Source organism: Uloborus diversus, chromosome 7, assembly GCF_026930045.1.
Source record: "Uloborus diversus isolate 005 chromosome 7, Udiv.v.3.1, whole genome shotgun sequence".
In the NCBI taxonomy this organism is placed as follows: domain Eukaryota; kingdom Metazoa; phylum Arthropoda; class Arachnida; order Araneae; family Uloboridae; genus Uloborus; species Uloborus diversus.
This window is the reverse complement of record NC_072737.1, coordinates 157,629,107-157,701,195: the sequence shown is the minus strand read 5'-3', so window position 1 is coordinate 157,701,195 and position 72,089 is coordinate 157,629,107. Positions and strand designations below refer to the sequence as shown.

Here is a 72,089-nt window from a genome sequence, read left to right as displayed (position 1 = left end):
CTTGAGAAATGTCAGTCACGCATATCGTTGAAAAAATTCAGTTGTTCCTCTATCTTGAACGAATTGACGCAAAAAAACCACTCAGCCCTAAATCATGTATAGATATATGCGTGTATCGTTCGAATTCATACTACAGGTTTTGAGGTAGAATGGCCACAAAAAATCGGTCACATACAAACGCACACACACTAATCTTGAAGAATGCTCCCCCAGAGGTATTGTTTCACAAGCTCTCTGTGTGAAACAATACCTCTGGGGGTGCTTTACCAGGGTTTGCTCGGCTTCTGGTCTGAATCCAACAATTCAGCAACGTCAGAACTGAACGCCGTCAGAACGTTTTAGAGTTGGTAGATAGCGAGTCACAAGAAATAAGATAACGTAAAAAAGGAAAAGTGCGTTTGTTTGTATTCTATTTGTTTGCTGAAAAACAGCCTAGAGTTCCGAATCAAAATGGGAGAAATTTTTGTGAATTTATCAAGAAACTCATTTAGTCCAGTCCTATTTTTAACGGAGACATACATTAAAGGCAGTTACCATCAATTCGCAAATTTGATGTTAAAAAGCATTTTTGTACATTTACTTTTTTATTACCAAATGAATGAACGAATTTTGAACCGGCGAGCCCCTGGACTGGCGACATTTTGAACCTGTGACATTTTGGACCGGCGACATTTTGAATCGGCGACATTTTGGCCTGGCGACATTTTGGACAGGCGGCATTTTGGATCGGTGACATTTTGGCCGCGACATTTTGTCCCGCGACATTTCGGTGGCGACATTTTGACCCCAAACTATTTTCAAATGATAAACGGATGCTCTGGAAGGAATGTTTTCGTTTTTGACAAAACAAATCTTTTACAAAAATGGTTTTATTTCACCAAAATAGGTGTTTATTATTATTTTTTTTTTTTTTTTGCGATCGCCATATTGCATTTTATTCTTTCACACTTAAAAATTTTATTACTGTATTGTTGAAAGGTGTTTCTTTGTTTGAAATTTATTTTCATATTTTTGTAAATATCTTTGTTTCCACCAGTTTATTTTTCATGCTAATGATTGTCAGTCGTCTTCAGGAGCGGATCCAGAAATTTTTGTTAGGGGGGCCAAGTTTCAGCAGCCAGTGAAGTTAAAGAAAAAAAGCATTATGTGAACATTCGTCCAAATATTGGATATATTACATATCAGTTAATATTTTTATGACATTCTATTAACTTGTATATATGTATTCTAATAAAAACTATTATCGTGAAAAATATAAATAACAATTTATTAATTGTATAGTATGCTGTTCATATTTATCATTATAAAATGTTCAAATTCTGAAATGCGATATTTTTTATATTAAATGTTTCCAATGAAAATAAGAAATGCACAACATTGTTGCATTAAAGTTTTCTACAACAACGTAAGTACAAATATGCAAGATATTTCAGACACGCGTTTCGGAGTTTTCATTATAAAATGGAACTTTTACAATGAGATTTTTTTTTTAAACTTAAGGAGAGCATGCATTGAAACACCAAGTTTCGCCTTCTTATGCGTATACTTGTACTCCTTAAAAAAAAAAAAAAGTGCTTTTCATTTCAGGGGGGTCAACTGACCCTTTGACCCTCCCCTGAATCCGCCCTTGGTCGTCTTGACGTGTGTGTAGTCTCCTCTTATTTTTCCTACTTTTTTAAGTGCTTTTTTTCCTACTTTTTTATTTTTGATTCCTTATTTCCTACTTTTTCCCCTCAAAAAACCACTTCGGAGTCTGCCTCTTTCTGCTTGCGCCTCTGACCAAACACTTCGCCTTCTAGCAACATGGAAAATCATTTTACGACTGCTTTTTTTATCGCTTCAGTTTTGAAAAACTGCTGAACCCTTAACGTTACCAAATACGTTCTAAAGTCGCGTTTTTAAGATTTCAGTTTGGAAAAATTTTCGGACAAGGGTCCCGAACTAATACGAACCAGCCCCCCTCCTCCCTGCTAATATAATCCAAATTGCTATTATACCCCTCCCCCTTGTATCACTGAATATCACGGGTTCGATCCAAGCCGGTTGAAGATCCACCATCTTCATTAATTGGGGACGTTTGAAATGCTCGTGGTCACCAAGCTCTCTGTGTGAAACAATACCTCTGGGGGTGCTTTACCAGGGTTTGCTCGGCTTCTGGTCTGAATCCAAAAATCAGAACTGTCTTCAGGGTCCCATCCAACTGGTTAAACCACAAATAGTACGAGGGACCCTGGTGTGTGAAATATCATTTAAATCGCTGAATAGCGCTTAAAAACTTCGTTTCTTAAAAGACTTCCATTTCGAAATATTTTTTATGGTGAGCATCAGAACCCTCCCTTGACGTATCATCATCAGTTCGTCTGTAACTGCCTTTTCGGTACTTCAGTTTCAAAATATGGAGGGGGGGGGGAGTGATCGATAAAACTCTATTTTTCAGAAAAAAAATAATCAATCGGGGACAGCCTCTAAGTCCTTTCTCTTAACTTAACGTCAACAACTATCGCCTTTTATCTCGTATATAAGATCCTCCGTAACCCCTCCGATTTCTCTATCAAATGGGGAAAAGAGTGTCCCCTCAAAAACTATGTTTTGTTTTCGCTACAGGTTGCAACTTATTTTTATGCAAAAGATTTATAATTTTATAATTTACATTGTTGTCAACACAATATTAAATCACACTTTCTTTAACTCCAAATGATTTGAAGCTAATGCACTAATGTTCTCTTTTTTGTTATAATTTTTCTAAATAAATCTGTAGAGATAGAACTAGCTTTGTGTGTGTGTATGTATGTACTTTATACAAATCCGGTCTCGTCATATCTTTGCCAAATTTGGCACCGAGTCCTTTGATGCTCCCCGCCGGGGAATTTTCGCCAAAAAATCCGTGAAATTGAATGTTTACGCCTTTTTTTTTTATAAAATAACTGAATTTTCGGAATTTAAAAAAAAAAAATTCAAGCTCTAAATTTTGAATTTTGAGTCATTCAATTTCTCTTTTTTACATGTTGATGGGAAATTTAACAATTTTTTTTCCTTTTATTGAAGCCTGGTTGTTGAATATGCGTTACTTGACGGGCAACTTTTATTTTCGAGGTAAACCGTGCAACGCAGCTAATCTTCTATGAATTACGTTTATACAAACAATTGATACTGATTACACACATTTAATTGAAGAATCAATACCTCATGTTTTAATTGGTGTTAATTATTGAAATTGAAGAAAAAGTTTCAAAAAACTCGGATATGATGCGTACTAGTTCCGCGAGAATGACCCATTTCTTATTTAGGATTCTTAAGGACGGTTATTTTCTGTGATTTCAACACAACAAAATGCGCATTTTCCAGGGTTGCGGAGTCGGAGTCGGACTGATTTTGGAGAAAATGAGTCGGAGTCGGGAGTCGAAGGTTTCAAAATTCCAAGAGTCGGAGTCGATCATTTTCAATCCGAGTTTGAGTCGGAGTCGAACTGATTTTGGGGTAAAAGAGTCGGAGTCGAAGAATCTAAAATGCTAGGAGTCGGAGCCGGTCATTTCCCCTCCGACACCGCAGCAATGCTATTTTCTGCAGCTTCTAAAATTATTCTTGATTGTATAGAATTTTGATTGAAAGCATAAAATCTTCATTGTAAAGAATTTGGGAATCACAGAAAATAAAACAAAATTTCAATCATCAGTTTGTGACTTTCTAGCCTGCAGACTCAGTGCAATCAATAATATAGGTGATGAAAGTCTTCGGAATAACAAAAACACTTTCACCCGCCCCTCTCAAAGCTTTCAAGAAAAACACCCCAAAGGGCTTCATTTCCGCCTCTGCAAAGGAAAAATTGAACCAGCGCGGGTCTCGACCAGCGTCTGCTGATCAAGAAGTCCCCCAAAATAGTTGAATGACGGTTGTTGCTATGGTGATACACAATACCCTGTTGGAAAGATTTGTATGTATTTTCTCATTTATAGCTCTCGATTCATCTTGGTGTATGTGATTTATTTTTCGTCTTTTGCTTCTTGGTCAATCCACATGCAATGAAAAGAAATTTATCTTATTTCTTTTTTTGCTCTCTTATTTCTTTAATTACTCTGTACATTGTATCTTTCGGTTGACATAATTTCTTTTTAAGAGAATTACTGTCAGGTTGTGTTTAATAAGACGAATGTCCGGTTTGCAGGGTGAAACGAATGCATCCATTAGTTTGTATGGATGCCAGTTTGGCGTGTGTTAACCAGAGTCACGTCGAAATAAACGAAATACAAGCATCAAATTTTTCTTTTCTTTCTCATTCATATAGATTTTGCTTAGCTGACCACTTGCCTATTCCGTAAATGTGGCCTGACAGTAGCAATTGATTGCTGTTATTATTATTGTTTTTTAATAATTGCGTGACAGCTTTGACGAACAGCTTGCACAGTTATTGAGATTTTCGAGCTTTTTAAAAATTACAAATCGTGAACAACATGAGTGAATGGTGATATAAGATAGCAACGGTGTTGATGAGCCAGGTTGAAACCCTGGAGATGAATCTAATTATATTACATCGTTATTAACAAAGCACAAGACTGTGACGAACCATACAGTGTATTGTTTTCTGCCTCCAAGATTTTTCGGCATCTGTTGCATCATTAACTTCTCAGGAAGGATTTTTGGACACAAAATCATCAACGCCTTGAGTGCTTGCTTACCAACACGGCCAACCATCAGGAAAAAAACAAACAAGTCATCTTCACGGACGAGTCCCGCTATAACATGCACTGTAACGATGGGACATTACAGGTGTTATCTACTGTTACAGGAATGTCTAATCTGGTGTCATATGGGATGGATGTGTGACCCAGATTAGAGATTACATAGCCATATTTGATACCATTTGTGCTATTTTCATACTATTACGACAGCGTTTCAACAGTGAGTGATAGAGCACTGAGAATTTCGTTACTATGGGAGCTATAATGAATATCTGGTGCAGCTTTTTGGTAGAAAATTTCCTGTGTGTTGTGTGTATGAACTTAATGATCAGCACAGAGTATATTCCTTTACTTTACGGCAGGGCTGGATCTGAGATGGGTTGGGGGCGGGGGAGGGTGTGAAACACTTCCGCTAGGATCTTCCAAATTATTAAAACAATTATATTTATCAATTAGAATGTTTACTGTTATGTGCGAAATGCAACTCGTTTTAACAGTGTTATGAACTTTTGAAAATAAAACCCTTCGTGTGAGTAAAATGTTTTTCTTCTATTCTGGTTTTTCTATATACAAGTTTTAGAAATGTAATTTTAAATCTCGTAGTTTGAAGTTTACTCTTTTTCTCTCTTTGTTTTAGACAAAAGCAGTAATGAAATCCCAAGTTTCTGAGTGATCAAGACGTCGAAACAACTCAGGGAATTCGAGCTGATGATTTATGAATGAACTTTTGTGCTGAATGGAATATAGCAGAGGAATTAGGTTTTATTTGCGCCCTGTTTCTCTGTTATATCTTTTCAGTTTTTTCACAAGCTTTGAGCTTCTACAAACAAGTTTTATGAAAGTAAACCTAAGAAAGCCCAGATCTATAAATTTTGTCCCCCGTCCCTGCAAATAAAATCATCAGTGTCCCACTAGATTGCTGTCCCCTTCCCCCCAAAAAGCGTATTTTTTAAACAAGTGACTGTTGCTATGTTTTAATTGCTTCAATAATTTCTCCTTAAACTTTCAATGCATTTGTGTACATATTTCTTTAAAAAATAATTGTTATTGTTTTAAGGTTTTTAACTTAACTTTTTGTTTAAACTCTTTACTCTTCTGGGTAGTTGCGATGGATTTTTTTTTATTCCGATTACAAGGTGTTGAATATTTCACTTTCAAAAATGAAAATGAGATTCTCGCTGAAAGAGCCAAAAGTGATTTTAAAATATTGGTTACAAAAGAGTTGGCGTGCTATATTATGACCATTAATCAATCCCTCAAAGTGCATTTTTACTTTAATGAACAAAAATGTTACGCCAAAAAGGAGGAGGAAAAAGAGGAGGAATAGATATACCCAAGGCACAAATTTTAAAGTTCCGAATATGAAATTTAGTTTAACATAATGTGTAACGAGCACTTAATCACCACAAACACATATACATCAAGACAACAGAACAATTTATTACTATGCTATTGTAGCAGTAAACCAGTGTTGCCAGATTGGGGGAAATTTCCCCATTTTGGGGAAATCTTGTGCAGTCTGGGGAAATTTTAGGAAAATGGATTTTGAGGGGAATTCTTTGGGGAAAATTTTTTTCTTCGAAAAAACTTGAGGAAATAAAATCCTCAGGAAAAGAGCCTTTTTTTTTCGTATTTAAATTCGCGTATTTGTGCGTGAGTAATTAGTTGATACGCGAAACGGGTGAAAATAAATGAGACTGATGAAGATTGTTTTTGGATAAATATATACGAATTTCATAAATTAAATGTACAGAAGCAGAGTAATAAATGCGAGTGGAGAAAAAAATATTCGGCTGCTTCTAATTTCTCGGTCGGCCAGGGCCGTTCAATCAAATCCAGTATGAGTAAAAGTCCTTTTTTTGATGCAAGCGCTTGTTTATATAAAGAAAAAAAAAAGTTTCGGAATTTTAGAAGAAAATTCGGTTATTTGGGGGAAAAAAAATTTTTGTAAAGAAAAATATATCATACGAAGAACATTCATTTTATGAAAAGACTAATGGAAAAAGAATTTTTTAATTTGGGGAATTTCGATAGAAAACATCGCTTTTGGGGGAAAAGTTGGAAGGGAAGTGGGGAAATCTGGATTTGTGTGTGTGTGTGTGTGTGTGGGACCATCTGGCAACACTGCAGTAAACGGGTGATACAAAATAAAAAACAATGCCGGTCATCATATGCTTATTGACTTGTAAGCATCGGCATCATGTATTTTCACTACAAAACTTGTGCTATTGACTGACATATTGTGACATGTTTCGACGCAATATTTGTTCTTTTCGAACCAGGTGAAAAACGGATTTCTTTCTTTTTTTTTTTACTGAACGCGATTGGGCAGTTCACATTGAAAGTCCTGTCATTGAAAGTATTATCAAACTACGATATGAAAATTGCCCTCAAGGAGGGGACAAAAGCGGATCATCACTGGTTGAGAAGGGACGAACTGCTTGTAGTAATGTTTTAGCATCATTGCAAAACTAATTAGTTAAATGAATGTACACAATTGCTAATTTTAAGCGGAAAGCTTTATTTCTCTGTACGTTTGTATTTATCACAGCTTACCTACAAAGACATTTCGGCATTATAAAGCGAGATATTTACCGCCACAAGAGCAATTTAATGCATTAATTAATTCTTTTTGTTATGTTTTAAATACATATAATTTATTTCAATTTCTTCTCAATGTATTCAAATTATGCTTTAGTTTTCTCTAAATGTATTTCATCTTAATTCATGTTAATTAAATGAATTGTAATTTAAAATGTTTTAAACTATCTTATTTTACGATAATGTGATTAATTTTCATTTCAAATCACTTAACATAATTTATTTTGATTTATGTTTAATTAAGATAAAGTAATTAGTTTTAATTTAAAATCTTTTAACATATTTTATTTTATGAATGTCAAGTAAATTATTAAAATTCTTTAAAAAGTTTGGTAATATTTTTTTAATTGAAAATGATTCAATTTTATTTTAATTCAATTTATCTCAATTTATATAAATTTGACTAGTTTTAATCTAATATTTCAAATTATTTCGTATTTTTTAACCAGAGAATCAAGTTCATTACTACAAATAGAAGAAATTTAATTAAAAAGAGTTCTTTTATTTATTATTACTAATAATAAAGCTGAATGTCCCTCTGTCTGTCCGGATCTCCGTCTGTCAGGATCTCTGTGACGCGCATAGCGCCTAGACCGTTTGGCCGATTTTCATGAAATTTGGCACAAAGTTAGTTTGTACCATGGGGGTGTGCACCTCGAAGCGATTTTTCAAAAATTCGATGTGGTTCTTTTTCCAATCCAATTTTACGAACAAAAATATCATAAGATGGACGAGTAAATTACGAAATTATCATAACTTGTAACCGTAACATGGGTAAGCCAATTCGTGAGAAAATTCACCATACATTATTTGTAAATATACAGGCGAAACAAAAGACCTTTTAATTTTTCTATTACGGGCAAAGCCGTGCGGGTACCACTAGTTAAAAAATTAAAAAAAAAAGATTCATGTTAATTTAATTAAGTAAATGAGGAACGTTTTTTCACACGATCTCCTTTTCGGAGTGTCATTATATAAAGTGTTTCCTTGCTTACTCCAAGGCACTCTTATATTGTACTTTTGTTCTTTATACACGTTTCATACAGCTTTTATTCAATTTTAGATCACAAACGCCAGAGGCACCCAGAATCTACATATTTGTAAGGTGGAAATTTTAATTGCTTTCATTTAGTTGACAAATTATTTGAATTAAACTTTTCAAATTATTTAATGACATTTTCGTAACATGGCGCTTTATTTTACATTTGTTTCTTTAATTATTTGGGGATTTTTTTTCAATTGAGTTGACGGTTTGATTTAATTTTTTTAAATTTATTTCTATTTTTCTTTAATATATTGAAATTACTTTAGTTTGTTTTCCAATTTAATTCATCTTTATTTATAATTATAAAATGAATTGTACCTTAAATTATTTTAAATTGTGATTAATTTTAAATCCAAACATTTAGCATAATTTATTTTAATTTATGAAAATGTAATTAATTTTGATTAAAAATCTTGAAACAAATTAATTTTTATGTTAATTTATGATAATGTGATTAATTTTAATTTTAATTCTTTTATTTGTGTTAAGTAGATTATTTATAATTATTTAAAAATTATGCCAGTATTCTTTTGAATTGAAAATAATTAAAATTTGTTTTAATTCAATTGATTTTAATTTGTTTTAGTAAAAAATGTTTTGATTTTTGTCAATTTGATTATTTTCATATTTCATAATAATTATTTTAAGTTACCTTATTTTATGCTATTTCCATTTATATCAATTTGATTAGTTTTAATCCAATACTACCTTATTACCCGACGTCGACGTTGTATGTATAATTTCTTTCCATTTCTCTTTAATGCAATTTAAATTGATTTAATTTATGTTTATTTATGTTAATTTAATGAAACATAAACTAATTTTAAATTGTGTTGAGTTATAGTAATGTGATTAATTTCAATTCAAAATAATTAAACATAATTTATTTTAACTAAGGATAATTTATAATAATTGAATTAAGTTTGATTCAAAATGTTTAACATAATTTATTTTATACCTTGTTAATTCATGATAATATGGTTAATTTTAATTTAATATCTTTGAACAAGAGTTTTTTTAAGTATGTTAAAGAAGGTTATTGATACTTTTTTTTTCAATTGTGCCAATATTTTTTTATTTTAAAATTATTTTAATTTGTGTTGATTCAATTGATTTTAATTTGTTTTAACAACATTTTTTAAAATTTACATTAATTTGATTATTTTCATAACATTTATTTAAATTTATCTTCATTTAATTTATTTCCATTTATATAAATTTGACTAGTTTTATATTAATATTTCAAATTATTTTGTCTTTTTTAATCAATGTCTCAAGTTCACTACTATAAATAGTAGTAAGTTAATTAAGACATTACATTATTTATTTTGATCCCCAAAGTGGTTAGAAATTCGACCAAAAAAAAAAAAAAAAAGATTTTTCATACCTGGCATCAATTTGGAGCTATTTTCAATATTTAAGAGATATGCATTGAATCACGTTAAATTGTCGATATTGCGAAAATAAATCTCTGTAAAACGCTTCTTTTGCATCGGTTCGTGACAATACTAGGGTTTCAATTAAGATCTGAATAAATACTTTTGTGCAGAGCAAAATCAAATAAAAAACTTTTATCGCACGATTTCCTTGTAGGGGTGTAATTATTTGAAGTGATTCCTTGCTTGGAGCCACATTGCAATCTTTTGCAGATGAGGTGGACCAGTCTAACAATAATTCAGTTCAGATGTTTTAGTTAGCGCTACCCCTCCCCCCCCTGCGAAATCTTGTTTAAATTGAGCGCTGAGTGGTGGTTTTTGAAATTTTCTGGACTTACTTTTAAGTTGCTATATTAGCTTATGTATCTGTATTCTTAGCAAACTTAAATTATTATAGAACTTAAGCGCCCGTAAATATCTATTTAGGTCGTAAACTTCTATAATGTGTTGTGAAATCAACAACATGAACCAATTTTCATACAAATAAACTGTCAGAAAGTTCAGAGGTACTGTTCGACGCTGCTCAGTCATAAAAATGTTAATAACTTCTCGAAGTTCAAAAAACTGCAGCAATACTTTGCCTCTGCTCAACCCAGGGGTGCCCACCTGGGTGGAAAGGGGGAGGGGGAGTCATGGCGCAGACTGCGCCATTGAAATATTTAGGCGGGGGGTTTAGGGGTATTTTTAATTTGGGTGGGGGCTCTTGCTTTTCAGGGGGGGGGGGCGCACCCCTGGCTCAACCACACGCCAACCGAACTTCCCAATGGTAGGGAACATCTGGGTAAGAGCTGTCAACTTCAGCTGGAAAATGCTAATTAATGAAGTGAACCATTTTGACAACTACGTTCATTACTACGTTCATTGCTGTTGATGGATAATGCAGTGAAAAATCGTGGGTCGAACACTTAGAGCAGAAATTACTAAATGGAGGGAGCAAGTCCATTCATTGGCTTAGCTAAGGCTGAGACAGGGACCCCAAGTCACGTGACTCAGCAACGACGAATGGTGGACACGTTTTGCGTTAAACTAGCGAAAGGAAGTGATTTTTCCAATGCTTTGCTTTAAAATCTATCACTTGACTTGGGGTCTTTACTTCTCGATTGAAAGTCTTCACTCCCTCCATTTTATCTCTTCTTTAGGATCGAACACCTCCAGCTTTGATCGTGTCATAGTGTCGACGGAGATTAAATTCTTTAAGAATAGTGACATTCTCGTTGCAAATAGGACGTAACACTTCATTATTGTTATCGACCATAAAATAATCGTTTGTCTACAGTTTATTATTAGCACGACCCTCAAAATCAACTTTTTGTTTTTTAAAAGAATTCATTGTTATTGTTACCTTTACTAATAATAAAGTCTCTCTGTCCGGAGAATGTCTGGATGTCTGTAGGATGTCTGTGACGCGCATAGCGCCTAGACCGTTCGGCCGATTTTCATGAAATTTGGCACAAAGTTAGTTTGTAGCATGGGGGTGTGCACCTCGAAGCAATTTTTCGAAAATTCGATGCGGTTCATTTTCTATTCCAATTTTAAGAACAAAATTATCATAAGATGGACGAGTAAATTACGAAATTATCATAACATGAAACCGTAACATGGGCACAAGCCAATTGGCGAGATTCGAAATTATCATAATATAGAACCGCACACTGTTAAAACTACTGGTTGCATTCGGCACCTTTCAAGGGTGAAACGCTTGTTCACCAGCGGCACCCAATACGGAGCCGAAATTGCACCTCTAACTAGGGTGAAAAACAGGCACCTTTCAAAAAGTAGGCAGCCGGGGTGAAAAGAATGAACCTACGGAGAGAGAAATGGCACCCTTACTGTAGATCCTCCTCCCCCCTCCCCCGTATTGTGTGCTTTTTTTTGAATATAATTGTGTTTTTTTTTTAAATAGTTTTGTTTTGATTCATGATAGTCTACGTTTTGCACACTTTTCACATTGCATGAATTCAGTACTGGAAATGATTGAAACTAGTAATTACAGCATTTGATCATATTTCAGAGTTTTCAACATAGTTAAGGAGTGCTCATTGCTTTAATTCATCCAGGGTTCATACACTTTTGGTTAAAAAAAGTTCCCTGACTTTTCCAGGTTTTCCAGGTTGTTTTTTAGAAAATTCCAGGTTACTCGCTTCATTAAAAATTTAAGTTTAAATAGTAATATTTTCAAAATAATTAAAATTGTTTAAAGTAGCAATGCAGAAGAACTGAAACTTCTCCCTTTAAATTAAAAAAAAAAAAAAAAAACTTGGATTTTTTTTCCTTTGTTTTCTCCGTCAAAGTTTTAAGTTTTTTTTAAACATTTTGTTCAAAATTGTTTTAATTTGTTTACTATTTGTTGAAAACAGAGTACTTTCAACTTATTTTAGCGTTTTTTTGATGTCACGCGTAATATTATAGCGTTTTGCTGTAGTCCTGCAGCAACCTTTTAGCATCCGCTTTTGGTTTACAATACTTTTTATTTTCTTATAAGTAGGTTACACAAAACATATTGAGCAAAATGCAAAGCTAAATTTTAGTATAAATATGGTTAACTTGTTGCATCAATTGGCATACCATGTAATGCATAGTAACAAAAATCAACATCCGCTGATCATAGGCCAATGTCAATAATCTTTTTTTTTTCACATATTAAAGGAAGCTTACATTAAAATTTCAAATTTTCTTTTCCAGGAAGTATTAGTTAATTTTCAAAAATTCACAACTTTTTGCACATTTTAATGTTATTTTCAATGTTACTCATTGATATAAACATCCAATTCTGTTTCTGGAAGTTTAAGTCTACTTCCATTGTGCAAACGATCAAATATGGCGACAAAGTGAAAAATTTAAAATAATAAGTAGATTTTTGGATTTGTAGTATAAAAGTAGTAATAAATAATTAATAATCCTTAAAAGGATACAATAAAAGCAAAATAGTCAGTATTTAGCACATAAGAGTCTAAATCAATTAAAACAAAAAAATGTTATGAAGATTAAATTTTGCATTTTTCCAGAAAATAATTACAAATTACCTGGAAAAAAAGGCACAATTTGTGTTGTTTTCAATAGTTTGCATTGCAATTAACATCCAATGCCGTTTTCGGGAACTTAGGCACTTAAAAAGTCTGGTGTACTTCCATCTTGGGAATGACCAAATATGGCGGCTATGCCCAAAAATAAGAAATAACTTTTTTAATTTGTCACATGAAGACAATTAAAAAATAATTAATCTTCATGAAACTACAATTCATTGAAAAGTTTTTATCACATTTGCGTCCGAGGCAGTAAGGATAAGATTAAGTTTTAAGAGCAAAATTATTCATTTCTCAAGAAAATTATTTTAAATAACAATAGAAAAACAATTTGTAGACCATTTTTTGTTATTTTCATCAGTTTTCAATTAAAGAAAACATCCAATTCTGCTTTGTTTTTAGAAACTTAGGCATTTTAGGATCGTATCTACATCCATCTTGTGAATGACCAAAGATGGCGACTACGTTTCATACGTAGCTGAAATGATTTTCCGATCAAAAAAAAAAAACTATTTTCCCCGATCGACCTTCCCATCTACAGGTTGTGCTTCCGAAGCAGTAAATTGTCTTCTCTCCTTTTGAGTTTGTGCATAATTGCTGTTCACCTGATTTTTTTTCCCTTGGGAACTACTGAGAGCCAAAAATGGCGGCTGCTGAAGATTTTTTGGGTCGCCACTTTTTTCATTGCTTTAAAATTGTTACAATTTTTTTTAAATACATCGATAAAAATGAAGATTAGATCTCATAAAACCAAATTCCCTGGGAAAAAATTGGGAAAAGAAAAATTCCAAGTTTTCACGGAGCGTACGAACCCTGAACCGAATAGAATGTTGTGGCAACCCATCTAAAACTTTAGGCAGTAGAAAGAAATGCGTTACCCTCACTATAGTGCCTGACTCCATGCAAGAAAATCTTCGCTCTTTTGGCGCATTTTTCGTTGTGAAAAAAAAAAAAATGTTCATTTCTCGATCGCAGTTTTTAAGTGCCAGCGTCGGTTTAGATAAAAATTTACAATTTTTTTCGTGAAATCACAATAAAAACGAAGACTAGATATCATGGTACTTAATTCCTTGAGAAAAAAAAATGGAAAAAAAAATTTTTGGAGGACAAAATTTGAAAACTCCCTGACTTTTCCCTGACATTTTTGACAGTGTCATTTTCCCTGACAATTCCCGGTTTTCCCGGAATTCCCGGAGCGTACGAACCCTGTCTGATCGTTCTCTACATCAGTGTTTCTCAACCTCTTTTGACCCACGGGTCGGTAAAAGCAAATGGAAAACATTGCGGACCTGTGAAATTTTTATCCTTTTCTTAAAAATAAATAATAATAATTATAATAGCTCTCGGGGCGGTAAAAAAAAACTTGTAAAAAAACTCTGCGTACTGATAAGTTTTTTTTGCAAAGTAATATTAAAAATGAATAAAACAATAAATATCTACAGACTTTATTTGGTATCAAAGAGTTGTCACAAATATATTTAAAGTTAAAGACGAGTAATTATTTCAATAATCATAGTTAAGTTAATGATTATTTGTGAGAAATAACCGCACCGAAAGTAAAGTGTAGATGTACTTATGGAATTATTTACATGAAGAGCCAAAAATATTCTGGGATATTAAAGTTACGGAAAAACAAAATCCTTTCTCGAACGTTAAAAATTTCAATCAAGAGTAACAATAAAATAAAATGCATATGAAATTTTTCGACAGTTGAAAAACCTAAAGAAATAAGAAATTCCTAACGCTAACGAAACATTAAACGCTAACAGGAAATGATTCAAACACTTGAACGAAAAAGAAAAAAAAAAGCTAGACGGAGAGAGATTTCCTTTTTACTTTTTGCGCTCGCTGTTGTGTAGTAATCTACGACGCACAAGAATGATTTTTATTTAGGTTCTCACTTGTTGATTAGTGATAAATCGCGGTTATTATTTTGGTGATTAAATGTTGCTTATCGAATACTCAAGAAAATAATGATAGATATATTTAGTAGCGTTTTGAATGATGGAAATTTCACGACAGTAACGGTCAACTGAAAATCAACAACTAACGGTACTACGGTATCGTAACGGACTAACGGTAACTGAAAAGCATTAAACGTACTTTTAACTATGTTTGAAAGCCCTAAAAGCTACAAAGTGATCAAAAGCTGTACTTACTTGTTATTTTAAAGAATTATCCTAGAAAAGTTGAGATTTAATCCAATAGTGTACTTCATTCAATGTGAAAGACATAGAAGCCACGCTTAGATGCAATCTATCATTCGTCCGCCATATTGAAGTGGTTGAATGGTGAATGTATGCCGGAAGCGCATGCGCTAGCAAGTCATTTTGCGATTGCTTGCTGTTTTGGCACCCCTGTCTACGATTGTCTGCTGTTTTCGCACCCCTGCTCTACTTCCTGGCTAGTATTGCACCCTTTGGCCTCATGCTTTCACCTTAGGGGGAATATATTCACTCGTCTGGAACCTCTGGTTATAACAGTGCAACATGGGTACAAGCTAATTGGCGAGAAAATTCACCACACATTATTTGTAAATATACAGGCGAACCAAAAGACCATTTAATTTTTCTATTACGGGCAAAGCCGTGCGGGTACCACTAGTGATAAATAAACTATAAAAATGAAAGACTGTCCACGATTGCTACACATTTTGTGAAACGTGAAACATTAATACAAAAGGGTTATCATTAGGGTTTCCAATCCCGATCCCGAAACAGGCAAGATCCCGCGGGATTGAGAGAAAAATCCCGCGGGATTTCCAATCTCCATTTTTTTTTTTCCATTTAAACGTTTTCCAACTTTTGCCGCTCATTAAACGACTATTTTCACAAGCAACACCTGAAGTTTGAATCACCCTTCTCGTATATCTGCAAGAAGAGCAAGAAAAACTCTGTGTCTCATATGATGAACTATTCATTTACCATTTAAGAACACAATACTAAAAATAGAGTAATATTTTTCTGAGAATGAATTGGTATTCTCATTCGAGGTTTCGGTTCTCATACAGTCAGCAATTGAGAAAATGTGTGTAATTTAAACACATTTTTGAAAACCATCACTAAAATTTAGAAACATGGAAATGGGATCGTTTCCATAATTTTAAAAGTATTTTTTCTGAAAGAGCATGCTTAAAAATATAGGATCTGACCATTTTTTTAAATAATTTGTTCAAATTTAATATTTTAAAAAAATTCCTGAAATCGGTGATGCGCTTTCATTGTTTACCTTTCTGTCGTGTGACATCTCAAATGATGAAATGCCACTCAGTTTTGCCATTCACGGAGAAAAATATTTAATTCGCATCTTTACTCACGTGTATTGGCAACGATATGGTTGATAGCAGGCGTATAGCGCAATATTTAATTCGCTGCTTGATTATCATAACGTGGAAACGTGGTAGAAAGATGCGCCAAATTGCATCATTTGTGACGTCATCAAGACCACGCCTTGTTTTCAAAATCGGACATTTTAAAAATTAATTAAAAAATAACTGTTGGGAAAATGAAAGTATTTTCTGGGTGCCATGTTTTTTGTTTTACTCATTCTATCAATTTCAGTGACTAAAAGTAGTACTTTTGACTGAAGGAAACAACCCCATTGTGCATTAAAAGAATGGGGAAAGTGTATTGCTGACTACAAAAAAGCTGGAGTAGCCTAAATGCAATGTCACTTTTGTAAGCTTAAGGAATACACTCAAAACTTTTAATTTACAAAACGTTCACAATATTTTCTCCAAGGAAGAAAGCAATGAAAAACCTGGCATTATTTATATATTCGGCACGATTCTAAATGAGGCGACTGAAACTGGGATTAAACTGAAATTGGAATTAAACTGAAACTGGGATTATGGAAATGAATATATTAGCTGCATTATTTAAAAGGTGCTACTACTTTATTTGTTCGTTTATTTATTTTTTACGTATCTATTTCATCAGATGGGCGAGGCACATTTTGTTTATAGAAATCAGCTCAAAATGTTAAAAAGCTATGTTTAATATAATTTGCTGTCTTAGCTAAAAAAGAGAACATTGATTAGATACTAGAAAGTTGATGTTGGTTTACGGAAAAGCAGGCACGCTTAGTTCTGGACGGAACTTCCTGTGTAAAATGTTTCTATTGGGAAAATTTTGTTGACGTGAGTGCAAGAGTTGAGAAAAAAGGAGAAGGAGAGTGACCTATCGAGGAGGGGGTGGGCGGACCCCATGGGCGCCCATATGCAAATTGTAAGAGGGGGAGGCTTAGTTATTTCCCCCATGGTTTAGCAGGATATTTTCCCCATAGAACCCGATTTTAGTACAAATTAGAATTATTAAAATTTGATACTTTTAATAACTTATTTATTGATGGCTGGAGAAGAAGTGTTTTTATATTTGCGAAAAAAACTACTAAAAAAGCAAGGAAGTTGAAATTTTCAATGGCTTGAGGCCCTATTTGCCCTCTCCCCCATATGGAGGCTTATGCATTGAGAAGGAATAGATGGAGAGAGTGCAACCCTACTATCCCGATACGGCAACAGTACCATGTGACCTGGGGAGCAATTTCTAGTTGACCGTAACCGCTGAAGAAGTTTTCATTAGCTGAAACCATGAATGATAAAAACATTTAACTGTAGAAGGGAAAAATTAGATTTATAGCAATAGTGCAGTATTGTAGCATTATAAACTGTAAAGAAAAAGCCATACCAGGAAATCCAGTAACTTTTCTTCGGTATGTTCAAATGTTTTTTACTTCTAAATAAAGAAAAAAATAACATATATATGCATTCAACGAGTACATTTCCCGCAGTTGCCTATAATTTTTAAAATTTTGTACTGATTTTACCTATAAATGTTATAAAACATTGTTTATCATGAGTGCAAATAACATTTTAGTTCCATAAAAACACTTTTTACTTAACTAGTAATTATTTTAACGGCTCTCGAGTAATTTGTGTACGTTTGTGTTGTTGGCGAGTAGCTTCTCGCCAAGCTCCTGTTAACAGCAGATGCGTTTAGAACAAGTTTTAGATTTGAAAATAAATATCTGTTACTTTTATGCTTTAACTAGCATTCCCGTACCCGGCATTGCTCGGGTAATGGAATTAGCTGGGGTTAAGAGTGCTTGGTGCACCTAGTTTCGAAAATCCCCTGTAATAATAATTACTTATCTTAATATATAAAAATCTTCTGTGCGGACGTTTATCACCATAAGGCTTTTAAACGGCTGGACCAATTTTGATCAAATTTTTTGTGTGCAAGCATGGTTTTGAAGCGCGATGGATCGAATCGGAAACGTTTTTGTTGATTAATTAATTAATTAATTTAAACATTGGATGGTTATACCTCCCAAATGATTCATATTTATTTTAACCTATTGTTGAGCGAGAACTGAAATAAATATTTAACCTGTTGCCAAAGGACAATACGAAAGCCAGTTCTGCTTTTTGTAATGAAATTTCCTACTGTGATATGTCAATTGAGAATAGATAAAACGTAGAGAGAGAATGAAGCTTTCCATTTCTTAAAAGCAACGATTTTAGGTCCCGTGATAGATTTTAAAGTAAAGTACTGGAATGTTCACGCAAAACGTGTGTTCTGTCGTCGTAGTTGAACCATGTGATCGGATCGGTGCTTTAGATTTTCCTAACCAAATGATCAGAAAGTACCGTACTTAGCAACATTTATTTCTCGGCTGAAATCCATCTGAGTTTTGGCACAAATGTCAAGAATACGTTAAGGTTTATCTAACTAATCAGTACATTAAAGGAAAAGATGATGGAATTTAAAGACGAAACAAATTTTATTTTCGTCCAGATAAATTACAACAGAGTAGTTCTATACACGAAAGATCAGTGCAGTGGGAGATCTTTATCTTTGGTTGAAAGAACAAATTAGGCAATATATGAAGTTTAAAAAGTTTCCGTTCAAAAGATCGGAGCGCTAATCGGTCGGAGTTGGCTTCGCTCATTGATCGGCTGGATTACAGTAACGTGGTGGCTTGCGACTTTGGCTGTAAACAATAGAGTTGTGTGATCATTTGTTTACATTTTAAAGCTACTGTTAATGTAATTTATTGTATATTTTTTTTATTTGGCGAATTATTTCCAATTGCAAAGTGCTGATTTTCGTTTTTAAAGAGTTTTTAGTCATTTTAGTTGAAGAAAGCGTTTATTTTACATCGTTGGGGGGGGGGGGGAGGGATGAGTGATTTTCGCTTATTCAGAGAACTGTTTTTACCTGGGAAAACGGTAAGGCCTAGAAAGATCAAATTTGGTACACAGGTGCAGTTTTTGCTGAAAATGTGTACCTCGGGCTTCGATTTTTGATATTTTAATTAGAAAAAAGGTTATTTAATGTTTTATGTTATTTTTAGCACTTTTTAGTACTTTTGGCCTCACAGATCCCGAACCAATCGCGCCAGACGGATATTTTTTGTACTATTGTGTAGGAAATTTAATTTTAAATATGATGAATGAAAAAATTTTGAAGATAGAGCAATTTTTGTATTTTTTATAGATTTTTGAAAAAACCTTTATTTTACATTTTTTTCTGGGTTTAGTTTTTTTCGAAACCCATCCTGCGACAAGTATTGAACCCTCAATTCTAAAATTTTAGTCGGTAATAGTAAAAACATTCCGCCCCCTTCAGAAGAAAAATGTTTTGAAAAATACGCAATAGTTTTTTTTTTTTACAATTTTTTTAATGGCAGAACACAACGCGAGCTGTTCGCTTGCCGGCTGATTCCGAGCTTACCTCATCACGTGATCCAACTGAAATCGTTTGCCTTCTCTTCACGTTTTTTTTTTGTAAGAGTTACTTTTTGAACGCTACGGGGAACATAGTGCCTTTATTTTTGAGGGCTACTTTGATTAAATAAATAAAGCCCGCGATTTTTTGCATGATCTTCGTTTCTGTTACGAATTGGCGGTTAGGTTAGGTAGATACAGAGATAGATAGAGGTTGAGTGGACAAAAAATGTTTTTGTTTTCGAATTAATACTTATATAAATAAAAAAAGATTGTACTGTCAGGAGGTAGACATGCGCAGATCGTATAGATTGATAGACAGACAAATATAGAGTTCGATATAGCAGATGGACAGCAAGAAAGAGGAGCGTCATTTAAGGAATTTCAACGGGGTGTCAGTGCCCCCCCCCCCACACACACACCATGACTTTGAAAAAACAATGCTTTCACATAAAAGTGGAAGTGCTTTTTGTTATTTTTCGACTAAATTTGCATGAAGAGTACGTCGTTTATGTCTCCCCCTCCTTTAAAAATGTTCCAAACGACGGAACTGGAGATAGATCTAGAAAATATTTTATTCAAACTACTAATGATATACATAGATATAGATTGATTGATACCGCCACGAAATTTGTTTAAGCAGCCGTCGAAGGCGGCAACATCGGTGTAAAAAGGCGAATGATAATATTGAGAAAAAAGAGAAAAACATTGATTAATACCGTCGCTAAATTGTCTAAGCAGCAGCCGAAGGCGGCAACTCTGGCGCAAAAAGGCGAATGGCGTAAAAAGGCGGACCAGCTGGTCGCCGCAGGCGGCTAGTAGTTAATAAAACAACTGCTCAGTGGGCATTAGATAAATCAAGTTGTAATAAATAGACGCATTCTGACACCAAGCAACTTAAAACCTTTTCGTTTTACTTATTTTTTTTCAACAAAACGGTTCAAACACTTGATAGTTTTTTCAATTTTTTTTACTTTTCAATTTACAAAGTTTGAACAGAACAAGTCTGTCGGGTCCTCTAGTTACCTATAATTTTTCCTAATTTTGGGAGGATCTCGGGGTCCCTGGACTCCTTATATATATGCCCTTGTCCTTAACCGATCTTTAACTGTTATTAACGATCCTTTTAAAGTATTGATTATCTTTGCAAACACAGACCATCCACATTTTATTGTTTTACCTATGTTTAAGCAAGAACTTCTTTGTATAAAACATTTTTAGTTTTTTTTTCCTGGTGCTAAAATTTATTAAGCTGCTTGATGAACTGACTTTGGAGCAAGCTACATAACATTGGCCGTGTGAAAAAAAGTCTTCTCTTAAATTGATCCCTGCTACTTTTAATGTCTGTCCTTGTGACTTATTAATAGTTATTTCAAAGCAAACTTTAACAGGAAACTACACTCTTCTAACTTCAAAAGGATAGTCCGCCTGTGATGATGTTCTTAAAAACTTCGTTTCAAGTTTTGAAAAAATGAAAGCAAAAGACAGAAACATTATGATTTGACTTGAGAAAAGCCTCGAAGAATCACGTGAGAAACAAAAACAATATCAAATTTATAGTTCGCTATCGACCAAAAGTTGAGATGAAGTACTGAATAATGATTTGAATGGAGGAAAGCCTTCGAAAATAAGGGATTTGAATTTCAATGACAGGTTTTAATTTCGCAGAAATTAAGAGGTTTTAATTAATTTCTCCCGAACTAATTGAGATTTCAAAAAATCCTTTCTTAGTGGTTACTTTCGTAATCATGCGGACATGTCTGCCAAATTTCAAGTCTGAAGCTTAAGCGGTTTCGGCTGTGCGTTGATATATATATATATATATATATATATATATATATATATATATATATATATATATATATATATATATATATATATATATATATATATATATATATACTTGTATATATATATATATATATACTTGAATAAACATCAAAATACATGAAAAATACAGTTACATCATATTTTAAAATCCGGTAAGAAATGGGGGAGGGGAGTTTGAATGACAGGCCTGTATTTGTATCCGTTATTTATTTAAAATTTGCAAAAGGTTCGCAGCTTTGCCTTTGCTAGTAACAATAATCAGTAACGATACCTTTTAGAACTGATCTATCAACATTGCTCAAAACTCTGTTAATCTTCTAATAATTCTAGAGAAAGTTTCAATACTATTTTTCGAAAAGCACACAGACGCGTTCAATTTAACTACACCGATGCACAACATAAAAACTCATCACAATAATTCAGGCTGAAAACTTTCGCTTACTCACAACACACTTGGTCGATCTAATATTCTCAGAAAAAATAACAACTCTTAATTTTTTCCAAAACATAATAAAAATAAATTTACGTGGACGATAAATTAAAAAATAGGGCGGTTGAATTATTCTACTTTGTTTTCTTACTTGGCTTGGCTTTAATCTTCTGTTTTAATCATAGACTAATAATAAGAGTAGACCGAGCTTTCCCAGACTTGCTGATGAAAAAAATTGGTTCATGGATACATCATGTGACTGGTGGATGGCTTGGCGAAAACTTTGGCAGCATGGTTGCTAGATGGCAGGATTACCTATAGTTTGGCACTCGACATGTATTTTAAGTAATGTGTTTTCATTATAATTTTTTTCCAGGCACAGAGATTGAACTGTTTTTCTTTTAGTTATGCATTATTTTCACATTAGTAATAAGTTTTTGATCACAGTTTTCAGTAACTTTTATTTCATTTGGAACTGCTACGTCAGCGTTGGCGTGAACGTAGTGGAGAAAACGTTTTGCGTTAACGCAAAAATGTACTAATCGGAATCTTAAATTGAAATTGTAGGTAAAAATCTTACCGTTTGCCGATTCTATTTGGGCGCTTGCATCTTTAATTGCTTAGAGAGTTATTGAAATTGACTAAAGAAAATGCACAATACTATCTAAACGAAAAACTCACAATATTAACAAAATATTTACAACTTGTAATAACAAATTTACAAATCGGACTCCATAAATTATCCGCGTTCCATCAATTCTATTTATTTTATTTCTCGCGGTAGTTGATCGTCTGGTACGATCAACGCCCGCTGTTGCTAGGATATCCACTAGTCACATGGTTTGGTTTATGAGCAGCAAAGGGTTGCCATAGCTCGGTCTATTCTTATTATTAGTCTACGGTTTTAATAATATTTTTTTTTGAAAGTAGACGATTTTTTTTCAGAATACATATTCATTTGAATTGAACAGAGATGGGCAGACTTTACCAAAATAAAGAGTTACTTTTAATTTTCCCGAACTGTCTCGATCTACGAGAAATGTGTGCAAAAGCTATACATAAATGAGTAATGTTAATAACTGTCGAATAGTTATTTACGTAGATTGTTAAAACAAGAAGAAAGACCTTCATTCTAAAAACCTTCTGGTAAACAATCAATGTTTAAGAGTTGAAATTCAAAATAATAATATCAACAAATCAAATAAATATTTACGTTATGTGCTGAACCAATTCAAAATCTAATTCATCCGAAATCAGTCCTTATTAAAAGATTTGCACTATATGTTATCTGCTACTTTTGTAAGCTTGGTGTATAATTACTGATTGCTAGTCTTGCGAGTTCGGAATCAGAGTCTTAGGCTCTAAAATTCCCGGAGTCGGAGTCGACCTTTTTTCTTCCGACCTTGCAACCCTAAATTGTTGCAAGGTTGCAGAGTCGGAGTTGGAGTAGGACTGATTTTGAAGCAAAATGGTCAGAGTCGGAGTTCGAAGGTTTTGAAACTCCGAGTCAAAATCGGAGTCTGACTGCTTTTGGGGTAAAAAAAAGTCGGAGTAGTAGTCAAAGGCTCTAAAATTCCCTGTGAGTTGGAGTCGGTTGTTTTTCTTCCGACTCCGCAACCCAAATTTGTTGCAGTGCTGGGGAGTCGGAGCCGAACTGATTTTGAAGTTCAAGAGTTGGAGTCAAAGTTCAAAGTTTTTGAAATTCCAAGTCAAAATCTGACTCGGACTGCTTTAGGGATAAAGGAGTCGGAGTCGGAGTCGAAGGCTCTAAAATTCCCTGGGTCGGAGTCGGCCAGTTTCTTCCGACTCCACAACCCTAATTTGTGGCAGGGCTGCAGAGTCGGAGTCAGACTGATTTTTAAGTAAACTAGTCGGAGGTCGTAGGTTTTGAAACTCCGAGACGAAATCGGAGTCCGACTAATTTTGGGGTAAATGAGTCGGAGTCGAAGGCTGTAAAATTCCCCATTTTAGAGTTGGTCATTTTTCTTCCGACTTCACAAACCTAGTTTGTAGCAGGCTTGCGGAGTTGAAGTTGGACTGATTTTGGCGTAAAAGAGTCGGCATCGGGAGTCTAAGTCCTTATAAACTGTAAGAGTCGGAGTCGGAGTCAAAGGATCTAAAATTCCCGAAATTAGAGTCGGTCATTTATCATCTGACTCTGCAACCCTAATTTTTAGCAGGGCTGCGGAGTCAGAGTCAAACTGATTTTGAAGAAAAAAAGTCGGAGTCGAACGCTCAAAAATTCTCGGAGTCGGTCATTTTACTTTCGACTCCAAAACTCTAATTTGTAGCAGGGCTGCGGAGTCGGACTCGGATCCGGACTGATTTCGATGCTAAGAGTCCGAGTCCGACGGTTTTTAAACTCCGAGTTGAAATCGGAGTCGGACTATGTTTTAGATAAAGGAGTTGGAGCCAGAGTCTGTCATTTTCGCTACAACTCTGCAGCTCTGATTTGTAGCCCCGACTTCATAATTAGTGCCGTCGTCTGAAAAATAGTGCCAAAAGAGCGACTGCGTGCCAAAACGCGACAACTTCCCAGCCAATCTAGTCACCTGACCTGGGAGAAATGTTTTTGAAGCTTATCTGACTGACAAGGAGAGGTTACGGTCTCGGAAATTCAGATCGGGATGAGATTTGGTAGATTAGTAGTATCCTTTAAGGGTACTCTCAGGGTAAAGTAATAAAGCGCACTATCCATAAAATTCCGAGAAAACAGCCTTTAAAGATTTACGCGCAACTTATAAACTAGTAGAGATTGTTCGTAAACAAGCGCCCGGTGGTCATGTGGGCAGCGCTCTGGGGTTCCATGCGGCCGATCCGAGTTCAAATCCACTGCAAGTTTCTTTTTTGTTCATTTTATGAAGTGACTATTACCGCTTTTTGCAGTTTGAATTGAAGGTAATACTTAATTTAAAAAATATGATGTATTTTTAATGTGTGATAGTACATTAAATTTCTATTTACTATTCTCACAAACAAGTGATTACACATTTTTAGATATTATAAACTTTGACGAAGTAAATGATTTTTGCAATAAATGCATAATCAGTTTCTTTGTGGATGAGTAAGAAGAATGTTGTTTTATTGCATATAAGCAGGTAGTCAAATTTTAAAAACCCTAACCACATTTATCGAGCAATGGTTTTGCTCCTTGATTCTGTTATTTGTAAATTTGTCGTCTGCTGTATTTTACATTGAATATTCAACTTTTTATTTTCCATCTAATTATCGTCTGCAATGTTCATGTTTGTTTTCATCATTAAATTTATTTATCGTCTGTGCTGTATATTAGACTGGAAAATTTTATACCGTGAAAAAGGATTTGAGTTTTTTAAGTATTGTGAATCGAAATGGTCGGTTATTGAAGTAACCCTGAAACGAATAAAATCTGTTAACAAAATGGATAAAAATTCATTGCACAGTGAAATGTTGAAGCAGAGATTAAAAGATGCTGTCGTTTATTACGAGAGCTTGCTTACTGAAAATCATTTGATTGCATCAGAATCATATCAAGTTCAATTTCTCGCTTCCATTTTTATAGACAGGTAAAGAATTTAATAAAACGTATACAAAATTGCGCGTATCTCGTTGAAAATAATAGAGAAATGAATACCCGTGAAGACTGCATAAAATACAATCAATTGTCCATCATCAACTGTCATCACCAATTTTTGATAAAATGATTCGATGCCTGGTATACTTCTAAACTTTCTGACAAAAGAGAAATTTTCCTGAATGTAAATGAAGTATGTTCCAACGACTCTTTTACAAAGAAGTTGTTCCTGTAAGCAATCTTCCTTTATAAATTGTGCGAGATGTCAAAACAGTTTTTGTTTTCCATGTTTTTATGATAAATATCATTCTGGTGTATGTATATAAATAACTATATTGTTAAAAATCATCTATAAATTAAGCTCTACAGTGATTTTGTAGCCGTTGTAATTCAAATTTTAACTTGTATCGATTTAATTTATCTCCATTTTCTCTATTAAAGTGCTTTACGTGTTCAAAAATTTCGCATTATCTTCAATTCAAATTGCACAAAGCTGTAACAGTCACTTTATAAATGAACAAAAAAGAAACTTGCAGTGGATTTGAACTCGGATCGGACGCATGGAACCCCAGAACGCTGCCCACATGACCACCAGGCGCTTGTTTACGAACAATCTCTACTAGTTTATAAGTTGCGCGCAAATCTTTAAAGGCTGTTTTCTCGGAATTTTATGGATAGTGCGCTTTATTACTTTACCCTGAGAGTACCCTTAAAGGATACTACTAATCTACCAAATCTCATCCCGATCTGAATTTCCGAGACCGTAACCTCTCCTTGTGAGACATTTGCTTTCGCTCCCTCCATTAGTATTCCTTCTCAATGGGCTTATGGCGGACCTCCTTGACGAAGAAGTTGTTCAAAAATGTTTATTTTGGAAATAAACATTTTCATAAAGGGTCTCTAGAAGTAATAGATCGTGAGCGGGAGCTTGTCAGTATCGTTCTAAGGGAAACTATAAAAATCTAATGTGTTCGATGAGCGACCGGTTGCTCACCGGTTAAAATAATAACTTCACCGCCAATGCTTTAGCATTAGCTGACATTACTAGCTGTCACGTGATCAATCAACCGGTCGCTACCGTTTGAGCTCGTCGAACGTAAGCTAAGAAGGGATGCTCAAATTAATGAGGATGAAAAAGAATGTTTGACATTTTATGAAAATAAAACTGCCGAAATTTTAACTTGACACATTCTCTAATATCAAGCGGAACGCTGTATCTTTCTATCATTATAGTTGTTATGTGGTCACGATATTGCATCGAGCTTATCAACTAAATAAACCTTTCGTTCAAACATGTTCCCCCCCTCCACAAAAGCGGAAATTTAGTGGGACCATGGTTCAAGCATCACGTGAATGCAGGTAAATACATGAGATGTTGGTCTCTATTACTCAGCCTTGCTATTTTTTTCTGGGTCCGGTGTTTATAAGAAATTAACTGTGACTGTAACGAAAAATACTCCTGTGTCATTTCTGATCTTTTGATGGTGTTTTCGAAGTTTTAAAAGGGATTTAAGTTGAAAACAGCACCTGATTTTTTCTTAGAAAAACTAATAATTTATATATGTAAGTACACTGAAAATCAGAAAGCCTTTCAACCTTCATCGGACCTGATTTCATAACAGATGTCTCTTTAAGAAATGCACTAACATGTACTTTTTGTTGTTTTGATTATTTATTCCTTTAATGCGATATTCCTGATAATTAAGAACATCAAAATGGGCTTTGAAAGTATTTGAATAATTTTTAATTACATTCTTTATTGTTCTAATTTTAAAAATGTTCTCTTTATAGAAAATCATAGGTTGCATATTGAAAGAGAAATAGCTTATTCGTTTGATTTTAAGTTCGACCTGTTTTCCTGAAAACATTAAATGCATAGCTTGTTGCCGCACTTGTGACATTTTGTAGTGTTTCAACTTTTGCAATGATTATGCATCAGCATTCTAAAGCGAAATGCTTTTGTTTGTTGACAACTGCTGCATGCTGCAATCTGATTGTTTTTTCACTTACAGTTGAATGTCAAAATTCCGGAACGTCAAAGATCCGAACATTCCCATTAAATTTTAATAAATTGCTAAGGAACAGACACATTTCAAGAAATGACTATTTAAAAAAATATATAAAAGAGAGATTTTTTCAAGACAAAATTTATTGCATTTGAAAATATCTTAAATTTATTCTTCAGTCCAATCACAGTCTCAATCACAATGAGTCAGAAAAATAAAAAAAACTGCAATATGATCCAAAACTTTAGGCATCAAATTTGGGGCGATTCTCGAAAAAGTGTCCCGTGCGTAATGCTAAGTTTTTTTTACTTCCTTTTACAAAAAAGGAAGTATTGTATTCGCAAAAAATTTTTCACTCAAAAATCGGCCTTAAACAAATTTTCTCGTGACGTCTGTATGTACGTATGTATTAGAGACGTACCGAGTACTCGGTAACTACTCTGTACTCGGCCAATTTGCCGAGTACTCGGTACTCGGCCAAATTCTGATCAGATACTCGGCCAATACCGAGTAGTTGCAAAAAATTGAGTATTGTCCAAGACAGATACTAAAATTTATGGAAAAAAGAGCAAGCATTATATTCTGCAATCATTTACAATTAAAATTTATAAGTCAAACTTACATTTTGAGAAAAATGAAGTTTGTAATGCTTCAATGGAATAAATCTTTATTTTAATGTCCCCAAAGTTAATAAAACTTATTTATTAAAAATTATGCAAAAAAGGTAAGTATAGAAAATATGGAATTTTTATATTAAAAATGGATTTTTGCTACAAACAAAAATTAGTTATAAAAAATATAAAAATACCTTTGCTTAAAAAATAAAAGAAAATAAAACAGCGTTAAAAGCACAGTGCAGGAACAATGCAGACACATGTTTTGGCGTTACAAGGAATTTCTTTTTCAATGCACAAAATGGGAGCTCGTGGATTTAAAGGCATCCGACAAAAGTTGGATTTTTTCGTTGTATGTCTTTACATTCTTTAGCTCACATGTTATGCACTGAAAAAGACGTTCCTTGTAACGGGGGGTCAGAAACACGTGTCTGCAGTATTCCTGCACATTTGTTTTATCTGCTTTTAGAAATTATTTATGTTTGGCAGACTAGAACTATAATTGATTGGTATACAGTGAAACCCCTCCAAGTTTTGTCACCAACTTGGCAACAAATTTAGGGATTGTTTTTTTTTTAATTTTAAAATTTGGTTTCAATTTGGCCACTGTTGGTGATATTTAGAGAGTAAACAATTAAATCACATTAAAATTGCCAATAATGGGGAAATGACACTAAATTGGGGTAAAAGGAAGTCATGTGATGCACACTTCAGCTCGTTTTATTCAAGTAAATATTAATTAAATATGTGATTAACTGTTATGCTTTGATAGTATATTAAAGCATGTATTATTCCCCAACAGCATTAGTTTTTTAAGGCTTTGGTAAGCTGGAAAAAATGAAAAACTTAACGTTAACGCACAGGACATTTTTTTAAGAATCGCCCTTTGGCTCCTAGGTTTCAAAATCTATGCGAAAAATTAAAATGTTTGGTTGCAAAATGCTACTAGCGACTAGTGTTTTTAACACTTGGTAAAGTGTTGTGTTATAGGTTCTCTCGAAATTGTTAAAGATTTATTGAGATCTAAAAAATCTGCCAAGTACTTTAGGTACTTTTCCTTTGAAGGTTTGTCGACTTGTTTACTTTCTATCTTGGTGACATTGGAATAATTGCTTAAAGAGATTGGCGATATCTACAAGTATGATGACCCTTGAATTTAGAAATTGTTGGATGTCTTCAATTGCGAAATTTTAAGTTTGCAATAGAGATAAAAAAATTTAAATTGCCAAAAAAAGAAATTGTGTCAAATTACTTATGGGTCATTCTCACAAAAAGGTGACTTTTACAGTCCCTTAGTAATAAATAATAAAAACTTCAGTATATTCCTTAATATTTTTTCATGTGCTTTAGTTAAGTTTTGAACTAATTAATTTTATGCATGACAATTAAATAAATTTAATATTTCAGTTTTATTTTTTAATAAATGTTGCTTTAAAATCCCCTCCGTGGACGTCCCTAAGTCTGTGAGACAAAGCAATTTGTAATTGGTTTCAAACTGTTTAAATTGGTTTTAAATATCTTTGATTGTATTAACTAGCTAAGAGTTCTAAGATGTTTTTAAAATAAAATTTTTATAAAAATAAATTGTATTTATAAAGAAAATGACTCATAAACTTTGTCCCTAAGATTGAAGTCTCCCTCCGTGGACACTTAAAATAAATTAATAAATACATAATAGAGGGCAGCAAAAGTGAAGTCCATATAAGGTAAATGGTAGGATACTTAGCCATTTTGTTTTCTAGTGATCAACTTTAGTTCTCTTGTACACGTGTTGGATTGTTGTGTTTAAATATGGTTTGGCAAAGTTCTTAGTGTATTCTCCGTGGTCATCATACAAAAGGTAAAATAAAACTGTTTTGTATTTGAAACATCATTTTTAGATAGCAAAAGTAGTATATTTGGTAAAAAGAAGCATTCCATTTTTTTAACTTTAAAATCAAAACTCTGAAAAATTCTAAAGCTTACTTTTGTCTCCTCCGTGGACTTCCCCTCCGTGGACGTGGCATGTCCACGGAGGAGATGACGTGGTCCACGGAAGAGACAAAGCCTTAGAAAAAACCATAATAAATTTCAGTTTGCTAAACAAAATATAGGGCAATTTTGTTTTGTATTTTTTATAGAAAAGAAGTTAAATTCGACTCTTAAAGAAGTTCATTTTGTCAGTTTTTCTGTTAAATGATTTCTGTAATGTTTTATATATTCTATATATATATATATATATATATATATATATATATATATATATTCTTTTAATAGTAGAAAAAAATGACAAAACCAAAAAGTAAAAAGAAGTCAGACGTTCAAATCCAAAAGAGGAGGGAACAAAAGAAACTTAGCATGAGACGTGCTAGACAAAAATTAAAAAGAAATCCTCTTATGTTTGAAGAAAGTAAGAAAAAAGAGAGAGAACGTTGCTACCAAAGAAAGGCTAGTGGAAAAATTAAATGTGTTCAAGAAATTAATGAACGTGAAAAAAGAAAAATAAGAAAACTTTGGAAAGAAAAAGCAAGGAAATATCGTAAACAAAGAAAGTTGGTAGGAACTGAAGAATTAATTATAGATACACCTCCAAGCACCTCTTCTCAATTGGATAATAGTAACAGTGCCAAGGAAAACAAGAGTTCTGGAATTTTGAGAGGAAAAAAAACAATAAGAAAAAACCTTATGAACTAAAAAAGCAGATAGAGGAATTAGAAGAGAAAAACAAAAAATTAAATGTTAGACTTGAAAAATATAAAAAAAGATTCAGCAGATCTCAGAAAAGTGAAGAAAAGAAAAATGAATCACCATGAGAAAAAGTTCGAAGAGAATTGAATAGTAAAGATAGAAAAAGCAAATCCAATGTATTTAGAAAATTATTGTTTGCTGAAGCTATTGGCATACAAATACAAACTAACTTTAAAAGCCAAAAATCTCACAAAGTGAAAAAGACAATGCTACAAGTTTTGTCTGGTAAAATTATGAAAAAGTATCGACTACTCAATAAGGTAAAAAAAAAAAACCTCAATCAAAATGCTTAGCAATTATGGTAATAAAACTTACAAAACTGTGTCAAAAAGAGATTTCACAGAAGAAACACAGTTAAATGTTCAGAAATTTCTAGAATCTGACAAAGCAAGTCGCTCGTGCCCAGGGAAAAACGAAACAATTACAAGAAGAAAAGAAAAAAAACAAAAGCGTTATTTAAACGATACTATGCATAATTTGCATAAAATGTTTATAAAAGAATGCCCACAACATCAAACTCTTAGTTATCAAACTTTTTGTCGTCTCCGACCTTTTTGGATCTTATTTCCGAAAGTTTCCTATCGGGAGACATGTTTATGCAAAGTTCACAAAAACATAAAGCTTTTAATAGTAAAACTACATAGTCTTGTTATTATAAATGAAAAAAATATATCTCAAGTTCTTAAAGCAACATGTTGTGATACTCAGAGAGAACTTTGCCTAAATCGTAAATGTGATGCCTGCAAATTAAAAGAAATTAAAATAAATGACTTTCAAGATGAATCTGTGCTACTTCCAAAATGGGTTAACAAAAAAGTTACTATGAAGATTAAAGGTGAAAAAAAAATTTGCCATAGAACAATGGAAGTGGATATTGAGAGTACAAAAAAAGAATTTGTTAATTTTTTTTTCTGATATCATCAAATTTTTTAATCATACATCTAACATTGTACACCAACATCAAATGATTTCAGATATAAAAACAAATTTGAAAAGGAATGAAATCCTAATGCATATTGATTTTTCCGAAAATTACATATGTAAGTTTCACAGAGAAATTCAACCAGCCCACTTTGGTGGTTCAAAGCCACAGGTAACTATACATACTTTTGTTTTATATTGTCATAAAGATATTAAAGAAAGTCCTATTTCATATGGAACAATCAGTGCATGTAATAGGCATGATGCATCAGCTGTTACTGCTCATTTGCTTTCACCCAAAGATAATTTAAAGTCTCTTATACCTGATTTAAAAAAAATTCATTTTCTCATTGATGGTCCCAGTGCTCAGTACAAAAACAAAACAATGTTTCAGTTAATAGGTGGATATTTATCCTCTCAGTTTATTGTGGAGGAAATTCACTGGCACTATAGTGAAAGCTCTCACCGAAAAGGTGCTCCAGATGGAGTTGGAGCAGCAATAAAAAGAACATCTGACAATTTAGTTGCCCAGAAAACAGATATCCCAGACTGTGAAACTTTAGTTTCGGTACTTCAAAAAAACTGTAAGAATGTAATAATAAAAAATGTTGAAGAAAGTTTTATAAGTGATGTAGATAAACAAATTTCCAAAATATTTCACCGTTTCCAGAAACAATGAAAATTCATGAACTTGTATTTAAAAAAGACCAAATAAATATGGAAGCAAGATACCTCACCTGTCTAAGTTGTGGTGATCAATGTAAACATTACCATTTGGGATTAATTCATTGAGAAAGGATAAGAAGCAAACCAAAAATCAATGATTATGTTGTTGTACAGCTGGGATGCACAACCTATAACCTGCGGGCCAGAAGCGGCCCGCGAAGCTTGTTAAATCGGCCTTTAGCAAGTTCTTCAAAAAAAAAAAAAAAAAAAAGAAAATGAATTTTTTTTTTTGAATTAAAAAGAAAAAATCTTTTTATTAGGTTTTTTTTTACTCATCAATGAAACTAAGAACATACTTTCGATATCTTCTTTTCCAACGAAATTAGGTTGCACTTTATTGATTTTGTTACAAATGCTAGAATGTTGATTTTTTTTCAATAAAATAGATATTCATAAAGAGCGAGGTCCTGAGTTTTTATTTCAAAAGCCTCCACATTTTAATTTGTTAATGTTAAGTAAGAGTCACATAATAGTTCATATAGCTTTAAAACGCATGTTTACTTTCATAACAACCTTTATTGACACTTTCTTACATAAAAAATATCCTCCGTTGACTATTGCATCCCCTCCGTGGAGGAGGTGGGATTTTAAATATTTGAAAACTTTTTAAAAATAAAATAGAAAACTTAACCACTACTATAGGGACATAATTTATAAACAAACAAAAACATGTACGCAATTTTTATTATTTTTTTTACTTAGTTTTGTTAAAAGAATTTTTTTGATCTATTTGTACCTTTTCTGTGAGAATGACCCTTATACATACCTCTAATGCAGGGGTTCTCAAACTGGGTGCCAAGGTGCCATAAAAAGAGGTAAGGAGTGCCACGAAGTGTCCGTGGCATCAATATTTATGTAAGATAAGTGCGCCAAGTAATGCTGCACGGTTGACCAGTAAAAGGAAGTCCTCCATGTTTTGATAGTGTAACAAAAATTCAGTAGCTGTTCTTTCATTGTCATCAAAAAGCCTAACTGACAATAAAGCATTATCAACAAGCCATTTTTAACTACCGTACAACAGTAGAAAAAGTTGTTGCAGAAGAGTGATGTCAAAACCAACTGGTCTTATTATACTAGGTAAATCTTGTTTCTACATTGTTCCCTGAAGTTTAATTAGAATTAAAAATGTTGCATATTGTTCTTGAAATCTAAATTATGTAGTTGATGAATTCAAAAGGAAATATTTTGTTGTGTGCCGTCATACCCCTCTCCCCAGGATTTGGCAACTTAGAAAAGTAATTGTAGTACGATTGGACCATGGTTCGCCTTATTAACACTCTGGTGTCTTTATTAATACTACATCAGAGAGTATTTGAGAGGAGGATATGATCTTGCGCTGCTTATGCTGCACATATGTGTACAAATTGTGCTCGGGTGTAGGAAAACCCCTCTGAAAATAACGACTTGTTATTTGTTTACATAATAGAGATGGACTAGGGTGCCGTGAGAAAATTCTAAATCTCAAAAGGGTGCCGCAAGTCGAAAAAGTTTGAGAACCCCTGCTCTAACATATAAGTACCATTTTGTAATATGAAAAATAGGCTCTTGTTTTTTGAATAAATGTCTCCAAAACTAAGATATGGATTTAATAATTTACTTTAATAACTTCTTTTATTAGAATGTTTCTTACAAGATCAGAATATGATCGTGGAGTCAACACCTTCTCTCCGGAAGGTCGTCTGTTTCAAGTAGAGTATGCTATTGAAGCAATCAAGGTAATTGAAAGTATTTTTTTATCATTTTGTAACTAGTATCATTTTGTAATAGTCAATGACTTTCTCTCGCCAGGTTTATGGTTTGGTCATCAACACTTGTTATGATCCAACCATACTAGCACAAATTTTATCTTAACAGTTACTTGCAGCAATAGGTAATGATAGGCTTCTCTCCTCAGTTTTATGGTTGGATTATAAACATTTTTTGTGGCTTGAATTTTGTACTTTGATTTATTATTTAGTGATTTAATACAATTTAAAGTAAAAAAATAAAAATAATTTTGAAAAGATTTATAGCAGTTTAACTGAATCTTATGAAAATTTATTACTGCTATGTATAATTTGTAGATAATTTGAGTCAAAATTAATTTTAACACATTGATACAAATTTTATGAGAATTCATAGCATTTGAACTTGGCTGAGAGGATTGAATACACGTTTTCTTGTGTAGTTGCTGGATTGTCATTTTTTATAGTACATACTCGGGCAGTAATAAGTATGTTTAGTCTGGTAATCAAATCTAGTTTACAGGTAAAAATTTATTTATTAAAAAAAAAAAAAAAACGCATTTTCATAATATAATTATGTATTTATTTTATTGTTTTCATTATTCATGTTTTTGTAACTACAGTAGAACATCAAAAATTTGATCACACATTTCAAAGCTCAAGCTCTCTTACCCAGAAATCTGATTTTTTTCAACAAGAGTTTAAGTCGGTTTTTCCGTCTAGAAATTAATTCAACTTTCTTTGTGTGTATTTTGCACAAGTTCATTCAATTTTCTTTATTTAGTTAAGTGTTGAATAGTTCCTCACAGAATACATAATAGTAATGTAAATATTTTCCCCTTTATGTTTTGTAAACAATGAGAGTTAAATGTTGTTAAAAATATTTATATATTGTATTATTATGTACTTAGCGTAATGTATGTGATGTTTATAAATATTGTATTACCACTTGATTTGATTCAATGACATACTACTCTCCTAAGCTGTATTTTCTTGGTTTTTTTCGAACAAGAAGATCCGAAGTAAGGGAATGGGAGGGGGGGGGGGGTTGAATGTAAAATACATAAGATATCTAAGCTTTTTCAAAATGAACAAATGGGAAATTTGTTTTGAAGATTACAGTACATAAAGATATAACATTATATTTTTTGTAAAACTCTTGGATTAAAAGAGTATTTCTTATTTTTGGCAGTAAATTTGCACCTTTAAAAAAAAGTGGCAAATTTCCCCTTTTTTTTCATGATGAAAGTAAAAAATAATTTTTTTTCTGATGAAATAATTTCTAATTAATTAATATAGGAAGAAAGATAAATGAGTGAGTATTGAGTAAAAGAATGAATGAATGAATAAGGGGAGGTGGGGCACGTTCGTCCGCTTTTTTTACTTATTTTTTATCTCGTCAAAAAATTTAATGAGCGGTTCGATTTTCTACAATAAGTTCCATTAAACACTTCTCAACACAAGAGATTTTTTCGGAAGTGTTGAATTGACAAATATTTTTATATTAATTTTTTAGCGGAACCTCGTAAAGTGAACCAACGTGCCCCACGGGTGGGGTACATTGGTCTGCCTGGTGGGACACGTCAGACCGCATAACTCAAACAACATTTGTTATAATTTTAGTAATAAATACTATCAAACTTTGTAACTACATTATTCTCTTTTGTGTGTAGAGTGAAAAATATGGAGTTTTTTTAAGATCAATATACTAAATTGATTTTAATTGATAAATCATCTTTATTTAAAAACAGCAAGAGGTATTCACTATTAGTACACAATTATTTTTTAAAATTCAAAAGAGAAATCAATTATTGAATATTTTATGAGCAGTGATGTTCCCATCAATTTTTCTGAGGGTATACTCCCAGTAATCTATTATGCACAATATGTGTATGTAATCATATGCATACTATGTCATGATATGAAAATTTTTGAAGCTTGAGGGTATACGCTAAGTGTCTAAAAAATGTTTGAGGGTATACGGTGTATGTGGAGTATACCCTATGGGAACACCACTGTTTATGAGACAATTAATGCAGGTTAAAGTTAGCTAAAGATGCATTAAATGATATCTGGGGATGTAAAAGTGCTACTTCTTGAGCTTTGGAAGTAGCATTTTTATTGGTCTGGGTTTTGGAAGAATAAATCATATGTTACTTTTATGCAAAGTTACGTCAATATTTGCTGGGGGGTGGGGGGGGGGGGGGTGGAGCTCCTTTTTTCTTCATTGCATTGCATGAAACAATTACAAAAAGAAAAGAATCCTCTTTTACTAATGGGTCATTTCACGGCATTTTTGACATTTATGTAGAGTCCGTTACATGACTTTTTTTGCCATAACCTTTTAATTTACTGTTTGTTTTGCAAATTATTTTAATTTGAATTGTTGTGCTGGTTGGAAAAATTCAAATTAGAATAGCAATAGTTATGGCAAAAAAAGGTGACATTACGGACTCTACGTAAATGTCAAAAATACCCTAAAATGACCCTAATAGCATATATTTCAAAAGAAAAAGTGCAATAAAATTAATAGCTTTAAGTTAGCATATTATTGTGTTCTAAAATCAAAATTAGATAATCTTAAGTAAAACAATACTTTTATATTCCTTTTATCAATTATTTGTTTTATTTTGTTTCTATGTGGAATGCTTATTTAGCAAAAAAAAAAAAGTGTTTAATACAAGAACTTTATTATAGCATGTATTGCATATTTTACTCTTAGAAAACAATTGTCTGCAAAAATTTGAAAGTATTTTTGAAAATATAAATAGTAAAAAAGTGCAGATATGAAATAAATCTTTTCGTAAAATTAATTTAGTATAATTTTTGTTTAATAATTATAAAATATATCTTTGCTTTTTTTGGCCTAACTTATTATTATTATTATTTTGAAACATGTATAACATGAAATGAAATGAATGTATAATATACAAACTGAGAATATTGGTATAATTATTGATATTTAAGAGAAAAAAAAGTTTTAAAATTATGTGGGGTAGGTTGATTGGTCCAACGTGCTCCACAAAGAGTGGGCCAACCTACCCAACCTTCTTGGTCTGAAAAAGTGCTTTCATATTTTTTTTCTTTTTGACAAAAAATAAAAACATTGCCAATTATTATGAACTAAAGGAACTTACTTTAAGAAAGGAGTTCAATTATTTTCCCGCAAAATCTTGATGAAAACCATTAAAAAAAAATAAAGTTACAGTTTTCCGAAAATTATTCAGGACTACTGAAATAACACTTTCTGGAATATAATTTGTTCAATATAACTGTACCATGTGATTTCTTTATAGGATTTGTTGGACCATAGAGCTATTTGTCAGTCATAAAATAAAATAAAAACTATCAATAGTACTAAAATAATTGAGACCGGTCCAACATGCCCCATGGTCCAACGTACCCCACCTTCCCCTAAATAAGGGAATTACAAAATGAAGAAATGTGAATGAATTTATTGATAAATGAATACATTGGTGATTTAGTAAATGTTTGAATGAGAAAACGAAAAACAATATTTTACTTTGCCCTGCTTGTACTTGACTAATTGTACAAAATATTTAAAATACAAATAAGCTTAATATTCACTAAATAAATACTGCACCGAATATTAGAAGGTCTCAAATAGTATTTAAATTGTTAATAACAAGTGAATGAATTTATTGATAAATGAATACATTGGTGATTTAGTAAATGTTTGAATGAGAAAACGAAAAACAATATTTTACTTTGCCCTGCTTGTACTTGACTAATTGTACAAAATATTTAAAATACAAATAAGCTTAATATTCACTAAATAAATACTGCACCGAATATTAGAAGGTCTCAAATAGTATTTAAATTGTTAATAACAAGAATTTTATCAATTTATAATAACAAAAATAATCTTTGACTCACAACAAAATATTTCACTGAGTATCAATTTTTGAAAATTGCCTGTATTATCATATGCTTTAATTTTTGGTGGTATTTGTTTCCTGATTGGATTAGAGTACAAGCGCTACGGCATAGTTAAAATATTACTAGATATTACTAGATATGTGTTGTTAGTAAACATTTCACCATTTCACTTGCCCCACATTCCCCTACTTATGGTCGCAATTGGTTTTCATTTTTCATGCTCTACTATATTTTAAAATTTTTACTAGATAAACACTATTTAAGCTGTGTGATGGAATTATATCAGGCTAGCTTCAGCCCCAAAAAAATGAAAACAGCATTGGCAATCAATGGGTTAAAGTAAAAGTTGATGCAAAATATTTTCAGGAGGTTTCATCATACTGAATGAATCATGCTTAAAATCATTTATCTTTTCTCAAGGAAAAAATACTGCTAACCTAAAAAGTACCATCCTTCAATTTTAATTTGCATTGTTGTTAAAGTATGTTTTTTTATATGATTTTATGTATGGTTAAAGTATGTTTTTTATATGGTTTATTGGTATAAATATATGGTTTTATTCACATTGTTATCTGCTTTAGCTTGGCTCTACTGCTATTGGAATTCAAACTAATGAAGGATGTGTCCTTGCTGTGGAAAAGCGAGTTACTTCTCCATTAATGAAACCTGTAACTATTGAAAAAATAGTGGAAATAGATAGACACATTGGTAAGTTACCAATTTAGCTCTCAGCATAGATTCCTGTGTATCCGAAGCAAATGTACAAAATTATTTTCTTTGAATCATTTAATAATTTTGAAAAAGTAAAGAATATCTTTTTATTTTATAAAATGTCACATAATGTACGTTGTGGAACTCCAATATAATAGTGTACAAATTTTTGATTCAGTAATTGTATTATTATTATTTTTAAACTAAGGCTTTGTTGGAATATTGATCCAAACAGAGATCTCATCGCATTGAGAGAAAAAGAGTAAATCAAGGAAAAATACAATATAAAGGGAATAAATAAACACAAAAACAAAGTCAACTATGGGAGAATAACATCAAACAGTGGGTCAGCCTCAAGGATCAAGTGACAGGGAAAAAGCAGGTGTCCTTAAATCATACGGTTTCTTACATCCCAATATCATATTTGTGTTGTTATATTATTTTATGTTTTAATTTCACAAAAAGTTAAAATGTTCCCTGTGATTAGAATAATTTTGTAATGCAGTTGAACTTGCTTAAAATGAGCATGAAGGGACCACAATATTCACTTGTTATAACCAAGTGCTCATAAAAAACGGGTTCCCATAAAAAATCATACACATTTCTCTGGTTTGGATGATTGTTTTTTTTTTTATTTTGGGGCAGTGCAAAGAAGTTGAATAATTTGCTTTGAACTGTCTTTGTGTTTCATTCTCATGTTATTGTTCTTTTGAGAAACATTACTAGCAAAAGAAACATTCTCATTTACACTCCTGGTTTAGAAAATAGTTATTATAACATCTGTCGTTATTATCGCCCCCCCCCCTTTTTATTCATCGCCTGCATTGGCTTAAATTTGAATTTTAGTATTCTCAGGAGTAAACCTCGGAAGAGATAACATTGGTGACAATAAATATATAGTTCCCAAATGCTTCTCTGCATCACAAATTTTGAATAATGGTCCGTCATCACTTGTTTCAGAATCTCTGACCCATCCCTAACTTTAGGTTAACTTTGGAATGTTGAAGGAATTTTTCCAAGAAAGGATAAGCTCAGCTGGAAGTCAACTGAAATTTATAAATTGCAAAAATGTTGCTCGTTTTAAACAGGGTTTGCTCGTTAAAAGTGAGTTATTCTCCTATGGATGTAACATTGTACGAACCAAATATTTCTGATTTCCTCATTAAATCTGAGTTTTCGTTATATCTGGGCTCATTAAAAGCAAGTTAAACTATTTTATTTTGTATTCAGTAAATTACTGCCTGTTAGCCAGGGCTAAAGCAGAAATACATGAAATACACTGCCAGCTCAGTCATTTCCAGCCGAGGACTGCAGTTTCATGCTTATTAGCCTCTTGGCTTCTTAGGCTCTTTAGGTTTTTATTTTCACATATAAGGCAGTGAGAAACAAAGGGGTGTAAGTGGACATTTTCAAGTTTTGAGTAAAACGCGTATAAAGATTTCGTCCTAGGTAGGCCTTCATTGAATTTTTTTCTCTAAATCATGCTGTAGAGCAGCACCTACCAGGGCTACTAGTACTATCTCTTGCCCCAGGACAGAGGAGGGGTCCACCTATCATTTGTACTGGCTATTGCCAAATTTTTAATTTTGCCACTTGCATCCCTTTGCTTCTCACTACCTCATATGAATTTGGAGGAAAAAAATGATATGTGTTTGAAATTCAATGTATATCTTTGAACTATTACATTGAAATTGCTAAAAATGAGAAGGTGCAAAGACAAGTATATTAGAGAGCAATTGGATTGTTGTAATTGTTTAAAAACATAGATGTTTAATTTTTCTCTGAGTACTACAGAATAAATTTTCTGAAGTGTTATTATTCATCTGATTTATTTTCATAATTTTGTTATTTTAAATTTCTAATTTTGAAACGCATGTTACAAATACTATTTCTTTTACAGGTTGTGCCGTAAGTGGCTTGATGGCTGATTCCAGAACAATGGTTGATCGTGCTAGAGTTGAAGCTCAGGTTTGAAGATTGTTGTTTTTTTGCGCTATCTAATTCTTATTTTTGTTTCTTTTTACAAATTAAAAAAAAGAAAAATAGTAATTTAAAATACAAGTGTCTTTAGGGTTAAAGCTAAAGATTTTGTAATAAATATATATTTCAAGAATTACATTTAATACTTTCGTCCATTAAAGATTTTTTTGAAAAAAAAAAAAAAAAAAAAGACTTCTAATTCTACTCTTTATTTATTATTTTTGAAAAACTTTGGTATGCATGTCAGGTGCAGTGTGGCTCTGATAAGTTAACTTCGAACTTACTACAGCACAAACTGTTCCAGTTGTTAAAAGAAGGGGGAAAAAAGACTTGTATTGCTGATAACAGTTATTAGAGTTGTACTTCTCCTCTTTCAAGACAACTATAAATAAGCTCATCCAATCACTTTATCAGAGCCGGACTATATACTCGTTTGGTTCATTTTGTTGTTTATTTTTTAAAGGTAAATGATTAACTTTGTTTATCACTGATCGCATATTATTAGAATGAAGATTAATTAAAGTCTGATTCTTTGAGGATTAAAATTTTTTTGTCTAAAGCTATGAAAATTGCCAAAATGAAGATCATTTAAGACCAACGAAGACAACATGATAACTTTGATAAAATCCTACTTCATTGAAAAATTGATAAAAACTAGTCAATTTCAAAGATTTAAATAAATGGTCAAAATTTAAAAATGGTTGAAAATGTGGAGTATATTGGGATTAAAACTTCTGCATATATTCTTTTTTTAAATGTTGTGGATATTCCCCCCCCTTTTTTTTTTGCAAAATGTCAGTTTGCAAACTAGCTGCTTAGTTTTATTGAATAATTTAAATAACTTCATTTGCAGCTTTTTATTGATAATTTGAATGATATGACATAACTGCAATGTACCATACAGCCCCTGATACTCGCTGGTGAGATGAATTCACTTTATCTATCAGTTTGTTGGCACTCTCAGCTTCAATGAGATGACATCTGTCTTCAGCTTGGTTATTCACTATTCCAGGCTGAGGACTTGTAACGAGAACAAAACTTCAGCCTCTGGATGTGATAACCGGGCTGTCTGGTATATTGCATGTGGATCTGCCTTAGCCATTGGCTTAGAGGTGGTAACTTACTGCTAAATGATCAGGGTTCGAAAATATCATGATATCTTTATCTTTATTATATTATATTACTAATAATAAAGCTGAAAGTCTCTCTGTCCGGATGTCTGGATGTCTGTGACGCGTATAGCGCCTAGACCGTTCGGTCGATTTTCGTGAAATTAGGCACAAAGTTAGTTTGTAGCATAAGGGTGTGCACCTCGAAGCGATTTTTCGAAAATTCGATGTGTTTCTTTTTTTATTCCAATTTTAAGAAAAAAACTATCATAAATTACGAAATTATCATAATGTGGAACCGTAACATGGGCACAAGCCAATTGGCGAGATACGAAATTATCATAACGTGGAACTGTAACGTCGGTACAAGCCAATTGGCGAGAAAATTCACCATACATTATTTGTAAATATACAGGCAAACCAAAAGACCTTTAATTTTTCTATTACTGGCGAAGCCGTGCGGGTGCCACTAGTTTTAATATATATCGGATATTTTGATATCTATCCGATGTTTACGATCAGCACAAACTAAAGCCTTCAAAATAGTAAATGCATCCTCAGATCACTCTTTATTTTTTTATATTGCTATTATTGCAATATGCAGACTTAAGGCCAGACTTAGATAAAATGAAAAGCTTTCTGCAAACACAAATCCTAACAGGAAAATTTTCTGCAAATAACTATTTTGCCTCATTCATGCTTTATTTATACAAAAATATAAAAGGGGGGGGGAACTTTATTTATTTATTTATTTTCATTTATTTATTTTGCAACAGAATATAGTTTATGCTTACTTTTCACTAACTGAAGAAAACTGCTTAAACTATTATTTTTTGGCTCAATATCAATCACATGATCATTATTATTATTTTCATTTTACAGTGAAAAAGTTCATGTAGATCTGACAAAACATGAGCTACCTGCTTTTTACTTAAAAATTTTATGAAGATATTTGATTTTGTACACAAATCAACAAAACTACTTATTTGTTTGAAATTAAGTATTTCTGCAAAAATAAATACCGTATTTTCTGCATATTATCTGTTAAAAAAGTTTTAAATTAGTGCTCCTTCCCTCTCTCTATACACCAATGCATTGGAACTCAATTTACAGCAGGAGAGATCGTTCCGTAGTCTGTAAAGTTGTTTATTTTATGTATTTGAATTTTCCTCTTATGCGATCCAGGCTGTGTAAAATAAAAAACTATACAGTCAAAGTAGGAGCAGTCTCGACTTGACTTGCAACCATTTACTCCTTTGTCTTTTAAGTAATTAGCGTACTATAATCGCGATTTCAAGAAGAAATAATTATTTTTGAGATTAATTTTGCATAAGATTTGCAAGTGGGGTTTTTAAATTTTTTTTTTTTTTTTTAATTAACGTTAGTAGTGAAAAAAAATTCTGCAGAGCCAAAAATTTTCTGCGAACACCGTTTGCGCGTTCGTCTATATTATGCAAGACTGCTTAAGGCATTATTTATATCTAATATTTCGTTTTACATTTAATGGAATTAATTTAGTATTAGCTGTTTCATTCATTTTTCTTTCGTTAGCTACTTTTACACAGTTATATGATTCAGAAATAAAAAATATGCTTTAGTTGGTGCACCGTCATAAGACATTTTCTTTTTTTCTGACCAACGTTTAATATTTAATTAGGCACTTTGATTATGAATTTTAATCGTACATTACGAATAATTTTATGAATATAAAATTAAAAAGGAATATTGTATTACTTTGTTATATTAATGATGTATTAATACAACTTAAAATGTAGTAGGTAACATTTTGGTTACTTTTAAAAATAAATAAACAATATTACCATGATTAATACAATTTTTACATTGAAAATACCGTAGTTGAAAAAATAAATATCAAAATATCACGATGTTTTCAGAATAAACATTGGATATATATTGTGATATATGGATGCTTCACTTGCCAAATCGATTAACTCCATAAAACAGAAAGTAAAGAAAAGTGATGAAGAAGATTGTGTTATACATAGGAGTAAATAGGACCTCGTGTTACATTTTCTGCCATCACGTGGTCATATAGAAAATATTAAGGTGGGGGAGCTCAGATATTTTAACCATGGTTTAGCATGATATTTTCCCCATGAAAACCAATTTCAGGACAGATTAGAGTCATTTTAATTAGACATTTTTAATTACTTATTCATTAATGGCTGAAGAAGAAATATTTTTAAGTTTTTGCAATGAAAAAATACTAAAAACAAGGAAGTTCTAATTTCTAAGAGGGAGATCAATCCCCCCCTTGCCCCCTTATATGGGCGCCTTGCATGGTCAGAAATGTACTGAACCAAAATTTTAATATAAATTAACATGCTAATCATTGATTGAGCATTATTAAACCAGAAATTAAGATTTTTTTAAAAAGTGGAGTTAATCGATTTGGCAACTGAGGCATCTCCATATATTATGATGTACATCGACTGATATATATCAGCCACCCCTGTAAAATGATATGACTTAATTTCAAAGCACATTCATTATACTTAGGTGATTTGATTTCTGATATAGCAAGAAATGCTCTCAATTTTTCTTTTTATTATAATTTGTATTGCAAAGTGATCTTTAAAAAAAAGCTTTCTTTTAGGATTACTTATCATTGTTTCGCTAACATGTCAATGGCTTATCACATTTGTTTTTCAATTTTAGAATCACTGGTTTGTTTATGATGAAAGAATGTCTGTAGAAAGTGTTGCACAATCTGTTTCAAATTTAGCCATACAGTTTGGTGACAGTGATGATGATGGCAATGCCATGGTAAGATCATTTCATACAAAATTATTTCATGATTTAGTAATGTGATCCCCCCCTCCCTTTTTTGCTGATGTAACAGCATTTTTTTTTTGCTAGTGTAACAGGAATCATTTTAATAATCTTTATTAAATGTATTTTTTTATTCTCTTCAATCTGAATACTAAGATTATGAAATTCCTCGACTAATATTTCAAAAATTTTAAGTTATTTTTGTGTTCATTGTTAAAGGTGGTAACACAACCTGAAAAACCTGAAAATTAGGGAATTATTTGACAAATTTTAATTTCTGGGAAAAATCAGGGTATTTAAAAAAATTCTAATAATATCAGGGAAAATTAGCGTTTGCAGTCACCAAATCGGCTAATCTTGGTCGTTTTCCTCGCTGGAATTTTCTTTCATTGAGCAAAATGAACGAAATAGCGTTTTTTCTAACAAAACACCTCAAAGGAAGAAATGAAATTGGGAGAAATAGCATTGTAGTTAAAATAGTCTACGTTGTACTATCTACTGTTCAGGAAATAGTTTGTTGTATGCAAAATCAATAGCAAATGTTGAAAGTTTGCCTCTCAATTATTGGCTGAAAAATCATGAAAAGGCAGTACAAAACTTGCAAAAAAAAAAAAAAAAAACTGACACATGTTTCAGGGTTACAAGGATTCTGCCCTTTTATGTGTGATAAAAGAAACCGGACCATTCAGATATTGTTGCCCTTAATCGAATGTTTTTTATCCATTACTTCCTCTTTTTACATTGATAAAGAGGTTATTTGCAATCCAGATACACGTCTGCAATTATTTTTGTAAATTTTGTGCCACATTAATGTTATTCTTGTGAAAGTCACAATTGTAAAATCAGGGATATTTTAGGAGCTCAATCATTGAATACCGGAGAATGTCATTTCCCAGATTTTGTTACCACCATCAGGAGTCTGGTCAGAAAAAATGTAAGTCTTTTTAAGGACCCTTCACAAAATTCTAATTCATTAAAAAGGACCTTTCACAAAATTCTGATTAACCAAAAGGACCCTTCACAAAATTTCAATTGACCGAATCAGACCTATAATGCATTTATTTTTTAATAAATGAGTATGCAAACAAGAAATCTAATCTATATTGATAGATAACTTTTGTTTACATGTTGAAATTTCACAAAAAGGTTCAATTTTTCACAAATTTGTTTTTCAAATTCACAAAAATAGAACCATGTGAAAAAATTCTAGACAGATCCCTGACTATGTTGTTGATTGTATGGAGGAAAAAACATTAAAATATTATCAATATAAATTGTAGACGGCTGTTTTATTGTTGTGTGGATTTCATGATAGTCTATGTTAGATAGAAGAAAATGCTAAGAGATTAAATTACTTCTGTACTTTAGCTTGAACTAAAACAGCTGATCACAGTGAACACTTTTATTTGATAAAATAGACTGAGTGCATAAGTACCCGAACAGATGGTTGGGAGACCTCTTACTCAAAGTGGGTTCTGAACCTGTAGGACATGTTTGGGAAAAGTGCTACACTGATAGATCAACAATAGCCCCTTTTGGCAAACCCTTGCCAAAACTCAAACGCGGGTCTTTTGCATGGAAACGCTTACTCCTGCCAAAAAGCACTTGCTGGTTTGAAATACTTTGTTTAATAGGGGATTTTGTTTTTGAGAGTGGTGTGTGAAATTGTCACAGTTTGTGACAGGGAGGAAGGAGGGGATAACAAGAAGCTTTTTTAAAAGGAAAATATGAATAATAGCGTGACCTGACTAGCAGAAGAGGGGTAAGGGGAAATGTGACATTGTGACAAAGGAGTGAAGGGACAAGGTGTTGAAAAAAAGTGATATCATATATATGAACAGAGAAAATAAATCAGAACATGAAACGTACATCAGAACAGAAAATAATTCAGACTAAATCAGAAAATTTCCATTTTATGGTCATTTATGTGACTGTTGTTTAGCCAATAATGTTAATGTATCTTTTTTAATGATATCTATCTTGTTTCATTTTGTTTTGCTTTAACCACTTATCTGCATTTTTAAATTGCAGATAATTGACAAGTTTTTATAAAGAAATATTTTTTGATTCTGTTTTAGAGCCGTCCTTTTGGAGTTGCAATACTATTTGCTGGATGTGATGCAAAAAGTGATCCTCAATTGTAAGTGATCATGTAGGAGATTATTAAAGTATTTTATTTTAAAAACTGAATGCTGTTCTGCATACAAAGTATTAATTAAAAAAAAAAACATTTTACAAAACTGTACAAACTTAACATTTAGGTTTCTGTTTTAATGATGCATTGAATATTTTTGTTTGATAACATGAATATTATTATATTAGAAATAAAATGTTTAAAAATAAAGCTACCTACAGTTGATCACCGTAAATAAAGCACATCTATTTTTGCCAAGACGGTTTTTACTGTTTTCTTCCATGCATTTTTCCAGTGTTTGTACAGGTCATGGGAAGCCTGGAAAGTCACGGAAAAAATAAGCAAATTTCAGACCTGGAAAAGTCATGGAAAATTGAAATTTCATTAAAAGTCATGGAAATTTATTTAAAGTCATGGGAGAATGTCCTGGGCAAAGAGAAAGTAACTAGCTAAAAGAGCATTAAAAATCTTGAGTGATTTAACAGCATTGCACATAAAACTGGAAAATTGAATGATCCCAAAAACAAATCTGAGTTTAGAAATTTCATTGCACCCACTTCTGTAGCAGATGCTTGTCCTTTTTTCACGATGTGATTTTATTGCTTAGACATCACTCATTTTGAATTTTCCATTATTTTCAACACATTTTACATTTTATATTCTGTAGTAATGAACTTGCATGTTCTCGATTTTGCGATGCCTACTCAAAAAACGTAATTCAATTGCATCTGAGTTTGTTTCAATCACTCGTAAAAACTTTATTATCAAATTTGTCAGAATTTCTCTTAATTTGTTGAAGGTTTTGGAAAATAAAGATCTTAGTCAGTCAATAGAATACAGAAATAGGGGAATTCTGATACTCTTAAACAGTAGTACCCAACATACAGCCCTCAAAACTAATCTATGTGACCCACTGCTACGTTCAAAGTCAGGAATCAAACACTATTTTGTGGAATTTAAAACCTATTAATTTATATGGATTTGAAAATGTGCGAAGAAGTAAACAAGTACATTTGAATCAGAAGCTTTATTTGCTACTGAATGTTTTTTTAAAAAAATATCTGGTTTAGACACATGAATTTACTTAAGTATGTGTACTTCAAAGAACCAAAATACTGTCAAGTTATGTGGATGTTTAAATTCACTGTTGACAACTTTTGAAGCAAATTTATTGAAACTTAGCAATGACTTATTCAACCTTATTTCTTCCATTCATTATTATTCTGCCCTTTTATAAAAAAAAATTATTAGACCTTTAAGCCTCATTGTATTGCATTCACTGTATTTTTACTTTACTTAAATTTATATAATGAAGTCAAGTAAGAATACCTTTGTTTTTTTCGATGTTCACTGATATTTTTTCACAGTAAGTGCCAGTAGGTGCTTCAATGAGGTAGTGGCATTTACATAGAAGTTTTGCTAATGCCATTTCCAAAAATTGATATTAAATAGTTCTATTTTCTTCATGTAGCAAGGTCATGAGAACTTTTATGAAGTCGTGGAATTTTTTCATCCATATGGAGTATAAAACCTGTTTTTATCCTTTGGCCAAAGCACCACCTTTGGAACCAACCCTAGCTTTATGTGAATAAATTAAACTGTTTGGTTTGCAGGTGAAAAATTAGACTGTGACGAATAAATCAGATATTTTGTCAAAGTTAAATCAAGGAAGAGGAACTTTTAGCTTTTGATAATCGATCCTCAGATTATCTGATAGGACTTATAAATGAAAGAGAGATGCACAAAGCAATTTATGTATAATTCTAAATTTAAAAAAAAAAAAAAAGTCTTCTGCGATTTTGTCACAAAATGCAAAGTTTCTGCATAAATGTATTCTGGAGAACTCATATTCATTTACATTTGTCCCGCAGCCCACTTGGCTACTGTAAACAGGACAACCTAGTGGGCATGAAAGTTTTTCGCCCTTTCGCGGAAATCAACCTTTTTTAAAGGTGTTTTTGAAACCAATCTAATATATGTGGAAAAATAGTGACCTAAATTGTGGATGGGGATAACTTTTGAAGTATAGTTGTAGACGTTTAAATGCCTTTTCATTATTTCAAGCACATATAAGTAACTGTTTGTTAAAAATGTATTTGTTTTTAAACATGCCAACATGTGCATTGCTGAAAATGGCATGCCATGCTTCAGAATTCAATCCTTTTGCACCCTGCAAATATATCAATTTCTTCTGCAAGTTGAAAACTGTTTTAGCACGTGCTACCTTTAATCTTCTCATTTTAATATTTATTTTAATAATGTATTTAATTTTCCCTTTAATTTTTTTGATGCATTTCATAACATCCTGATTTATGTATCTAACTCTAACTGTGCATGTTCTGATTGCAGTAATTTTTTCCAAACTTTTACTTATATGAATAAAATATGACAACGTATATAAAGTACAAATTCAGAATGAAAAAAGGTTAAAAAACCAGCAAACAGCTGTTTCGGCACTCTAAAATACAAGTGCCATCATCAGTGCAATTAAAAACGAAGACAGTTTCAACCCGACTAAAACACAGTCGAGGCGAACAATGAGAACAAAGTTTTCGACTACTTTTTATGTATTTTACTTATATGCCTGACTTAGATATTGGGCCATGGGCATAATTTGGGGAAAGGATGTTGTGACATTGGGATGAGTTAGGGGATATTCCAGTTGCAATCAAAGCCGTTAAAAACAGGTACCATGAAACATTTCCCATGAAATATTCCCTCCCCAGAATTTTTATTTTCTGGGATTTGCCACTGTCTCATGTTCATAAGGTATAAGAAAACTTCCCTTGAATTAAATTGCCCAGATGTGTTGCTTTGAACTTTATTTCATTCTTATATATATATATATATGAACCACCAATAAATGTTAGCTGCTTTTCTGAATCCCCCCCCCCCCCGTTGAATGAAAGGACAACACTGGCTGTAGTGACATGATGGAAATGTCTGTAGTGACTAAGTTGGATGAATGTAGTAGCAACTTGAAGGTATCAGGCCTTACAGTTCAGGATTTTTAAAATAATGATAGTTTGATTTTATATGTGGGTACATTTTTTGAGGGTCATCTCATTCAATGGAATATCGAACCAGATCAAGTATGCTCTGACTCATAATCGACAAAATTTATCAGCAATGAATAAATGGGGGACCCTTGGCCCCGCCTTAGTTGCCCAGCCCTGGAGCTACCCCTGGTTCCAAAGTCAACTTTTGCTTCAAAAACGTACATGTTGATAAGATTTTTGCTTTTATAAGACTTATTTATGATCTACTCACTGGAGCATTGTTCATAATCGCATGGGTCCCAATTTTGAGTGAAAATCTAAACATTACCATTAATTGACACAGGATTGAATGTTTTATATACCTAATGGAAAGTCCTACAAAATTTGTAATCAGGAAAATGTTTTACTTCTGCTTATGAGTCCTACATTGTATTATTCTATGAAGTACACAAACAACAATAGCATTATATATTATGTTCATTCTTATTCTGATGATGTATATTGATAAAATATGTATGAAGATATTAAAATTACACCTTTGTTTAAGCTTTAATGTAACTTTAATTTTAACTTTAGGTGGTGCAGTTGGAAACTGATATATATATATATATATATATATATATATATATATATATATATATATATATATATATTGCCTGTCTGTTTAATTTGGCTTCTTGTTATTTGAAGCTTCTGAGTTCTCGTTTTTAGTTCCGTTAGTCTTGTTTTGAACTTTATCTCTTGAATCTTGAAACCTTGACTTAATATAATGAACTTTAATTTTGTTAGTATTATTTGCAAACGTTTTAGTTATAGTTGCTTTTAATATTTTTAGTAAATGAAAGATGATTTTATGGAATGTTTTGATTTGTGAACTGAATCTGCAAATTTCTGAAAATAGCACATGAAGTTACGATACACCTTTGTTCTTTTGTTTTCTTTAATGTCTATTCTTTTTCGAATTGCACTTAACTTACAAGAGAATAGATTTTTTTTTTGTATAGTTGAAAGATATTTGAATCCTACTTATGCATTAGTAAAGTTATTTCTTTTATTCCATTTTCAGATTCCATATGGATCCATCTGGCACATATGTTCAGTATGATGCTAAAGCAATTGGTTCTGGTTCTGAAGGTGCTCAACAAGCTTTGCAAGAACAGTATGATAAGGTAATATTCAAGTTATGAATTAGAAAAGATGTTATTTTAAGTTTTTCTTATACACATTCTTAATTTAAATGTATATACTAACTACTGAAAGAATTTTTTTACTAAAAGGTGTTCTAATAATGTGTGTTTTTTTTATTGTTATTTTAAAATGTTTTTTATTCATAAAGTAAACTCCCAATTATCTGTAGTCTTTCACTCTTTCTAAAAAAAAAAAAAGCAATGGTTAACCGAAAGTAGATAATTTCACCCATTTTAACTTAACAAATAGAAAACTTGCCTATCTTTCTCTTTCCTCTCCCTTCCAATTACATTGATCATTTCATGGTCACTGAAACCTGACTAGCTATTTACTGCCCACTTAGAAATCTGATATAAACCCTAATGAGGCAGTTCCACGTGTTCTTATTTGCCAACATTTTTTATAAGGTTGACATCATCAGCAAAAATATCGATGTTCCTAAACCGATTTTGATAATCTTATTAATAAATATTATAAACTGAAATACTCCTACAACCCTAAAACTAAACTTTGTGGAACACCACAATAGACATCAGTCCAAATAGAATGCTTGCCTCCTCTTTTTGTTTCCTCCCAGTGAGCCAGTATCCAACCCAACTTAAAAGTTTTCCTTTCTATTCTAAGCCAGTTTGGTAAGAGCATCAGTCGGTACTTAATCAAAATCTTTTTGGAAGTAAACATAAACATTTACATTACTTGCTTTTGCATTCTCAAAACATGGTAAACTATCCATGCTGATGAAAATGGGCTATACTTTAATAAATGGGTATAATGGGTGTGGAATTCTCAGGAATATTGGCCTTTTTTCTCATCAAGATAATTTCTCAAGACAAAAGTGTAAAATTAATTTAGAGAAAAATTTAAGCCTTATTGCATGTTTGGGTGAGTAAAATTTCTTATGTTTTGCAAAGTTTGGCTGTCTCTGTTTTCTGTAACATTTTCTACGCTAATTTCCCCCCTTCTTTATGGTCAAATTTGATAGATAATAGTAAAGTAATTGTTAGAAGATATTTCTAAAGTAATTGGGGCAGGCTTCATAGAAAAATAACTTCTAAAATAATGCCATAACTCAGCCATATTCATTCAAACAGTCCCCTAAGGCAACAGTCCCCTTCTCAACCTTTTTTTCTTCACGACACACTTGTTCGGTGTCTCGATCCTTGGGACCCACTGAACCAAATTCCATGTATCTATATGTACAGTATTTTGATCATTCACTAGACAAAGTAAGGAAAAGAAAATACCAGCGTTTCCTAATGGAGATAACAACTAATCTTTTAAACATTTGGAATGTTTAAAATATTTAAGAAGTTTCTTCAGAAATTGAATTAAAGTTCACATGAATTTTGGTGCCTAGCTCACCAAATACAAAACTAAATAGAACTAAGACACTTGTTTCTTTCTTGAGAGGCAGTTGCGCTTTTTATTCAGCTCTATATTGGGAAGAACTCCACGATGTTATTAAACCAAGGATCTAGACATGATATTTGTTGTTCCTGAAAATTGACAATGCCAAGAATCCCACATCACAAATATATGTACTTTAAAATGGTAACAGTCACAGCTCATATAGCATGATCAGAGATTTTTACTTTTTTTACTAACAGCCAATTCTTTTGCTTCCAATATCCATTTGCGTCCAATTACCAATATGAGTCCAAGACACTTCACGGAAACCAAGTTTTAAGGAGCGGTCACTCTTGATGTCTATAAATTTTTCTCATGCTTTCAAAGCAAGCTCATCGCTGATGCGTCAATGGATCACGAACCTGTCACACTGTTTTATGCTAGTCAACTTGAAGTGTAGCTTGAGCACAAAATAAAGGCGGATAACCTTGAAGCAAAAACATCATTTGCAATGGGGTGTTTGTTATTATTTTGGAATAGATAGGATTAGCGAGACCATGCCTCTTACATTAAGTGCTTTCTGGCAGATTCTACCTATTACAAATGATACAAATGATGTTTCACTTCAAGGTCATCTGTCTTCTTTATGTGGTCAAGCTTTTTTTGTTTTAATGCTTGCACTTGAACCATGACAAAATATTCTGCCACCGCAAACTGATCTGGAAAGTTGGAAGTTTGTTTTTGCATTCAACATTAACCCTTCTACATTCCTCGTCATTGCAACTGCTAAATCACTGCAAGAGCTTGTGAAGTTGTAACACTGGATTTCGTTGGCCGAATATTTCCTCTCCAATGTTAAAGATCCCGGATAATTGAATAATATTTATCAGCTTTTGCAAATAATTTTATTTAAAATTTTTTAAATAAATTAGAAAAAAGTTTAGTAAAAAGAATTGTTAACATAAAAATATAACAATAAAACATTTTTTTTGCCTTCAACAGAATTGAAAAAACTTCTATTTTTTCATCAAAACATTTCCTCCATTCTATCTGATTTCTTTTGTCATTGCCGTTACAAAAAACAGCGCAGTCGATACTTAAATTAAATAACACAAAAAACTATACACATTTCAGATGATAATAAATTGAAAAATATTAAATGTAAAACACAGCAAACGAGAAGGGAGAAAAGGACTTGGGAAAAGTATTCCCAAAAGATCTTGAAGCAAGCAATCCACTATTACAGAATTCTTTTCAAAAAATGTTGTACTGGAATAAGGTACTAAGACAAACATTTCATAACTCAAGTTGAAAGTTACTTTTTTATAATTTTCATACGTACAAGAAAAAAAGGTGAATAAATTAGTAAACTATTTTGTTGTTTGCTTAGCTTATTTCTAAAAGTTATTACAAATAACATTAGTTATTTCCTTTATATAACTATTGATTTATAATTATTACGTTTTAAGACAAATGTTGTCAATTTAGAAAGGTAAAGAAATTTTCCCCACTTTATCAAATACCCCGCTTAATCAAATAATATTTCTTGCAACCGACGATATTCGATTAAGCGGGACCACAACTGCATATTATGGCGAAAAAGATAAAAAAATTTCACAACACTTTTAAAAATACATATTTAATAAGAATATGAGACATTTAAAAAATTTGCAAAGGAACTGAAATCCCATGCATTAAATTTAAATAGAAATGGGTAAAAACATCACTATTTCCATTTTAATCATAATGAAAACATTATTAATACGTTCTTTATAAATATGAAAAATATCTTGAAATTTTAACTAATACTAAGTGATACTTTAAAAATACATTTTCAGTTTAGCTGCAAAATACATTTCTATAAACCTTTCTTTTGTGCAAAAATAAATTAAAGCACTTTTTATATCGAAACTATAAAAAATATTTTCCTTTTTTTTTGCAAAGTTAAAACCCAAAAATTTAAAACCGAATAAAATTAAATAGGATTCAAACAATAGAAAATAATAAAAGAGAAAAGAAAAGAAAAGGAAAAGAAAGAAAGAGAGATTTATTGAAATTTACCGCCAATAAAGCGAAAAACTCTCAAGCGAGAACCAAGGGTTACCATACACCCCGCTTGTAAGAAACATTGTTTGTTCTTCGTGTTTCTTAAACTTGGAATCTCTCGTTCTCCCAGAAAAGGTCAAATATCATCATCGAAGTCACTTCAGGAAGGTTATTGGACTGTCCTCTCACGAATCCAGCCTCCATTGTGTATTGAACGGATTAATTAATAGATTTCAAGGCTTTAAATGCAGAGCTTACTATGTGCTCTTAGTCTTAACACAGAACCTCGCTCGGAGTGAGTTTCCGTGCAGCCATGTGACGTCACCTCAAGCTGTGCCTTTTTGCGTGTGGGATTTTTAAAAATTCATTAAAAATCAGTCGTGTTTTAAAATATGACGTCAGTCAATTTCTGAGTTTCGCGGGTCTGTTGACAATATCTAATAGTCAAAATAGTAATATTTAATAGGTTACAACTTCTCTATTGTTATGTTTAATGAAGGATAAACTGGTTAAATAAAAAGTTTGGAGTGCTACTAATATAATCTTATTTCTGTTGAACTATTGCTATATTTTATGCTTTGGTTTATTTAAGCAAAATTTATTTTGGGTATATGTTTGATCCAATATTTGTGTCTTTTTTTTATCAGTCAAAAATAATGACATCTTAAAATTGTTTTTATTTGCAGAGAATGACCTTAGATGAAGCTTTAAAATTAGCATTAAAGATTTTGAAACAAGTGATGGAAGAAAAATTGAATTCATCAAATGTTGAGGCAAGTATTTTGAAGTCTTCATTTATTTTAAGAATAAGAATGACATTTCTTGATAAAAGCATAACCTTCTGTTTAAATAAGTGTTTTAAGAGGGAAGAAAATGTTTTGAAATCCAAGCTGGAAGACATTTTTGGTGCTAAAATTCATATAGCATCTATCTAGTTATTTTTTTTTAAATATGACTTGCTGTGTCTAAAACGAAATTGCTTGTAGCTTCATCGGTAGTTCCAAATAACAAACAAATGTAAAAAGTAACTTTTTATTAAAACTTGAAAGAGAATGAAGAAAATGATTATTATGAGTATAATCAGTATTATGAGGGCTGGCGGCTCCCTTCAACTGTTGTAACATAACATAAAGATGCAAGACAATTTGCTTAAATAGTAGGTGAGGAATACGCCCTCTTATGGCAATTCATAACTGTCATTTTCAAAAAGTTCATCCAAGTCACTTTAACTTGTCCACTTAAAAAAATGATACACTTTTATTTATTTATTTTTTGTAATTTTGAAAATATTCCAACATTTAATTCATGGAAACGTTTTGACTTCAAATATTTAGTGGAATCTGAGCAACTCTCGGAGATTATCATCAACTATTTAGAGTTAGCTGTTTTTCTAGAGATGCAAATGTTTAGCCAAAAGCTGCCCAAATATTGGCTACAGAAGTCATTAGTGACATTCTAAAATGGGGCAAAAGATACCCTTTTAACTACAAAAATTTTACTCTAGTTTTTTTCCTCTCCTAATTAATTCATTTTTTTAGATTTTTGTTATTAAAACGAAAGTACGCTGACTTTAAAAAAAGCTTCAACTACAAAAGCAAAATTTCAATTTTAGTTTCAGTTTATTGAAACTAACTTTGTTTATTTTGGTTATTACATACTTGATAGATCATCACAATTTTTGGTTAATGTTCAAATTGAATTTTATTTCTTCAGTTTGCTCCCAATGGAGTTTAAATTTTTGAGTTTGTCACAGCTTTCAAAAAAGCCTTGGTTTTCAATATTTTGTAGAAAAAAGATAAATTGCACAAATCTTTAAAAAAAAAAGTAAGAGAAAGTCACCTTTTTCTACAATTACCATAACAGCATAGGAACGGAAACCTCTAGTTTCATCTTAGTCAACAATTCATTGCATCACATTTTGTGTTCCATCTCAAAGCCAAACTGCTGTATTGCATTTTCATTCCTTTTGTCATCATAGAATGATTCACATTCACAGGCTTTAAGAGCTTCTAAAAAAAGCTCTTTTCTTAAATTGAATTGTTTGTTTCAAAAACCAGTCAAAGGACAAAATTTCTAATTTTGAGAAACCATTTATATTATCAGATTAAATTATTCAATTGCAATTACAACACTTTTTCTGAATATATATACATTTCAGTTTAAAATATTGTAATCCTTATTGAAAAGTTTACGATAAAGATGAAAATGCTTTTTTGAACTTATAGAGCTTATTGCTTGACTGGTTTTTGAAATAAATGGTTAAATTATTGTGCATCAGTTTAAGACCCAGTTGAAAATCATATAATGTTCAGGTAACTCCAAGAAAGCTCTACCTTTTCTTATAATACCGTAATAGTCTTAAAAATCGGAAGAATTTTTTAGGAAAAACATAATACTTGAATTACGTGGAAATTAATGTCACATGTAATTTTCGTTTATCCTTTTTAGGTTGCTACTGTCACAAAAGACCAAGGCTATCATATGTTTACAAAAGATGAAGTTGAAAATGTCATAAAAGGAATAAATGTTTAAATTATTGTCTTGCTGTCTAATGTTCTGAATTGTTTGAGATATTGTTCTTAATAAATAACTTTTTATAAGAAAGCATTTGAAATTTTTTTCTGGTATTCTTTTTGAAAATAGAGCTATGTTGTTAAGTCCAAAATTTATGTGTCTGTTACATTTATGAGAAAATGTTCAGAAATAGGCTATTAGATAACAAATAGAACCGGTGGGATAGAACTGACTAGAGATGGTGTGAAGCTTTGGCCTGGCATAATAATGAGCTGTGATGCAGAATTTAGCTTATATATAACTATTTTGTTTATTTATTTATTTATTTCTTTTTAAGTTATGTATTATTGTACCTTAGAGTAAAACCTTAATTTTTTGCAGTCATTATTACATAAAATGAATTCTTTTAAATTAAGTGCTATTGCACCTTATACTAAGATCTAATAAATTTTATATTTGATTTAAAAGCTTGTGTGTATCGGAACCAAAAACTATTCACTAATTGATAAACATCTGCCTAATTTCAAAATTGCAAAGAAATAAACAAGCTACATTACATTATATTTTGTTTATAATTACATGCACAGTTTTCATTGTTTTAAAATAAAAGTATTAAAATATTGCATGGAACTTTCTTTAAACGTTTCTAGCTATAAAATGCCCACAATCTTTGCTGACAGTACGAATTTTAAAATTGCACTTTTTTTGAAAGTGCAGTAATAATTTTATAAGAGCTTATCTTAGTACAAGAACAGGAAATATGTATATAGTGGAACACAGTTCAAGACTCAGGAATTTTCTAAGTGGTTAGCAACCATTAGACACAAAAAACTTAATGTCCACTACTGCAGCCCAGTTTTGAAGAACAAAATGGGGAGAGGGGGGGGGGTGTCGTTTTTACTACTGTCATAAAAAAATAAATAATTAGAACTTTGCACATTATAAAAGAGAATTTTTTATACCAATTTATTGAAGTGCTGAAAATTTAAGTTACAATAGGTTTTTTATTTTTTTTTCCAAAAAAGTTGGCAGGAGTCTGCTTTTTGAATGAAATAGTTTTAGTTCATTGCAAAACCTCCGAAACAATGAGGATCAAATATGATTGTACTGATTAAATTTCACTTTTCAATAAAAAACTAACTTCGGCCATGCAAATTAGGATCTTTATTACGAGTAACTTGTATGTTTTGAAACATAAATTAGTTTGGGAAACCTTACGTCAAACTTATAACATACAAAGGAAGGGGGTTATAAGTTTGAAATATCTGTCTGTGGGGGTTGGTCTAAACGGGTGGACTGATTTTTAAAAAAAAAAGTTGGTTGAAAGGAGAGTTGATCGAGAGTGTTCTTAGCTTAGGTTGCGTCTTCGGATGACATTCATTAACAAAGATATTATTTAAAAACCTCTAAAAGTTTTTTTTACGATTTTTGCAGTGAAAACGTATTTTAAAAATTTTAAATTGAATACCAAAATAAAGAATTTTTTTCCGCTTCTGATAGAATGTATTTGGAACTTGCTAGAAAAACTAAGTACTTTTCATAATCCACTCAAATGAACAAAATAACTTTTCTGGGTCAGAAAGGACAATTTAAGTATTCCTGTAGTTTTCAATTATTCCAAGAAAATGACACAACAAACAAAGAAAATTGCGTTTCTAGTCATTTCAAACCAAACTGTACCAATAAGAAAAATATGCATGTTTCAACACTCAAAGTATGATTGAAAGCTAGATAATGATAAGAGAAATTCTCTTATTGATTTGAGCCGCACTTTTCCTCGTTTGTGGAGTCATTTTCTTTGAATAGTTGAAAACTACAGAAATGCTTAAATTGTCCTTTCTGATCCAATGTTATTTTGATGTTTTGAATGCATTATGAAAAGTACTTATTTTTTAAAAATTATGTTGTTTCTTGCTCTGACTACATCGTGGATAAAGCAGACGTGACAAAAAGTGTGCAGAGCCCATTTATGCCTACACTCAGTTTCTTTTTTCTCTTTTCATTTAAATATTCACCAGAGTTAATATTTATACACTACAGATTGCGAAGTGATACATGACTTATCTCAATAAATCTTAAGTAATCAAACAAATTATAGTAAAAAAGAAGTTTTGGCAGATATATGCTTTTTGGGCTAGTTTGAAAAGTAAAAGGCTAAAAATAAATAAATTGAAACACAAATAAAGACAACAAACTACTAGGACTTTTTTTTCCATAGTTTTTCCAAGTTTAAAAAAATTTAGTTGGTCTGTATATTTGTGTACCTAATGGGAAAAGTTGCATCAATTAGGCAGTGGTTTAAAAGGGCATTGATTTTTAAAAAAGGGGAAAAAAAACTTAGAAGACTTGCATTACACTAAAAAAAATAATTAGTTTGCAAATTTGTTGATCTCTCTCTGTAACCTGTCTTTAAAGCTGGACTGGTTATTTTGCATTAGTTCGATTTTATATTGTTCAATAGTATGTGAAAATTATGCAAATAATTTAAAGAAAAAAATTTAGTTTTTCAAAAAAAAAAAAAAACCATTTGGTTTGAACCATGGTTTAAACCAATGTGGTTTTTTTGGTGTGTTTATTTGGTTTCAACATTATTTGTAAGAAGAACGATTTTATTTTGGTAAAGGCTTGAAGAGACGTTATTAATTAATTGTTCAGGGGGAAACCTGTTTAAAGGGCTGAAAATTTTTTTACGAATTTTTTTAACAGAAAAGAAATAATCAGTATTTCTTTAAACTTGGAGGATGTTTTATTCATCTTTTGAAGAACATCTTGTAATTTTTTAAAGTCATTTCCACCAGAATTAGTGGAGTTAGAAGCTGCTGTTCAAGGGTGATCACCAGCAGAGCTTGTTGCTGGTGGGCCATAGTTTTTTCTCTAATCATTACAATTTTTCTTTCTCGTAAACAACTTATTCCTTAGAATATGAACCTTACTGTGATCAAAAAAGGTGAAAATTGCACGTTTTTTGAGGCGTTTGACCATAATGCTGTTTTTCTATTTTTTTTTTCAAATTTCTTGCATTAAAAAATATTTTTATTAATAATATCATCAAAAAGTTAGGTTCATATAGAGTATAATTAAATAAAGAATATTCACACAAATTTTCAGAACAGATGCTCTACAACTCTTTGAGCTAGAACGCCCACCAGTTACAAAAAAGTTGTTTTGAGAAAAAGTCGTTTGAAAAAAAATGCTGTAAACGTTTTTGAATCTCTACAGTCACTAAGTGCTCATAGCATTGGAACTAATCGAAAGTTTTCGCTGAAATTTTCACAACATACAGTGGCTCCCAAAAGTGTTCGTACACTTTGAAATTTTTTAGTAAAACCAAAATAACTCAAAACTGAATTCGAATATCAAGTCCAATATTTTTTCACATCATTCCTATGTCATTCTAAATATAACCCATTGGTTTTTTTCAAAATATTGACGGATCTTCTTTCTGAAATGAGTCAGAAAACGAAGAGACAGAGAAATAATACGCCACAAAAGTCATCGTACACTTAAATATTTTCGAATAAATTCATGATTAAAATTATCATATGCCGTTTTATTAATATTTTTGCATTGTATTGACCCTTATAAGTCATTTGGCTTTAATTTTTGGTTTATTTATTCCATAATATATTGCTTATTACTGTAAAATAGCTGGTATTCGTAAAAAACCGCAAACGCCATTCAAAATTTGAATTCTTTTCCTACAGTAGTGGTAAATTGGTTTGAAATGTCCCTAAATTAGTTAATTTATTTGTTTGTATAGTAAAGTGCTTGGTAAAATGCTTTAAAGAAAGGAATCGGACCGAAAACAAGGTAAGAAAAGGTCAACCGGCAAAGTTGACAAAACGTGATCGTAGATTTAAAGTTAAAAAATTTATGAAAAATACACATTTCAGTAATGTAAAAGTTCTGCAGAGTTAAATGAAACATTTTACATTTAATTTTCACCTAAAATTGTTCGCCAAGTTCTTTGATTAGCTGGATTAAATGGGACCTCTTCCCGCAAAAATTTTCTTGGTCGTGCCAAAAACAGAAAGCTTACGCTTTTCGTCCCAAAATCAATGATAAATAAGCTAAAAACAGTCTAGAATCATGTCTTACTTACAGATAAAAATTAATTTAACATTTTTGGTTAAATTGTTGTAGAAATGTAAGTAGGAGAAAAAATTAGGAACTTAATCTTAAGAACTTAGTTGGATCAGTTAATCAGGACGGTGAAGGTGTTTTAGTGTGAGGGTGCATATCAGCATCAGGACTTGGTAGTTTGTAATTTTTTGATGAAATAATGAATCATGCTGTTCCTTTAAATATTTTAAAAACCAATTTTGAACTCTTAGCCAAAAATTTGGTTATTGGAAACAACTTTGTTTTTTATCAAGATAACGATAAGCACACGGTTTTCAACGTTTGCATCTAGTGCCTCGAAAATCGTCCTAAAATTTAGAAAATACCCCCTCAATCTCCAGATTATAACTTAATGTAACGCATTTAGAGATATCTGGAGGCTAGATTACGAAAATAGGGCTTTAAAACAAAAATAGAGCTAGAAATAGTAATACTCGAAGTGTGGTATAACACTTACTCAGAAATTACGCTAAAGAAAGAATGAAATCTATTCCCAGATGTTTAAAAGGTGTTATGAATACTGTATGATATTCTACTAATTAATAACTTATTCAAAAGTTAGATTAGTCAATAATGTATAGACATTTTATAAAGTGTACAAAGACTTTTGTGAGATAAAATTTCCGGCACTTTTCGGTTTTTGATTTTTAAAAAATTAAGTTTTAATATTTTTTAAAAACTTTTCATGCAGTTTTGTTAAAAATTGATCATAGATCTTATAATTAAATACCTATTCCGAAATATTAATTCTAACCAATTATTTGGGGGCTATTTGGTTGAAAGTCGTAGGTGTACGAAGACTTTTGGGAGCCACTGTATATAAAAAATAAGTGGATTTTTTGACTCCACTCCTCGCCTAAGCTGGTTTCTCCCTTAATGAATGTTTAGGCCACCACATGCCCGGGATAGCCTTCTACTGGGTAGAATCCTGGCGCCCTCCCTCAATGAGGTGGAGGCCGGGTGACGGGCTCTCTTCCGGCCGTTGATGCTGGACAGGCCCCGGTACTGTCTTTGAACAGATCGAAGTCGGGTGCCCTCCCTCAAACAGGTGGAGGCAGGGCGAGGGACTCTCCTCCAATCGCAAATGCCCTAAGGAACCTGGGGTTGCCTTCGAACATGTTGGAGCCCCTTGCCCTCACTTTGATGAAGTGGAGAACTTGTAAGGGGCTTTCCTCTCTCCATGGATGCCCAACAGGCCTGGGGTCATCTTAGAACAGGTGGTAGTTGGGTGCTGTCCCTCGCGATGACGGTGAGGCCGGGCGACAGGATCTCCTCTGAACATGGATGCAGGACCCTGGGATGTCTTCAAATGCGTTGGAGCCCAGTGCCATCCCTCATGATGACGTGGAGGTTGGGTTAGGAACTTTCCAGGCCTGTGTGGCATTCACTGTTAGAGGAGAGCCCATCACCCCTCACCAGGGAGGGCACTGGGCTCCAGCATGTTCGAAGGCAACCCCTAACCCGTCTGGCATACAGAGCCCATAGAGAGCTCCTGACCTGGCCTCCATATCATCGAGGGAGGGTAACCGGTCCATCACATTTGAAGGTGACCCCATTCCGTCCGGCATCTACGGTAATAGGAGAACCCCTAACCCCGTCTCCAACTCATCCAGGGATGGCACTGGGCCACGACCGGTTTGAAGATGACCCCGCACCAGTACGACATCTACAATTGGAAGAGAGCCTTTCACCCTGCCTCCACATCATGGCGAGGGACAGCGCCAGGTTCTGACCCATTTGAAGACTACCCCAGGCCTGTAAGGCATTGGCAGTCGGAGGAGAGCCCCCAACCCCGTCTCCACCTCATCCAGGGATGGCACTGGGCCACAACTGGTTTGAAGATGACCCCGCACCAGTACGACATCTACAATTGGAAGAGAGCCTTTCACCCTGCCTCCACATCATGGCGAGGGACAGCGCCAGGTTCTGACCCATTTGAAGACTACCCCAGGCCTGTAAGGCATTGGCAGTCGGAGGAGAGCCCCCAACCCCGTCTCCACCTCATCCAGGGATGGCACTGGGCCACAACCGGTTTGAAGATGACCCCGCACCAGTACGACATCTACAATTGGAAGAGAGCCTTTCACCCTGCCTCCACATCATGGCGAGGGACAGCGCCAGGTTCTGACCCATTTGAAGACTACCTCAGGCCTAGGGTTCCGACCCATTTGAAGAGGACCCCAGGCCCATCCGGCATCCACAGTTGGAGAAGAACCCCTAAACCGGCCTCCATGTCATGGAGGAAGGGAACCGAGAGGTGACCTGGGGCTCCTAAACCGAGCCTCCACCTAATTGAGAAACGGCCCCGAATTCAACACTTTTGAAGATGACCCCAGGCTCTTCTGGTATCCACAGTCCGAATAGAACCTATAACCTGGCCCCCATTTCATCAAGAAATGACACCAGGCTCTCTCATTTGAAGACAACCCTGTGGCCCCCCTTTCTAAAAGTGCCCCTAACCCAGCCATTAAGGGACGAGCCGAGCTACAAACTGCTCAAAAAGAAAGCTGGGCCCATCCAGAATCTACGGTCGTAAGAGAGCCTTTCGCCCAGTCTCCATCTCATCGAGGGATGGCACCATGCTCCTGCCTTTCAATAACAACCACGGACCAGCACAGCATCCACAGTTGGAGGAGAGCTCCTCGCCCGGCCTACACGTCATGGAGGGAGGGCGCCAAACTTGAACCTGTCTGAAGACAATCCCGTGCCCGCCCAGGATCCACGATTGGAAGAAACTCCCTTACATAACAACCCTCATAGAGGGAGGGCACTGAGTTCTGTGACGTTCTAAGGCGTCCCCATCAGGCATCCACAGCCGAAAGAGAGCTCCTAACCCAGCATCCACCTTCTCGAGTAAATGCACCCCGCTCGGATCCATTTTAAGGTGACCCCTGACTTGTCCGGCATCCACGGTCAAAGGAGAGCTCCTAACCCAGCTTCCATGTCATCGAGAGGGCACAAGATTCAACCCATTTGAAGACAACTCCGGGCCCAACCGGCATCCACTGTTGGAGGAGAGCTCCTAATCCAACCTCCACCTTCTTGAGGGATGGCATCCAGATCTGGCCCGTTCTAAGACGAGGGCCCGTTTGTTATCCACAGTCAGAGGAGAGCTCATAACCCAGCCTCTACATCCTCCTCTCACTGAGCTCTAACCCAGTCTCTCATTGAGTGCCGGCACCTGGCTCTGAGCTGTTCGAAGACGACCCTGGGCCTGTGCAGCATCAATGGTTGGAAGAGAGCCCCTAAGCCAGGCTCCATAGAAGAGAGGGACGCCACACAGCCCCGACCCGTTTGAAGATCATACCAGGCTTGTCTGGCATATACGGTCTTAAGAGAGTCCATCACCCACCATTCATGTCATCGATTGACGGCACCATGTTCCCTTCCATTTGAAGATGACAGTGACATCCCGCATCCACAGTTGGAGTTGAGCTCCTAACCCAGCCTCCACCTCATCAAGAGACAGCACCCGGCTCCGACCCATTTGAAGACGATACCAGGCCCATACAGCATCCATGGTCCGAAGAGAGCCCGGCCTCCAGATCATCGAAGGACGGAACTGGCTCCGTCCTATTCGAACACGACAGCGGACCCAACCGGCATCCATGATCAAAGGAGAGCTCCTAACCCAGCCTCCAACTCATCCAGGGACGGCACCCCGCTCCGCCCCGTTGAAAGACGACCCTGGGCCCTCCAGCATCCATGTTCGGAAGAGAGCCTGTCGCCCGGCCTCCACGTCATCGAGGTACAGCACCGTGTCCGTCCCGTTCGAAGAGGACAGTGAACCCCACCAGCATCTATGGTCGGAGAAGAGCTCTTAACCCAGCCTCCACCTCCCTAAAAGACGACAGCGTGCCTGTCCGGCATCATCGGTGGAAGGAGAGCTCCCGACCCAGCCTCCACCTCATCCTGGGACGGCACCCCGCTCCGCCCCGTTGAAAGACGACCCTGGGCCCGTCCAGCATTCATGTTCGGAAGAGAGCCTGTCGCCCGGCCTCCACGTCATCGAGGTACAGCACCGTGTCCGTCCCGTTCGAAGACGACAGTGGGCCCAACCAGCATCTATGGTCGGAGAAGAGCTCTTAACCCAGCCTCCACCTCCCTAAAAGACGACCACGTGCCTGTCCGGCATCATCGGTGGAAGGAGAGCTCCCGACCCAGCCTCCACCTCATCCTGGGACGGCACCCCGCTCCGCCCCGTTGAAAGACGACCCTGGGCCCGTCCAGCATCCATGTTCGGAAGAGAGCCTGTCGCCCGGCCTCCACGTCATCGAGGTACAGCACCGTGTCCGTCCCGTTCGAAGACGACAGTGGGCCCAACCAGCATCTATGGTCGGAGAAGTGCTCTTAACCCAGCCTCCATCTCCCTAAAAGACGACCACGTGCCTGTCCGGCATCATCGGTGGAAGGAGAGCTCCCAACCCAGCCTCCACCTCATCCTGGGACGGCACCCCGCTCCGCCCCGTTGAAAGACGACCCTGGGCCCGTCCAGCATTCATGTTCGGAAGAGAGCCTGTCGCCCGGCCTCCACGTCATCGAGGTACAGCACCGTGTCCGTCCCGTTCGAAGACGACAGTGGGCCCAACCAGCATCTATGGTCGGAGAAGAGCTCTTAACCCAGCCTCCACCTCCCTAAAAGACGACTACGTGCCTGTCCGGCATCATCGGTGGAAGGAGAGCTCCCGACCCAGCCTCCACCTCATCCTGGGACGGCACCCCGCTCCGCCCCGTTGAAAGACGACCCTGGGCCCGTCCAGCATTCATGTTCGGAAGAGAGCCTGTCGCCCGGCCTCCACGTCATCGAGGTACAGCACCGTGTCCGTCCCGTTCGAAGACGACAGTGGGCCCAACCAGCATCTATGGTCGGAGAAGAGCTCTTAACCCAGCCTCCACCTCCCTAAAAGACGACCACGTGCCTGTCCGGCATCATCGGTGGAAGGAGAGCTCCCGACCCAGCCTCCACCTCATCCTGGGACGGCACCCCGCTCCGCCCCGTTGAAAGACGACCCTGGGCCCGTCCAGCATCCATGTTCGGAAGAGAGCCTGTCGCCCGGCCTCCACGTCATCGAGGTACAGCACCGTGTCCGTCCCGTTCGAAGACGACAGTGGGCCCAACCAGCATCTATGGTCGGAGAAGAGCTCTTAACCCAGCCTCCACCTCCCTAAAAGACGACCACGTGCCTGTCCGGCATCATCGGTGGAAGGAGAGCTCCCGACCCAGCCTCCACCTCATCCTGGGACGGCACCCCGCTCCGCCCCGTTGAAAGACGACCCTGGGCCCGTCCAGCATCCATGTTCGGAAGAGAGCCTGTCGCCCGGCCTCCACGTCATCGAGGTACAGCACCGTGTCCGTCCCGTTCGAAGACGACAGTGGGCCCAACCAGCATCTATGGTCGGAGAAGAGCTCTTAACCCAGCCTCCACCTCCCTAAAAGACGACCACGTGCCTGTCCGGCATCATCGGTGGAAGGAGAGCTCCCGACCCAGCCTCCACCTCATCCTGGGACGGCACCCCGCTCCGCCCCGTTGAAAGACGACCCTGGGCCCGTCCAGCATCCATGTTCGGAAGAGAGCCTGTCGCCCGGCCTCCACGTCATCGAGGTACAGCACCGTGTCCGTCCCGTTCGAAGACGACAGTGGGCCCAACCAGCATCTATGGTCGGAGAAGTGCTCTTAACCCAGCCTCCACCTCCCTAAAAGACGACCACGTGCCTGTCCGGCATCATCGGTGGAAGGAGAGCTCCCGACCCAGCCTCCACCTCATCCTGGGACGGCACCCCGCTCCGTCCCGTTGAAAGACGACCCTGGGCCCTTCCAGCATCCATGTTCGGAAGAGAGCCTGTCGCCCGGCCTCCACGTCATCGAGGTACAGCACCGTGTCCGTCCCGTTCGAAGACGACAGTGGGCCCAACCAGCATCTATGGTCGGAGAAGAGCTCTTAACCCAGCCTCCACCTCCCTAAAAGACGACCACGTGCCAGTCCGGCATCATCGGTGGAAGGAGAGCTCCCGACCCAGCCTCCACCTCATCCTGGGACGGCACCCCGCTCCGCCCCGTTGAAAGACGACCCTGGGCCCGTCCAGCATCCATGTTCGGAAGAGAGCCTGTCGCCCGGCCTCCACGTCATCGAGGTACAGCACCGTGTCCGTCCCGTTCGAAGACGACAGTGGGCCCAACCAGCATCTATGGTCGGAGAAGTGCTCTTAACCCAGCCTCCACCTCCCTAAAAGACGACCACGTGCCTGTCCGGCATCATCGGTGGAAGGAGAGCTCCCGACCCAGCCTCCACCTCATCCTGGGACGGCACCCCGCTCCGCCCCGTGGGCCCAAGACGACCACGTGCCTGTCCGGCATCATCGGTGGAAGGAGAGCTCCCGACCCAGCCTCCACCTCATCCTGGGACGGCACCCCGCTCCGCCCCGTTGAAAGACGACCCTGGGCCCGTCCAGCATCCATGTTCGGAAGAGAGCCTGTCGCCCGGCCTCCACGTCATCGAGGTACAGCACCGTGTCCGTCCCGTTCGAAGACGACAGTGGGCCCAACCAGCATCTATGGTCGGAGAAGAGCTCGTAACCCAGCCTCCACCTCCCTAAAAGACGACCACGTGCCTGTCCGGCATCATCGGTGGAAGGAGAGCTCCCGACCCAGCCTCCACCTCATCCTGGGACGGCACCCCGCTCCGCCCCGTTGAAAGACGACCCTGGGCCCGTCCAGCATCAATGTTCGGAAGAGAGCCTGTCGCCCGGCCTCCACGTCATCGAGGTACAGCACCGTGTCCGTCCCGTTCGAAACGACAGTGGGCCCAACCAGCATCTATGGTCGGAGAAGAGCTCTTAACCCAGCCTCCACCTCCCTAAAAGACGACCACGTGCCTGTCCGGCATCATCGGTGGAAGGAGAGCTCCTGACCCAGCCTCCACCTCATCCTGGAACAGCACCCCGCTCCGCCCCGTTGAAAGACGACCCTGGGCCCGTCCAGCATCCATGTTCGGAAGAGAGCCTGTCGCCCGGCCTCCACGTCATCGAGGTACAGCACGGTGTCCGTCCCGTTCGAAGACGACAGTGGGCCCAACCAGCATCTATGGTCGGAGAAGAGCTCTTAACCCAGCCTCCACCTCCCTAAAAGACGACCACGTGCCAGTCCGGCATCATCGGTGGAAGGAGAGCTCCCGACCCAGCCTCCACCTCATCCTGGGACGGCACCCCGCTCCGCCCCGTTGAAAGACGACCCTGGGCCCGTCCAGCATCCATGTTCGGAAGAGAGCCTGTCGCCCGGCCTCCACGTCATCGAGGTACAGCACCGTGTCCGTCCCGTTCGAAGACGACAGTGGGCCCAACTAGCATCTATGGTCGGAGAAGTGCTCTTAACCCAGCCTCCATCTCCCTAAAAGACGACCACGTGCCTGTCCGGCATCATCGGTGGAAGGAGAGCTCCCGACCCAGCCTCCACCTCATCCTGGGACGGCACCCCGCTCCGCCCCGTTGAAAGACGACCCTGGGCCCGTCCAGCATCCATGTTCGGAAGAGAGCCTGTCGCCCGGCCTCCACGTCATCGAGGTACAGCACCGTGTCCGTCCCGTTCGAAGACGACAGTGGGCCCAACCAGCATCTATGGTCGGAGAAGTGCTCTTAACCCAGCCTCCATCTCCCTAAAAGACGACCACGTGCCTGTCCGGCATCATCGGTGGAAGGAGAGCTCCCGACCCAGCCTCCACCTCATCCTGGGACGGCACCCCGCTCCGCCCCGTTAAAAGATGACCCTGGGCCCGTCCAGCATCCATGTTCGGAAGAGAGCCTGTCGCCCGGCCTCCACGTCATTGGGGTACAGCACCGTGTCCGTCCCGTTCGAAGACGACAGTGGGCCCAACCAGCATCTATGGTCGGAGAAGAGCTCGTAACCCAGCCTCCACCTCCCTAAAAGACGACCACGTGCCTGTCCGGCATCATCGGTGGAAGGAGAGCTCCCGACCCAGCCTCCACCTCATCCTGGGACGGCACCCCCGCTCCGCCCCGTTGAAAGACGACCCTGGGCCCGTCCAGCATCCATGTTCGGAAGAGAGCCTGTCGCCCGGCCTCCACGTCTACGAGGTACAGCACCGTGTCCGTCCCGTTCGAAGACGACAGTGGGCCCAACCAGCATCTATGGTCGGAGAAGTGCTCTTAACCCAGCCTCCATCTCCCTAAAAGACGACCACGTGCCTGTCCGGCATCATCGGTGGAAGGAGAGCTCCCGACCCAGCCTCCACCTCATCCTGGGACGGCACCCCGCTCCGCCCCGTTGAAAGACGACCCTGGGCCCGTCCAGCATCCATGTTCGGAAGAGAGCCTGTCGCCCGGCCTCCACGTCATCGAGGTACAGCACCGTGTCCGTCCCGTTCGAAGACGACAGTGGGCCCAACCAGCATCTATGGTCGGAGAAGTGCTCTTAACCCAGCCTCCATCTCCCTAAAAGACGACCACGTGCCTGTCCGCCATCATCGGTGGAAGGAGAGCTCCCGAGCCAGCCTCCACCTCATCCTGGGACGGCACCCCGCTCCGTCCCGTTGAAAGACGACCCTGGGCCCTTCCAGCATCCATGTTCGGAAGAGAGCCTGTCGCCCGGCCTCCACGTCATCGAGGTACAGCACCGTGTCCGTCCCGTTCGAAGACGACAGTGGGCCCAACCAGCATCTATGGTCGGAGAAGTGCTCTTAACCCAGCCTCCACCTCCCTAAAAGACGACCACGTGCCTGTCCGGCATCATCGGTGGAAGGAGAGCTCCCGACCCAGCCTCCACCTCATCCTGGGACGGCACCCCGCTCCGCCCCGTTGAAAGACGACCCTGGGCCCGTCCAGCATTCATGTTCGGAAGAGAGCCTGTCGCCCGGCCTCCACGTCATCGAGGTACAGCACCGTGTCCGTCCCGTTCGAAGACGACAGTGGGCCCAACCAGCATCTATGGTCGGAGAAGAGCTCTTAACCCAGCCTCCACCTCCCTAAAAGACGACCACGTGCCTGTCCGGCATCATCGGTGGAAGGAGAGCTCCCGACCCAGCCTCCACCTCATCCTGGGACGGCACCCCGCTCCGTCCCGTTGAAAGACGACCCTGGGCCCTTCCAGCATCCATGTTCGGAAGAGAGCCTGTCGCCCGGCCTCCATGTCATCGAGGTACAGCACGGTGTCCGTCCCGTTCGAAGACGACAGTGGGCCCAACCAGCATCTATGGTCGGAGAAGAGCTCTTAACCCAGCCTCCACCTCCCTAAAAGACGACCACGTGCCAGTCCGGCATCATCGGTGGAAGGAGAGCTCCCGACCCAGCCTCCACCTCATCCTGGGACGGCACCCTGCTCCGCCCCGTTGAAAGACGACCCTGGGCCCGTCCAGCATCCATGTTCGGAAGAGAGCCTGTCGCCCGGCCTCCACGTCATCGAGGTACAGCACCGTGTCCGTCCCGTTCGAAGACGACAGTGGGCCCAACCAGCATCTATGGTCGGAGAAGTGCTCTTAACCCAGCCTCCATCTCCCTAAAAGACGACCACGTGCCTGTCCGGCATCATCGGTGGAAGGAGAGCTCCCGACCCAGCCTCCACCTCATCCTGGGACGGCACCCCGCTCCGCCCCGTTGAAAGACGACCCTGGGCCCGTCCAGCATCCATGTTCGGAAGAGAGCCTGTCGCCCGGCCTCCACGTCATCGAGGTACAGCACCGTGTCCGTCCCGTTCGAAGACGACAGTGGGCCCAACCAGCATCTATGGTCGGAGAAGTGCTCTTAACCCAGCCTCCATCTCCCTAAAAGACGACCACGTGCCTGTCCGGCATCATCGGTGGAAGGAGAGCTCCCGACCCAGCCTCCACCTCATCCTGGGACGGCACCCCGCTCCGCCCCGTTGAAAGACGACCCTGGGCCCGTCCAGCATCCATGTTCGGAAGAGAGCCTGTCGCCCGGCCTCCACGTCATCGAGGTACAGCACCGTGTCCGTCCCGTTCGAAGACGACAGTGGGCCCAACCAGCATCTATGGTCGGAGAAGTGCTCTTAACCCAGCCTCCATCTCCCTAAAAGACGACCACGTGCCTGTCCGGCATCATCGGTGGAAGGAGAGCTCCCGACCCAGCCTCCACCTCATCCTGGGACGGCACCCCGCTCCGCCCCGTTGAAAGACGACCCTGGGCCCGTCCAGCATCCATGTTCGGAAGAGAGCCTGTCGCCCGGCCTCCACGTCATCGAGGTACAGCACCGTGTCCGTCCCGTTCGAAGACGACAGTGGGCCCAACCAGCATCTATGGTCGGAGAAGAGCTCGTAACCCAGCCTCCACCTCCCTAAAAGACGACCACGTGCCTGTCCGGCATCATCGGTGGAAGGAGAGCTCCCGACCCAGCCTCCACCTCATCCTGGGACGGCACCCCGCTCCGCCCCGTTGAAAGACGACCCTGGGCCCGTCCAGCATCCATGTTCGGAAGAGAGCCTGTCGCCCGGCCTCCACGTCATCGAGGTACAGCACCGTGTCCGTCCCGTTCGAAGACGACAGTGGGCCCAACCAGCATCTATGGTCGGAGAAGTGCTCTTAACCCAGCCTCCATCTCCCTAAAAGACGACCACGTGCCTGTCCGGCATCATCGGTGGAAGGAGAGCTCCCGACCCAGCCTCCACCTCATCCTGGGACGGCACCCCGCTCCGCCCCGTTGAAAGACGACCCTGGGCCCGTCCAGCATCCATGTTCGGAAGAGAGCCTGTCGCCCGGCCTCCACGTCATCGAGGTACAGCACCGTGTCCGTCCCGTTCGAAGACGACAGTGGGCCCAACCAGCATCTATGGTCGGAGAAGTGCTCTTAACCCAGCCTCCATCTCCCTAAAAGACGACCACGTGCCTGTCCGGCATCATCGGTGGAAGGAGAGCTCCCGACCCAGCCTCCACCTCATCCTGGGACGGCACCCCGCTCCGCCCCGTTGAAAGACGACCCTGGGCCCGTCCAGCATCCATGTTCGGAAGAGAGCCTGTCGCCCGGCCTCCACGTCATCGAGGTACAGCACCGTGTCCGTCCCGTTCGAAGACGACAGTGGGCCCAACCAGCATCTATGGTCGGAGAAGAGCTCTTAACCCAGCCTCCACCTCCCTAAAAGACGACCACGTGCCTGTCCGGCATCCTTGGTGGAAGGGGAACTCCTAACCCACTCTCCATCTCTTTGAGTGTCGGTTGCCCGCTCAAAGACCTCAAAGACTGAAC

General features: G+C 36.1%; 1 protein-coding gene across 1 annotated transcript; it reads left to right on the top strand.

The window, feature by feature from the left end:
* Window positions 1-26,766: 26,766 nt before the first annotated feature.
* On the top strand, window positions 26,767-56,837 carry LOC129225844 (proteasome subunit alpha type-5-like). Its single transcript, XM_054860366.1, has 9 exons — window positions 26,767-26,884; window positions 33,934-34,030; window positions 38,521-38,647; window positions 40,551-40,618; window positions 44,419-44,526; window positions 46,611-46,672; window positions 50,732-50,834; window positions 54,933-55,019; window positions 56,695-56,837. The coding sequence occupies exons 2-9, from the start codon at window positions 33,935-33,937 to the stop codon at window positions 56,776-56,778; spliced, it is 735 nt and encodes a 244-aa protein (XP_054716341.1). The 5' UTR covers window positions 26,767-26,884; window position 33,934; the 3' UTR covers window positions 56,779-56,837.
* Window positions 56,838-72,089: the final 15,252 nt, after the last annotated feature.

What these genes read in the sequence shown, in the direction of transcription:
- LOC129225844 (XM_054860366.1), top strand. Translation starts at nt 33,935, where the DNA reads ATGTTTCTTACAAGATCAGAATATGATCGTGGAGTCAACACCTTCTCT. An exon ending in GTGCTAGAGTTGAAGCTCAG is followed by an intron (nt 40,619 to 44,418) that starts GTTTGAAGATTG and finishes TTTCAATTTTAG; the next exon opens with AATCACTGGTTTGTTTATGA. An exon ending in TGCAAGAACAGTATGATAAG is followed by an intron (nt 50,835 to 54,932) that starts GTAATATTCAAG and finishes TTTTATTTGCAG; the next exon opens with AGAATGACCTTAGATGAAGC.